The following is a 70,768-nucleotide window of genomic DNA, read 5'->3' on the forward strand; positions in this document are numbered from 1 at the left end:
TTATCTGAAAGAAATAACAGTGTACAGGAACCCTCTTAGCCCTAACATCATACTTTCTGATTATGGAAGCCAGCCCCAAAGTGGTCGTGGAAGTCTGACGAAAGGGATAAGCACTTTTCTCTGAGTCACCACACTATACAGGGAAAGACCAATGTACATTATCTTTCACGAGTAGGAAGCATTAATGAAAAGGTTCTGGAATTTCGAGGACTCTGACCCATCCTTATTGGTAATAAACCACCGTGTACAGGAAAACACCTTCAACTCTCATCAGCCTCCTCAATCCTGATTCCGATTCAACTTTGGGTGTGTAGGACTAGGGAAATGTCCACATCTTATTGCTAAGAAAGAACGATGTCAGGGTAATGCCCTTCAAGTCACATCAGCCTTCCTGAAGACGGAAGCAGGAATCAAGCTGGTTATGTTACCATGAGGTAAGGAAGATGAGCATATAAGTGAGAAACAGCAGTGGGCAGGACCTCTCTTCCAACGAACAGTATCTTTGCTTAATGTTGAATCCCTATGGTAAGTGGTTGTGGGCATTTGTGAGGTCAAAATCTTAAGTGTTTTGTAAAACCTCTTGGCCATTCACAGATGAGACTAAGGTAGTTGGGGACTCCTAGGCAGTGATTTGTCCACTGTCAAAAATATGACAAGATAAAAGAGACAGATGAGGTCTCCTCAGGCATTGTCCTTTATCCTCATCCTCCGTGAGGATGGCCATCTCTGGACAGCTCAGTGATAGGGTCTCATTCACAGTGGGGTCATCTGTTCCTCACAAACATCAGGCAGGGAAATGGATTTGGTTCTCTGTGCCAGCCCAGCCACAGCTGAGTGTCACAGCACCCTCTCGTGGGCTCATAAGAGTTTCACTGTCACCAGGCAGGTCATTGTATTTGATAAACCACTGGGAGAGTTTGCAATTGCCTTCATCTGCAACCTCCTAGAGGCAAATGCAGATCTCTGGTACCATGTGAAGTCATGTGAAGGCATTGTGAGAAAGTGTCTTTTTGCTTAAGAAAAACATGGCTGGGGCTCCTGGCTGGCTCAGCCAGTTAAACATGTGCCTTTGGCTCAGGTTATGATCGCAGAGTTCTGGGATCGAGCCCGGGCTCCCTGCTCAGTAGGAAAGGAGGTAGGGAAATAGCTTAGAACCCACAGAGAATGTGAATAAAGGGGAGTGAAATGGAACTTGGTCTGTGTTTTGCTTTAGGGATTGGAAGTTAGTTTTTTCTCAATTGTGATTGTTCATGAGACAGAAAAGCTGTATTGTTTTTTTTTTACCTTTAATTTTTTTCTAATAACAATTTTTTATTATGATATGTTAGTCACTATACAGTATTTCCTTAGTTTTTGATGTAGTGTTCCGTGGTTCATTATTTGCATATAACACCCAGTGCTCCATGCAATATGTACCTTCCTTAATACCCATCACTGGCCCATCCCAATCCCCCACCCTTGTCCCCTCTGAAGCCCTCAGTTTGTTTCCCAGAGTCCATAGTCTCTCCTGGTTCATTCCCCCTTCTGTTTAGGGCACATTGTCTAAAGGGACAGACAGTGGAAGTTCACCAAATATAAGATCGAAATTTAATTGTTCATTATAGATGCCGCCAAGTAGTTCCCAGACATTTCATTCTACTGTAGTAATTCATTATACCTGTGCAGGTGCACGTGGAAGATAACTGATGCATGCATACTGGTAATAAAACACACCCCTCAGTAGTAGAATAATAGAGGATGCATATGTGTAAAATTATTCGACTACAGCTTCCATGCTTTCCCTTTGGTTCCTTATTATCTATGAAATTGGACAATTTTTGTTCTCTAGGCTTAAAACTCATTGTCAGTATTCAGAGTTTTTCAGTGCTGATCTTCTCCTGTATAAGTTACCAAAAACCTAAAATATGTATGAACTTTAAAAAATGCTATATTGAAAATTATAGCAGGGAAGTTCCATTTTGTGAATATTGTGTCAATGGATCTCTATTTTGACATCAGTGTTCATTAGAAATGATGACATTTCATGTGAGTATAAATATCAACGTGAAAAAGAAAAGGTAGGAGGAACCTTGAATGTTTAAGTAATTGCTGAGATGACAGGTGTGTGTGTGTGTGTGTGTGTGTGTGTGTGTGTGTGTGTGTGATTGATTTTCAGTGAATGGTTCAACTTCTTGTAGGGCCTCTGAGAGAGCCCAGGTGAACCTTTCAATTAGTTGGTATCTGTTTTCGGAACATAGGAATCTCTTAGTCGAATAGTCAATCACGCAAGCTTTGAGGTCTTGAAGAGTTTCAGTCCTCAGCGATGGTGTTGCACACCCTTGTGAGCAAACCCTAGGTATGCTCAGAGCCCTCATTAGCTGGTACCAATGTGTGACAATTTCAGACAGCATTTCCCAAAGAAGTACCTCTTGAGTCTCTGTCCTTGTCAGTTCCCTACACTTCCTTACACTAGTTATGTGATCAGTGTGTTTCAGGATAATCCCCACATGTGATTTTTACTATTTCCTACTAGTCTTATCTGTTTCTCATCTTCTTCTTTTATGGTAGGGGTTGGGAAGCAACCTGTGTGGAGCAGGAAGGGGTGTGGAAGTTGTCTGCCTTCAGAGGACCGAATGATGCCTAGAAATTGTACTGTAGTTTGAGGTCAATTGTCCATCCTCTGAGTGTCACAAATTCCATCACTTTACTTTGATGCTAGTCTGTTCTTCAAGCTGTCCTCAGAAATAAGGACGTCATCCATCTAGGGAATACTGGTTTGTGTGTATGTTTTCATTTTAGGAAAGGCCTTGCTGTTCCTGAAAATAATACCATAGAGCACCCTTTCCTGTTCTTATTGGCCATCAGTCAATCTTTTGTGAAGTAGTCGTTTATAAATAGACTTTCTATGGTTGATGAGCAGGAATTCTTTATTGACAAGTCTTTGTCAGTGTGTGTATTGCAAATCTTTACTTCCCAGCCTGCGGTTCACTTTTTCATTTTCTTATGGTCATAAGATAAGGAGAAATGTCACATTTTTATGAAGTCCCACTGAATTCTTTTAAATGGTTAGTGCACCCTATGTCCTACCCCAAGATTGACCAGTTCGACGTTTTCTTTTAGAAACTGTCCAATGGGAAGCTACAATCCAATTTCTCTGTCCATTTATTGCTTACAAATGTATTTTGACCATCTGTTTCCTAGGAAACCTCTTTTATTGTTATTATTATTATTATTATTATTATTATTATTATTCATTGCATTTTTAATTCTAATAGGGTATTTATAGACTGGTTTGGATTTTCTATGTACACAATCATATTATCTGTGAATAGTCACAATTATCCCCTCAATTCTTATACTTTTGTTTCTCTTGCCGTAAAACACTGGTAGATTCTCCGATGCCACGTTGAATAGAGCAGCGTTGTTTGAAGATTTTAATATACCTTTCTCAATATCTGACAGAAAAAGCAGACAAAACATTGGTAACAAATGTGACCAAATTGACATATAGGGAACATTCCATAATAAGTGCAGAATATGTTATTTTCAAGTGGTCATAGACTCTTTACCCAAATAGATGATAGGTGGGGCCACGAATCAAGTCTACAAATGTAAAACCCTGAAATTAACTAGATTCTATTCTTAGACCACAGGGGAATTGTGCCACAGTCATAGCGAAAAGAAAACCAGGAAGTCCTTCAATGTTTAAAATTAAATGGAACTTTGCTACATATCCTAAAGGTCAGAGAGGGAATCTCAATGGAAATTCTGAACCTTTTCTACATGAGGGCTCACACACAATGGCACTTCCTTTGTGAAGAGCATTATAATAAGCTAGACAGGAGTTGAGCCTTAAGTCAGAGTTCTGCCTGCCCCAGCCACACCTTGCAGCCTTGGCCTGTGGTCCCCCTCAGCTGTCCTTTCTGGTGGCCCTGAGCTAAGGGGGTCAACATGGCCATATGGAAATTGGAGGCTCCCCACTCATAGTGATGACAATGCCCACTCCCCAGCTGCCCTTTCTGGTGGGTCTGAGCTAAGGGGGTCAACATGGCCGTATGGAAATTAGAAGCTCCCCACTCTTAGTGATGACGTTGCTATCATATCGTCCTCACCAGTCCAACAACATGATTTCTGAGTGAACTATGACAGAAGAGCGACTTCTTGGCCTTCCTTCAGGTTTGAAAATGATCTGGTGAGTCATCTATTAGAAATATGGATTCAACATGTGTTCTTTCTTCTGGAAAAGAAATAGACCCAATAGCAATTATGGCTTCCTGTGCACCTGTTCTTGAGAGACATCATACTGGCTCTTTGTAACATTCTGCCTCTTAAACTTCTCAATTAGGGTATAGATATTTTTAGGCACATTTTCAGGTGGTTAGACAGGGACTCAGATGATATGAGTCACAGAGGATTTTAGTGTCAGAAACCTAAGTGGGATCCCCAAATTGACTCCAAATCCCTTGTTGTTCCATACAGGGTACTATTTCCCTCTTATCTCTGGTCTTCTCGATCTGGAAACCTATCAAGTATCAGGATTTTCTTGTCATGTGGACAACTGGAACGAATTCAGTGGGCCTTTTCACCTCTGCCCATGGTGATCATTAAGATCATTATCTCAGTGGAGGACCTGTGGGTAAGATACTCAAAGATCCTTAGGAATACAGACAGTATAATATTTTTCTGGTATTAAAGTTACTGAAATCAACTATCTTTTTTAGTCCATTCAGGCTCTGGTATGTTCAGAGGGTGCTGTAAAACAGGTCTCAAATAGTATTTAAAAACACGCAGCTCAGCCTCTTCTACAAAGTGAGCAAATGCTTATAAACATGGCTAAAATATTCCCTTACCTACGATGACTTCCCAGCCATCGTGGTGTTTATATGGTATGAGTGTGACTTACATTAGTCAACATTTGCAGAGAAAGAACTTAGTGCATCCAGGGGGCACTTCATGTTGAAATTAGTTTGTGACAACGAGCTACTGTGTTTTATTCTGCAGTCCAAGGGAATGGTGCCAGACATCTCTAAGGTGTCTAGCAGTTCTACAATTCTGATTTTAAGTGGTCTGTGTGCTTCAGAGATTTGGGCAGGAGAAGGGCAGGAGTCCAGAGTCTGTGAACCCTTCTGTTACCTGTGCTGACCATGGAGCAGGTAGCCTTCTGTGGGCATCATTTTGATTTCTTGGTACTCTTGTGAAAGGTGCTTTTGTCTCAAATTCCTCCATTTTAGGAGTAATTACAATGATGAATGTAATTTTTATCTTATATCATCTGTGAGCCCTGATCCTGGGCTCCCAGGGAAGCTATCCTTTAACATTTTACCCAGCTCAAAATGATTGGGCAAAAACTCAAAGCATGAGCCCATTTCTGCTCCAAGCACATGTTGTACATCTGCTTCGAGAATAAAACAATAACCAAAAATGACAACATGAAAATAAGAAAAAATAAAGAACCTCTTTGGCTCCCATAAGATTACAGTCATACTGACATGTACATACTGAAAATGCATGAAATCATTGCATTTTCTAAAGCCCAAGCCTTGGAGGGTCTGAGAGCCACTGACCTTGCCCAGAACCAGGCACACCCCAGCAGGGAGTGCTGGTGCAGAAAGGGAAGGGGCAGGACTCTGAGGGTGATCTGCAGCTAGAGGGGTCCTGGAAGGGGCCAGGTGTGTGGGGGGAGCCCGGCCCAGGACCCCTCCCATGCCTGTGCTGGGTGTTGGGTAGAGGAGGCGCCTCTTGGACCCCCTGCACTTTCAGGGTTCCAGGGGCTTGAGGGCGGGTTCCCTGGCATCCCAGGGGCTGGGGCACCACCCTCCCTGACCAATCGCCGCTTGGGGGTGGAGCTCCATCTCTGTGGGCTGTTCTAGAGTTGCAGTGGGGTGCAGACCTGGGGCAGAAGAAGGGGCACTGGGAGAGAGAGAGTTGCCCTGTGGAGGTCCCGGCTGCTGAGTGAGCAGCATGCACCAGGGGCGGGGGGGTTCGGGGGTAGGGTGCGACCCAGGTGGGAGAGGCAGAGTTGTGGAAGGGCACTTGGAGAGGGATCATTGTGGGTACTCAGGTGAGTTTTCTTTTCCCATATAAAGTCTCTTCTGCCCCATGTCCTCAACTGGCCTTATTCCCCATACCCGTGAACTCCAGGGCGCCCACTCACCAGAGCTTTTGTGGGATGGGTTACAGAATTTCAGGGATTCCCCTGTTGCCAGGAAGAGTGTGGGTAAGGACCTCACAGAGTCCCTACCTTCAGTGATGTGTCCCCCGGTTCTCTGGCACAGTGCAGGTGATGCATCTTGAGCAGTACCCCGAGTTCAGCAGGGTGTGCCCTGGTCCCCCAGGCACAGGTGTGGCAGTAGCAAGCCCCAGAGCCAGAGCCAACTTCAGCATTATGCCCCGTGTGCCCCCGGGTTAGTGGTAATTGGCTGTTAGAATCAAGCAGGAAAATCCTCCAGGTGGGGGCCTGGAGGCAGGTGTAAACCAGACCCCACTCTAGTTGCATTGGGAATAGACAAATTGAGGGTTTCTTTAGAAGAGTAAGTCTGCTATCCAGAAAAGGCAAGGTCAATGGTCTATTGAGAATGAAGATAATTACTGCTAAACAAGAAGTATGTGTTGCCCCTTTGCCCAGAAACCGAAGCAGGTGTGCAGGCTTTAGGTCAGAGGTGCCTTCTTCTCCCCAGCTGACAGCACTTCTCTGCTCTGACTCCAAGACACCCGAGGTTTTGAACGTCAGCATCTGATTCAGCGAGGAAGCTTGTCACAGGACGCCAGTGTTCAGAGAAAGCACAGGTATGTTTGGCAAAATGTCCTAACTATGTCAGGGCTTTAGGTAAAACCTCTCATTATCCCAAAACCTCCTGGGCTTTTCTCTTTTCTCTAGTTGAGCCACAAAGTAAAATTGAAGTAACTGTCAGCATCCTGGGTTTGATGCAAGAATTACAAGTTTCCCTGCTGGTAGAACATTGCAGGGGATCACAATTTCTCTGTCCATTTATTGCTTACAAATCTTTTTGACCATCTGTTTCCTAGGAACCCTCTTTTATTAGAAAGGGAAGGTGAGATTCACTCTGTGCCTGTTTGTAACATCTAATTTGTTCCTTCATCTAACAGTGTTTATTCAATTGGGCCTAAGATATGGTTGAGTGGCCAGCATCTAGAGTTAGGTGGCTTTTTTCATCTGATATTGACTTGGATGATGTCATTTGACAAAGGTGATGTTTCATCATTGATGAGTTTATTCATGAGAAGAGTTAAAATTAGGGTGGAGGGAAAATTCAAAATTATCCAAAGGGGCCTGTTCCTGTTTAAAAGTTGAGCTTGACTTTCTAGTTTTACTAAATGTATTATCTCGATATTTTGAGGTGCCATATTCTCTCTGTAGTTTCTTTGGTGGTGGAGTCAGAAGGAGAGTCTGGGAATTCTTTTGGATAGTGGCATGCTGGTGGCTTCAAGGGGCTTGGAGTCAGGAGCCTTGGGTGAAGTCTGCAACTGCTTGTCTGACCCTGGGTGCATCTCACAGAGGTTTTGTTTCCTCTTATGAAGTTGCCGGCAGATAATGTTCTGCTTAAAGGGGAACCCTCCCATCCTGTTGGTGGGAATGCAAAGTGGTGCAGCCAGTCTGGGAAACAGTGTGGGGGTTCCTCAAAAAGTTAAACATTGAACAACCCCATGATCCAGCAATTGCTCTCCTAGGTATTTACCCAAAGGATACAAAAATGCAGATTCAAAGGGGGAACATGCACCATGATGTTTATAGCAGAAATGTCCACAGTAGCCAAACTATGGAGAGAATCCTAAAGTCCATGCACTGATGAATGGATAAAGCAGATGTGGGATACATATATATAATGGAATATGACCCAGCTTCAAAAAGAATGAAATCTTACCATTTGCAAGGATGTGGATGGATCTAGAGAGTATTAAGCTAAGCAAAATCAGTGAGGAGCGACAAATATCCTATGCTCTCACGCTTGTGGAATTTCAGAAAGAAAACAGATGAACAGAATGGAGGGGTGATGAGAGAGGCAGACAAGAAAATAGACTCAACCTTGGAGAACAAACTGAGTGTTACTGCAGGACCGGGGCGTGGGGGGAAGAGTTAAATGGGTGAGAGGTATTATGGAGGGCATTTGTGATGAGCACCGGGTATTGTATGCAGGTGAGGAATCACTAAATCCTACCCCTGAAGCGAATATTCCATGGCATGTGAACTATCTGGAATTTAAGTAAGAGAAGAAAGGAAAAAGTGTTCTGCTTCATGAAGAGTGAGGTAAAATTGTAGTAATTTGGGCTGTACTATTCTATAGATGAGAGTTGTAAAACACCCTGTTGTAGGATACACTAGTTGCTTATCACATAAGGAGTCCTCAGAAAGCTGCAATGAAAGATTCAGGTCTCAGAGCATGTTCATGTTCCACTGATATGTTACAGTTTGCACAGTTAGGAAAGAAGGTGGAGAGAAAGGCAACAGAAGGGGAAAGTAGGTGTGAACATTTCATTACTTAGCATTATAGCTTTCTCATGAAAGCCTTGTGCCAGTGTGATTATGGAAGCAGAGGGGGAATCCGGGAGCTTTGCAGGAGACGGGGAAGTTCCAGGTCTGGGTAAAGCTGACAGGGGTCCCAGAGGAGAGCTGAATGCATTCTGCAGCAGGGTGTGGGCAGGGTGGGCTCCAGGGGTGGCTATGGGTCTCCTGGGTGAGAGTTGTGACAGGTGAGGGCTGTGTGCAAGTTCCTGGCTGAGGACAAGTGAGGCACAGGTGGAGAGCTGGCAGAGATCCTTCTTCTCGGCCACCAGCCTCACCCAACACACAGCTTCATCTTCTGTCCCTGTCACTCCAATTCAGACTTCTCAGAAGGTGAGTGAGAACACATCAAGAGCATTCTTAACAGAAGGGAAAGCATGTGCAAAGGCTCTGGGACAGGAGAATTCCAGGTATGTCCAGGAGCAGCAAGAAGGCCCTGCGGCCACAGGAGACAGCTTAGGACATGACCTCAGAGAGGTGACAGAGGGTGACAGAAAACCATTCCAGGGCTATAACCCCATGAGACCCTGTTTCACTGGGCCATCCTGGCTACAGTGTTGAGAACAAATGACAGAGGGTTGAAGATGGCAAGGCAGGTCAATGACGAAGCTTTTCCAGGAACTCAGGCACTGTGAACCAGACAGGGGGCCTTGGATTGAGTGGTTATACCTATTCTGGGTCCATTTTGAAGATGGAGCTCACAGGATTTGCTGATGGGTTAGCTATTAGGAGCAGGAGAATGGAGGAATTGGGGTAACTCCCAGCTGTTGTGGGTTGTCCTGATCAAGGGGAAGGAGAGGGTTTCTCGGGTGGTAGGAGGTAGTCTGTGTTCTGCATGCTGAGGAAGGTGCCTTTCCCAGTGGATGTGCTGAGGTTTGTGTCTGGGAGAACCTTTCACATCTCCTCCCTCAGCAATGCTCAAGTACAAGTATCCCCCACTTTTTAAACGTTCACAGTAAGACCCTGGGCTTTCTTGAAAGAACTACGTTGTTACCCAGCTTCAGTAAGAGGAAGACAACTGAAGAGGATTTCCCTCTTATGAAAAAAGGTGAACAGTGAGAATCGCGTTCAGCATCTGTTTTGGGGAGAAGCACGACAGAGGCGGCGTGCACCCCGACCAGCTCCTTCCTCTGGGAACCGCTCTCCGCATCCAGCCACCAGCACTTTGAATTGTGTCTGTGAGCCTCTGCTGTGCTTTATCTTCATTTATGCTGGGCCTCCGTTAGAAACTTGTGTCCTGAGGCCTGAGAAAAGCCAAAGAGAAGGAATTTTGGAGTCTGAGCACACTGTCTAATTGTTCCGTGTAAATTAATGGCCATTCCTTCTTGACACCATTTCTGCTGTGCAAGGTTTCTCAGAAGCCCTGTACTTTCAAAGAGCAGGGAAACCTATACCCCATGCTGTGGGGTTAGTTTTAGTCTCCATGGTGGATAGAACATTTCATGACTGTCGGATTTTCTCACTCAAACATTGAGACTTTGACCACCTTCACCCGTTTCTACCACCCCATCCCCGAATCTGGCACGTACCGACCTGCTCTCAGTATCTATGCGTTCAGTATTTGTTTATTCCACATGGAATGTACATGAGAGCTTCTGGTATTGGTCTTTCTGTGTCTGAGTTACTTGGCATAAGGCCCCCAAGGTCTGTGTTTCCATGTCTGGTTCTTGTGAATAATGCTGCAGTGAACGTGGGAGTGCATCTGTCTTTTTGAGGCAGTATTTTTGTGTTCTCCGAATCAATACTCAGTAGAGCCATTACTGGGTCATGTGATAGTTGCATTTATTTTTTCAGGAACCTCCATACCGTTTGTCACAGTGGCTGCACCAATTTCCATTCCCACCAACAGTGCACAGTGTCTCCTCGTCTGCACACCCTTGACCCCACTTGTGTAGGTCTCTGGGACAATTGCTGTTCCAACAGTTGTGAGGGGATCGCAGATTGTGGGTTTAACTGATGTTTCCCTGATGATGATTAGTGATGTCGAACAACTTTTTCTATCTGTTGGCACCTGTGTGCCATCTTTGGAAAGTATCTATTCACATATTCCCCCCATTTTTTTATACTTTTTTTTTTTTACTTGTATGAGTGTTGTGTGTATATTGAATATTAGCCTCTTTTCACACATATGATTCGCAGATATTTTTTCTTATTGGGTCAGTGGCCTTTTAAGTTTTTGATGGTTTCTTTTGCCATGTGGAAGATTTCAGTTTGAAGTTGTTCCACTTGTTTATTTTTGCTTTTGTTGCTTTGCGTTTGGTGTCCGATCTGAAGACTCTTTGCCAAAACCAATGTCGAGAGACTTAGTACCTGTGTCTTCTTGGAGGTTTATGGATTCAGGTCTTATGTTCAAATCATTCATCCATTAAAAATTTTTTGTGTGGTTTAAGAAAGTGACCCAGTTATATTCTTCTGCATTTAGTGTCCAGTTTGCCTGTTACTGCTCACTGAAGAGACAGTCCTTCCCTCATGGCATATCTTCTGCTGCTGTGTCGTAAGTTAGGATCATCTACGTGTGGGTAAGTTTCTGAGCTTTCTGTTCTGTTCCACTGACCTGGTGTCTGTGTTTATGCCAGTACCATCCTGTTTTGATGACAACATCTTTGTAATCTAGCTTGAAATCCAGGAGTGTGTTGACTGCACCTTTATTTCTCCAGGTTACTTTGGGTATTTGGGGTCTTTTGTGATTCCATAGAAGTTTGAGGACTGTTTCCTATTTCCTCGAATAATGCCAGTGGAATTCAGATAGGGATTTCATCACATCTATCGATTGCTTTGGGTACGATGGACATGTTCACATAATAAACTCTTCCAGTTAAGGAGCATGGCGTAAGCTTCCATTTGTTTGTGTTGCCTTCCAAATCTTTGACCCATACATTCCGCCCCCCTCGACACTCAGGTTTTTCATTTCTTTTCTGCCATGTGTTGAGTGTACTATGTATTTCTCATTCTTGGTTACTTTTATTCCTAGATTTTTTTTGATGCAATTGTAAATGGCATTGCTTTTTAAATTTCTCTTTACGAAAGTGTGTCATCAGTATACAGAAATGCAAGAAGTTGGGTCATCTGGGTGTCCCCATAAGTGAAGCATCTGCCTTCAGCTCAGGTCATGAACCCAGAGTTCTGGGATCGAGCCCCGTGTTGGGCTCCCCGCTTAGCGAGGGTCTGCTTCTCCCTCTTTCTGACACTCCCCCAGCTCGTGCTTTTTCTCTTCCTGTCAAATTAATAAATAAAATCTGAAAAAAATAAAGACAACCGGTCTTTACATTGACTTTATATCCTGCAGCTTTCTTGAATTTGTTTATTCTAAGAGTTTGTGTGTGTGTGTGTGTGTGTGTGTGTGTGTGTGTGTGTGTGTGTGTGTAATCTTTCGGGATATCATGTCCTTTGCAAATAGTGACAGTTTTGCCGTATGGATTTCATATCTTTCTCTTTTTTAAAAACGATGTTAGTAACCCTACAGTACTTCATTAGTTTTTGATGTAGTGTTCCATGATTCATTGTTTGTATATAACACCTAGTGCTCATTATGACACGTGCCCTCCTTAATACCAATCACCAGGATAACCCATTCCCCTACCCCTTCCTTTCTGCAACCTTCAGTTTGTTTCCCAGTGTCAATAGTCTCTCATGGTTCATCTCCCCCTCTCATTCCCCCCCTTCACTTTTCCCTTCCTTCTCCTGTTGTCCTCCATGCTATTCCTTCCATTCCACATAGGAGTGAAACCATGTGATAATTGTCTTTCTCTGCTTGACTTAATTTCGCTTAGTATAATCCCCTCCAGGTCCATCCACGTTGGTGCAAATGGTGGGTATTCATCCTTTCTGATGACCAGTAATTTTCCATTGTATAGATGAACCACATCTTCTTTGTCCATTCATCTGCTGAAGGACATCTTGGCTCCTTCCACAGTTTGGCTATTATGGACATTGCTGCTATGAACATTGGGATACAGGTGCCCCTTCTTTTCATTACTCTGTTTCTATGGGGTAAATACCCTGTAGTGCAATTGGTGGGTCGTAGGATAGCTCTGTGTTTAACGTCTTGAGGAACGTCCATATTGTTTTCAAATGTGGCTGTATCAGGTTGAATTTTCACGAGTAGTGTAAGAGGGCTCCCCTTTCTCCACATCCTGACTTTCTTTTATTTCCTGTCTTGTTAATTTTTTTCAAGATTTTATTTATTTATTCCACAGAGATAGAGACAGCCAGTGAGAGAGGGAACACAAGCATGGGGAGTGGGAGAGGAAGATCCAGGCTCAGAGTGGAGGAGCCTGATGTGGGGCTCCATCCCATAATGCCAGGATCACGCCCTGAGCCGAAGGCAGACGCTTAACCGCTGTGCCACCAGGTGCCCCCTGCCTTGTTAATTTTAACCATTCTAACTGGTGTAAGGTTGTATCTCATTGTCATTTTGATTTGTATTTGCCTGATGGCAAGTGATGTGGAGCATTTTTTCATGTGTCTGTTGGCCATTTGTATATCTTCTCTGGAGAAGTATCTCTTTGTGATTTCTGCCCATTTTTTGGTGTTGAGTTTGAGGAGTTCTTTATAGATCTTGGATACCAGCCCTTTATCTGTAATATCATTTGCAGATATCTTCTTCGATTCCATAGGTTGCCTTTTTGTTTTGTTGATCGTTTGCTTTGCCGTGCAGAAGCTTTTTATCTTGATGAAGTGCCAATAGTTCATTTTTGCTTTTATTTCCTTTGCCTTTAGAGACGTGGCTTGCAAGAATTTGTTGTGTCCGAGGTTGAAGAGTTCTTTTGACTTTGATATGAGACAGGATTCCATTATCTTTCTTTCCTGATTGTACTCGAGTCCTCTTTCTTTCTTGGTGAGTCTAGCTAAGTTTGTCAGTTTTGTTTATCATTCCAAAAAACGCAGCTCTCATTTTCATTGTTTTTTTTTTGTCTTTTTAGTCTCTGTTGGATTTATTTATGCATTCCTTTTTGTTATTTCCTTATTTCTACTAATTTGGGGCTTTGTTTGTTGTTTCATTTTCTACTTCTTTACCACATAAATCAGGTTGTTTATTGGAGAGCATTCTCATGGATTGATGAAGACTTGAATTTCAATGAACGTCCCCCATAGAGTTACTTTTGCTGCATCCCATAAGATTTTGTAGGTTGTTTTTTCATCGGTGACCAGGTACTTCTAATTTTTTTTTATTTCTTCTTTGACTGTTGGTTGTTCAGTAGCATGTTGTTAAATCTCCACATATTTTTTTAAGATTATCTAAGTATCTGACAGAGAGTGAGACAGCGAGAGAAGGAACACAAGCAGGTGTTTGGGAGAGGGAGACGCAGGTTTCCCACTGAGCAAGGAGCCTGATTCGGGGCTCCATCCCAGGAACCTGAGATCAGGACCTGAGCTGATGGCAGATCCATAAGGACTGAGCCACCCAGGCTTCCCAATCTCCACCTATTTTTGACTGTCCCATTTTTTTCTTGAGTCTGATTTCTAGTTTCATATCACTGTGGTTGGACAAGATTTGAAGCAGAAAGTGAAGAGAGCATTCAGATGAAAGGTTTATTTCCTGGAGGGTTTTCTGAGAGCAGACCATGAGTTCCTTGGGGACAGAGGAAGGTTAAGTGAGACAGGCGGTGGGGTTAACCCTTGTTAGAATTACTGACTACTACCATGCAGGCTGTGTGCTACCGTTCACACCGTAGTCCTCATGGACTTGTACTTCATTAGAAATATTTTCTAGGAGGTGTAGGCATAGCCTTCTCTTAAAGAAAGGTGCCATGTGAGTTCATGGCATGACCCCAGGTCAGCAGCCAGGATATATGGTATTGTGGGGGATCACAAACAGGCTTTCTGTGGGAAGTGATAGAAATAGGGTATGGTGAGCTCCATGACCATAGGTGAGGTCCCGAGTGACCCACTGGGTGTTGGGTTCCGTGGATCTGTCTCATCAGGTGCTGTGGAATTCAGGGACACCCTCCTGTCTGTGGATTTGTGTGGAGACAGGTAGACATCAGTGTCTGGCCAGGCACGAGGTTCGCATTGGACCACCACCAGAGGTGCAGCGTGCGGGGGAGCCACTGCTTGGTTTCCACGAAAGCTGACCAGGGTCTGTGACCATGATTCCTAGCAGCTGCAAGGGGAGAGGAGGCCGGGGGTGGTGCACACTTCGTAGACTTGTGGTCAGGACTAGTCTGGAGCACACTGAAGTCAGCCACACCTGGCACAGAAGGCTCCCAGTCAGTGTAGCTGTGGGTACTGCTCCCATGGTACTTTCGGGCCGGCTCCATGCTGCCACCTCCTGCTTTTCATCATCATCTTCAAGGTCATATGCCTCTGCTCTTGCCCCATGGCCTCCGGGATATTGTCCGTCCTCCATCTGGCCCTCGTCCCTGGTGCCCTGTGCAGTCCGATGCCAGGGTAGCCTTCTCGAGACAAACATCTGGCCCTAATGGAACACTTCCATGGATCTCGTGTGAAGCAAGGATGATGCCCTGCCCTGGAAGGGGGCTGTAGGTCCCCAATCAGGAGAGCCATGTCTCCCTTTTCAGCATGGCCTGCCCTCCCCTCAGCCTTCTTCAGGGAAGCTCTCCCCACTTCCTGAGATGACAGCTCTGAACTTAAAAGTGAATGTTATTTTACATATCTCTATGCCTTAGTTCATCCATGGCATGTCTTTCAACCCCGTTAGTGGGTTTTTTTTTTTTTTTAGCAGTTCTGAAGGTCTGTCTCCTCAGGGAGGGGATGACCTGAGTGGGGCAGCTTTCCCTTTCATCTCCCTCAGCATGTCTCTGAGCCCTGGGGCAAGCTGTCCCACTGAAGATTGAGGGACCCGAGCCAGCCCATCTTGAGCCCAGGCTGTGTCAGTTGTGTAGACTGATGTGTGTCCGAGCGGTGGGTAGCTGGAATGGGCCAGGGGCAGGCAGTGTCTCCTCATTCCTTCCCTCCCTTCCTCCCAGAGGTAGCTCAGAGCAGCCTTCAACCCCTGCATCTCCAGATCCCTTGACCTATGCCTTCGTGTTCAGCTGGTGACCTTGGAGTTTCGCATGGATTCTACCTCCCATTCCCTCTCCTGTAGCAGTTCCTGGGTCAGGGCGGGGTCGGACTCTTGTCTGTTTTTGATCTTTTTCCTGTCCCGCACCAAGCCCACCCACCATTGCATCTTCCATGTATGTACTTGGTAGCATGTCCATCCACAGGGAACCAAATGGATCCAGGTAATGAACATTGAAGTAGAGATCCAGGATCCATAATACACCTGCTCTGAAACCTGTCCCAAAGTCTGTGACTCTCTCACACTGAAACAGAAACAATAATAGCTTTCTGGACTGTGAAGTGACATGTGTCTCTACTTCCAATCTTGAATGCATAGGTGCTGAGCCTGGACAGAAAAGGACCATGGCTCCTGTGTGCTGGGATCCACAGTAAGAACTCAGTGAAATCTGAATTCGAGACATAGAGTGAATAACTATTGTAGCGTGAATCCTCCCAAGTAGGGCTTATGAACATTGCACAGGAAAAGCTATTTCCAAGAGCTTCCTGAAAGAAAAATCATTTTTAAAAATTTATTTTAATTCCAGTAGAGCTAACATACAGTGTTACATTCGTTTCAGGTGTACAGTAGAGTGATTCAGTAATTCTATATATTACTCAGTGGTCATCAAGAAAAGTGTCCTCTTAATCCGCTTCATCTATTTCACTCATCCCTCTATCCACCTCCTCTCTGGTAACCATCCATTTGTTCTCTATTGTTAAGATTCGTATTTTGGTGTGTCTTCTTTTTCTCTTTTATTTATTTATTTTTGTTTGTTTCTTAAATTCCCCATTAGAGTGACATCGTATGGGATTTGTCTTTCTCTGACTGACTGATTTCAGTTAGGATAATACTCTCTAGCTCCATCCATGTGTCTGCAAATGGCAAGGTTTCATTCTTTTTCAAGCCGAATAATACTCCATTGTGTGTGTGTGTGTGTGTGTGTGCGTGCGCGTGAATACACACATCTATCATCTCATTTGTCAATTTTTCTACAGACACTTGGGTTGCTTCCATATTGTGATATTGTAAATAATGGTGCAAGAAACATAGGGGTGCACGTATCCTTTTACGTTACTGTTTTCCTATTCTTTTGGTAAATACGAGTAGTGTGATTGTTGGATCGTAGGGTAGTTCTATATTTAATTTTTTGAGGATCCTTCACACTGTTTTCCACCGTGGCCACCGCAGTTTGCATTCCCAGCCACAGTTCGCGAGGATTCCCCTTTATCCACATCCTCCCAACACCTGCTCTTTGTTGTGCTTTTGATGTTAGCCATTCTGACAGGTTTGAGGTATTACCTCATTGTCCTTTGGATTTACATTTTCCTGATGATGGGTGATGGTGAACATCTTTTCACGGGACTGTTGGCCATTTGTATTTCTTCTTTGGAGAAATGTCTGTCCATGTCTTCTGCCTATTTTTTAACTGGATTATTTGTTTTTGGGGGGTCGCGTAGTATCAGTTGTATATGTTTTGGACACTATCCCTTTATTGCATATGATCTTTGCAAATATCTTCTCCCTTTGAGTAGGTTGTCTTATTATTTTTACATTTTCATTGTTCTTCTGCCGTGTGGAAACTTTTTATTTTGCTGTATTCCCAATAGTTTATTTTTGCTTTCATTTCCTTTGCCTCAGGACACAGTCTAAAAAAACGTTGGTATGGTCCATGTCAAGAAGTTGCTGTCTTCCCTCCTGTAGGATTTTTATGGATTCAGGTCTCATATTGAGGTCTTGAAACTGTTTTGTGTTTGTCTGTATTGTGTAAGAAAGCAGTCTAATTTCATTATTTTGTGCGTAGCTGTCTAGTTTTCCCAACACCATTTGTTGTAGAGACTGTCCGTTTCCCTTTTGATATCGTTGCTTGCTTTGTGGAAGATTCATGGACCACATAATTGTGGGTTTCTGTCTGAACTTGTATCCTGTTCCTTTGGTCGCTGTGTCTATTTTTGTGCCGTACTGTCTTGTTAGGATGACTGCAGCTTTGTAGTATAACCTGAAATCTGAAATTGTGAGTCCCCCAGCTTTGTTTTTCTTTTCCACATTGCACTGGATGTTCGGACTCTTTAGTGGTTCCATACAAATGTTTAGGATTGTTTATTCGAGGTCTTTTGTTCTTTAATTTAAATTCAATTAGCCAACTTACAGTACATCATTAGTTTCAGATGTAGTCTTCAATAAATTTTCAGTCGTCTGTAACACCCAATGCTCATTGTATCGTGTGACCTCCTTAATGCTACTCACCCAGTTACCCCCCCAACTTCTCCAACAATCATCAGTTTCTTGTGATAGTTAAGAGTCCATCATGGGTTTTCTCCCTCTCTGATGACTTCCCATTCTATTTTCCCTTCCTTCCCCTATGGTCTACTTCCTTGTTTATGATATTCCACATAGGAGTGAAAGCATATGATCATTGTCTTTCTTTCATTGACTTATTCCACTCAGCATAATACCCTCCAGCTCCACCCAGGTCGGTGTGATGGTAAGTACTCATCCTTTCTGATGGCTGAGTAATATTCCATTATATATATGATCCACATCTTCTTTATCCATTCATCTATAAATGCTCATCTGCACTCCTTCCACAGTTTGTCTATTATGGATATTGCTGCTATGAACACTGGGGTGCATGTGTCCTGTCTTCACTACCTCTGTCTGTTTGGGGTAAATACCCAGTAGTGCAATTGCTGGGACATAGGGTAGCTTTATTTATAACTTCTTGAGGAAATTCTGTACCATTTTCAAGAGTGGCTGTACCGGACTGCATTCGTACAGGGGTGTAAGAGGGTTCCCGTTTCTCCACATCCTGTCCAACATGTATAGTTTCATGTCTTCTTATTTTTAGATATTCGGCCTCGTGTGATATGGCATCTATAGGGGTTTAGATTTGCATTTCCCTGAAGCCTAGTGATATGAAGCATTTATGCATGTATCTTTTGGTCACCAGTACGTCGTCATCAGTGAAATGACTTCCCATTTTAATCCATCTCAAGACCTAAAGCTGGGTAAGGCACTGAAGCTGGATGATGCCACCGGTTGGAAGTGTGGAGAATTTCAAAAGATCTCTGTGGAGAGCAAGTTTAAAGGTCAGTGTGAAGCTACTAATTGGATTCGGGGAGATCTCTGAAAGTGGGGGTTGCCTGGGATGGGCTAAGGGGGGCCCTCTGATTTTCCTATGAATCCTTGCTGCAGCCCCAAATGGAGAGTTTCCTGCTGTGGGGCAGGCTGAGTCCTCTAGTCGTGCAGAGGTGAGCCCAATGCCTGGTGCCTTGGAGGCAGGCAAACGGGGAGGGACCCTCAGCAGAAGACCCAGGGTTAGGTTAGGCCTCAAGAGACAGCAGGTCCGAACTGCCCAGTGCTCAGAGAACTCCCAGGTCGAGTGAGTTGAGGGCACAAGCGCGGGTGAGTGTGAGCCTTGGAGTTTCATCCGGAATGGCCCACAAATGTCGGGGTTCACCAGAAGGGGCTCTCAGGGGTGCCCCAATTCTCTTGCCCTGAATGCTGTGTTGTGCCCCAAAACGGTACAGTTTCCTGTGGGCTGAAGGCTGAGTCCTACGGTGTGGCTTCAGTGTCCCCAATCCCCTAGAGTGGGGTGCCAGGACCCTGGGGAGGGGCCCCTCTGTGGCCAACCTACGGTAAGGGTTAGAGTCCAGGAGCCCGGCAGGGACAATCAGCAGGCTGTGCTGTGAGCTCTGTGGAGGGCTGAGAGGAGACCATGGGGGAGGGTGAGCATGGGCCTCAGGGTTAGGGAACGGGGGGCTGCCAAAGGATGGGGTTAGGCTCCGGGGGCCTCCCCAAGTTCTCGTACCCTGTAGGATCCATAGAGCTCCAAGGGGCACGGTTTCCTGTCGAGTGGCAAGCTGAGTCCTGCGGTGGGGCAGAGGTATCCCAATTCCCCGGGGCTGCAGTATAAGTCTCCTGGGGAGGCCCCCACACCCGCGGTTGACCTAGGGCTAGGGTTAGGCCCCAGGAGCCCCGCAGGCCTGATCTGCTGGCTGTATGGGGAGCTACACGGGCTGAGGTGAGGGTGTGGGGAGGGTGAGCATGGACCTCAGGGTTGGGGTGCGGGAGGCCGCCGATGTTCGCTGGTGGCTCAGGGGGGCCCTGCTCGTTCTCCCGCCCTGAATGCTCTATGGCCTCCCAAGGCACACGATTTCCTGCAGGGTGGCAGACTGAGTCCTGCTGTGGGGCTCAGGTGTCCCGAATCCCCACGGCTGTGGCTCCAGGCTCCTGGGGAGGGGCCCCTCCACAGATGAACTAGGTTTAGGGTTGGCGCCCAGGAACCCCGCAGGCCAGATGTGCCCACTATGTGGCGAGCTCCGCTGCGGGCTGAGGTGAGGGTGTGGGGTGGGGTGAGCATGGGCTTCAAGGTTGGGTTTAGGGATCGCCGAAGTTTGCTGGGGTCTCTGGGGGCCCTCCTGGTTCTCCCGCCCTGAATGCTCTACAGCCTCCCAAGGGGCACGGTTTCCTGCGGGCTGGCAGGCTTTGTCCTGCAGCGGGGCTCAGGTGTCCCCAGTCCCTGGGGCTGCGGCACCGGGCCCCAGGGGAGGGGCCCTACCCAGCCGACCTAGGGTCAGGTCTAGGCCCCAGGAACCCGGCAGGCCTGATCCGCTGGCTCTGCGACAAGCTCGGTGGCAAGCTGAAGGGAAGGCGTGGGGCGGGATGAGCGTGGGCCTCAGGGTTGGGGTGTATGGGGCCGCCAAGGATCGCTGGGGGCTCAGGGGGGCCCTACCAGTTCTCTTGCACGGGATGCTCTGAGGCGACCCAAGGGGCATGGTTTCCTGAGGGGTGGCAGGCTGAGTCCCGTGGTGGGGCTCAGGTGTACCCAATCCCCGGGGTTAGGGTACGGATTAGGGTATGGGTTAAGGTTAGGGTATGGGTTACGGTTAGGGTATGGGTGAGGGTAGGGGTTAGGGTTAGGGGAAGGAGAGGGTACGGGTTAGGGTTGGGTTTAGGTTTTACAGGTTAGAGGTTATGGGTTAGGGTACAGATTAGGGTTTAGGGTACGGGTTAGGGTTTAGGGTTTGGGTTTAGGGTTAGGGTTAGGTTTGGAGTATGGGTTAGGTTTAGGGTACGGGTTAGGTTTAGGGTACGGATTAGGGTTCGCATAAGGTACGGTTTAGCGTGCGGGTTAGGGTACGGTTTAGGGTTAGTTTTGGTGTACGGATTTGGGTACGGTTTAGGGTACGGGTTATGGTTAGGGTACGGGTTAGGGTAGGGTACAGTTTAGGGAACGGGTTAGGGATAGGGATTGGGTATGGTTTAGGGTTAGGATATGGTTTAGGGTATGGGTTAAGGTACAGGTTAGGGTTAGGTATGGGTAGGGTATGGGTTAGGGTCCGGGTTAGGGATAGGGTACGGGTTAGGGTATGGGTTAGGGTATGGGCTAGGGTATGGGTTAAGGTTAAGGTAAGGGTACAGGTTAGGGTTAGGGTACGGGTAGGGTTAGGGTACAGGTTATGGTACGAGTTAGGGTCTGGGTTAGGGTCAGTGTTTAGGGTTTAGGGTTAAGGTTAGGATATGGGTTAGGGTACTTGTTAGGGTTACGGTTAGGTTTAGGGTACGGTTTAAGTTACGGGTTAGGGTACAGTTTAGGGTTAGGGTACGGGTTAGAGTACGTGTTAGGGTTATGGTTAGGGTTAGGGTACAATTTAGGGGTAGGGTTAGGGTACGGGTTAGAGTTAGGGTTAGAGTACGGGTTAGGGTACGGGTTAGGGTTAGGTTTAGGGTTAGGTTATGGGTTAGGGGTAGGGTTAGCTGAAGGGGTAGGGTTAGGGGTAGGGTTAGGGGTATGGTAGGGGTCGGGGTAGGGTTAGGGTTTAGGGTTAGGGTTTGGGGTTTGGGGTTAGTGGTTAAGGTTAGGGTTTAGTGTTTAGGGTTTCGGGATTAGGGTTAGTGGTTAGGGTTTAGGGTTTAGTGTTAATGTTAGGGTTTAGGGTTTAAGGATTAGGGTTTAGGGTTAGGTTTAGGGTAGGGTTAGGGTTAGGGTAAGGGTTAGTGGTTAGGGTTAGGATTAGGATTAGGGGTTAAGGTTTAGTGTTTAAGGTTAGGGGTTAGGGTTTAGGGTTAAGGTAAAACCCCAGTAGGGTAGAAGGACTGATGCGCCGGCTGTGCGGCGAGTGGAGGAGTGGGCCGAGGTGAGGGCGCTGGCGAGCAGGAGTATGGTATCCAGCGTTTTAGTGCAGGGGGCCTTTGAACATTGCTAGAGGCTCGGAGGGCCCTGTCCGTGTTCTCACCCTGAATGACCGGCGGCGCCCCTAGCGGCCCGGGTGGTGGCGGGGTGGCAGTGTGATTCTGGCAGTGCAGTTTGGGGGTCCCCAATTCCATGCATTGCAGCGCAAGGCCCCTTGGGAGGGGCCCCTCTGGGGCCGTCCTAGTGTTCATGTTAGCACCTAGGAGTCCGGCAGGCATGATCCGCCAGCTGTGCAGTAGCGGAGGGCCAGGTCGAGGTGAGGGCACCGGAGATCTGGAATGTGGGCCCAATAATTTTGGCGTGGGTGGCCTTGGAAGGTCGCCGGGTGTTCGGAGGGCCCTGCCCATTCTCCCACCCTGAAGGAACGTTGGCGCCTCTAGCGGCCTGTGTGGAGTGGGGTGGCAGGGTGCATCCGGCGCTGGGGCTTGGCGTCCCCAATCCCCGGTGTTGCGGCACCAGGCCCCTTAGGAAGGGACCCTCAGGGGCCATCCTAGGGTTAGGGATAGCGCCCAGGAGGCCGACAGGCCCGATCTGCTGGCTGTGTGAGGAGCGGAGTTGCGGGCTGAGTTGATGGCGATGGCGAGTGGGAGCGTGGGCCCCAGCGTTTTGGCGCCCTGGGCCTTCGAATGTTGCCATGGATCATAGCGCCCTGCCCATTCTCTTGCCCTGAATAATCAGCGGCACCCATAGGGGATCCGTTGGTGGTGGGGCGGCAGGGTGAGTCCTGCACTGTGGCTCGGAGATCCCCAGTCCACAGCGTTGTGGCGCCAGGCTCCTTGGAAGGGGCTCCTCCTGGGCCGACTTAGGGTTAGAGTTAGCCCCCAGGAGGCCAGCAGACCCAATCCTCTGGCTGGGCGGCGAGAGGTGGGCAGGCCGAGGTAAAGGCCCTGGCAAGTGGGAGCGTGGGCCCCTGCATTTTGGCGCGGGAGGCTTCAAATGTCGCCAGTTTCTCCAGGGCCCTGACTGTTCTACCACCCTGAATGACCGGCAGCGCCCCTAGTGGCCCGGGTGGGGACAGTGTGGCAGGGTGAGTCCGGCTCTGGGGCTCTGAGTCACCAATCCCAAGCGTTGCAGAGCCAGGCCCCTTGGAATGTGCCCCACGGGGTCGACCTAGGGTTTCCGTTAGCCCCCAGGAGCCTGGCAGGAACTATCCACTGGCTCTGCAGCAAGCAGAGGGGTGGGCCGAGGTGAGGGCGCTGGCGAGCGGGAGCGTGGGCCCAGGTGTTTTGGCGCTGGGGGCCTTTGAAGGTCACCGTGTCTCAGAGGGCCCTGCCCTTTCTCCCCCCCTGAATAATGGCAGCACCCCAAGACACTGGGTGGCAGCTGGGCGGCAGGGTGAGTCCGGCGCTGGGGCTCAGGGGTCCCCAATCCCTGGCGTTGGGGCGCCAGGCCCATTGGGAGGGGCCTTTTGGGGGTCAATCTAGGGTTACGGTTAGCCCCCAGAAGGCTTGTGGACCCGATCAGTGGCTGTGCAACACGCGGAGGGTTGCCCCGAGGAGAGGGCACTGGCGAGCCTGAGCATGATCCCAAGTGTTTTAGCGCAGGGGGCCTTCGAAGGTCAGTGGGGGCTCGGAGGGCCCTGGCGGTTCTCCCACCCTGAATGAATGGCGGCACCCCTAGCGGCCCGTGTGGGGCGGGGCAGCAGCATGCATCCGGCGCTGGGGCATGGGGGTCCCCAATCCCCGGCGTTGCGGCGCCAGGCCCGTTAGGAAGGGACCCTCAGGGGCCGTCCTACGGTTAGGGTTAGCGCCCAGGAGGCCGGCAGGCCCGATCCGCTGGCTGTGCGAGGAACGGAGGTGCGGGCCGAGTTGAGGGCGATGGCGAGCGGGAGCGTGGGCCCCAGCGTTTTGGCACGCTGGGCCTTGGAATGTTGCCATGGCTCGGAGGACCCTGCCCCTTCTCCTGCCCTGAATAAATAGCGGCGCCCCTAGAGGCTCCTTAGGCAGTGGGGCGGCAGGGTGAGTCCCGCGCTGTGGCTCGGGGTCCCCATACCCAGCGTTGTGACAACAAGCCCCTTGGGAGCGGCCCCTCGGGGGCCAAACCTAGGGTCAGATTTAGCCACCAGGAGACCGGCAGGCCCTATTCGCAACCTGTGTGGAGAGTGAAGTGGCGGACCGAGGTGAGGGCGCTGGTGATTGGGAACGTGGGCCTGGGCGTTTTGGCGCGGGGGGCTTTCGAAGGTCACCATGTCTGGGAGGGCCCTGCTCGTTCTCCCGCCCTGAATGAACCGCAGCACCCCAAGCCCCCGGGTGGTGGCTGGGCGGCAGGGTGAGTCTGGCTCTGGGTCTTGGGGTCCCTGATCCCCAGTGTAGCGGCACCAGGACCCTCGGGAGGGGCCCCTGGGTGGTTGACCTAGGGTTAGGGTTAGCCCCCAGGAGGCCGGCAGGTGGTATCCGGCCACTGTCCGGGGAGCGGAGGGCGGGGCTGAGGTGAGGGCGTTGGGGAGCGGGAGCGTGGGCACCAGCGTTTTGGCACGGGGAGCCTTTGAAGGCCACCGGGGGCTCGGAAGGCCCTGCCCCTTCTCTCGCCCTGAATGACCCGCAGTGCTCCTAGCGGCCTGGGTGGCGGCGTTGCTGTAGGGTGAGTGTGGCTCTGGGGCTTGAGGTTCCCGATCCCCGGCGAAGCAGTCCCAGGACCCTTGGGAGGGGCCCCTGGGTGGCCGACCTAGGGTTAGGGTTAGCACCCGGGAGGCCGGCAGGCGGGATCCGCGCGCTGTGCGTGGAGCGGAGGGGCGGGCCGAGGTGAGGGCGCTGGCGAGCAAGAGCCTGGGCCCAAGCGTTTTGGCACCGGGGGCCTTCGAATGTCTCCGGGGACTCGGCGGGCCCTGCCCATTCTCCTCCCTGAATGACCGGCGGCGCCCCTAGCAGCCCAGGTGGCGGCGGGGCGGCATGTAAGTCCGGGCATAGGGCTCGGGGGTCCCCAGTCCACCGCGTTGCGGCGCCAGGCCCCTTGGGAGGGGCCCCTCGGGGGCCAACCTAGAGTTAGGTTTAGCCCCTAGGAGGCCAGGAGGCCCTATTTGCCAGCTGTGTGGAGAGCAGAGTGGCAGACCTAGGTGAGGGCGCTGGTGAGTGGGAGGGTGGGCCTGGGCGTTTTGGCGTGTGGGGCCTTTGAAGGTCGCCGTGTCTTGGAGGGCCCTGCCTGTTCTCCTGCCCTGAATGAACGGCAGCACCCCAAGCCCCCGGGTGGCGGCTGGGCGGCAGGTGAGTCAGGTGCTGAGGCTTGGGGTCCCCAATCCCCGGCGTTGTGGCGTCAGGCCCCTTGGGAGGGGCCCCTCGGGTCCGACCTAGGGTTAGGGTTAGCCCCCAGGTGGCCGGCAGGCCCGATCCGCCTGCTGTGCGGGGAGCGGAGGGGCGGGCCGAGGTGAGGGCGCTGGGGAGTGGAAGCATGGGCACCAGCGTTTTGGCTCCAGGAGCCTTTGAAGGTCACCGGGAACTCGGAAGGACCTGCCACTTCTCTCACCCTGAATGACCGGCCGCGCCCCTAGCTGCCCAGGTGGCGACAGTGTGGAAGGGTGAGTCCGGCTCTGGGGCTCTGAGTCACCAATCCCAAGCATTGCAGAGCCAGACCCCTTGGGATGTGCCCCACAGGGCTGACCTAGGTTTTCAGTTAGCCCCCAGGAGCCTGGCAGGCACTATCCACTGGCTCTGCAGCAAACGGAGGGGCGGGCCGAGGTGAGGGCGCTGGGGAGCGGGAGCGTGGGCACCAGCATTTTGGCGTGGTGAGCCTTTGAAGGTCACCGGGGACTCCGAAGGCCCTGCCCTTCTCTCGCCCTGAATGACCAGCGGCGCCCCTAGAGGCCACAGGGTGAGTCTGGCTCTGGGGTCTGAGTCACCAATCCCCAGCGTTGCAGAGCCAGGCCCCTTGGGATGTGCCCCACGGGGCCGACCTAGGGTTTTCATTAGAACCAAGAGCCCGGCAGGCCCTATCCAATGGGTCTGAATCAAGGGGAGAGTTGGGCCAAGGTGAGGATGCTGGTGATCATGAGCCTGGGCCCAAGCGTTTTGGTTCAGAACACCTTCAAAGGTCAGCGGGGGTTCGAAGGGCTCTGCCCGTTCTCCCACCCTGCACGAACGGCGGCGCCCCTAGCAGCCCGGGTCGTGAGGGGTGGCAGGGTGAGTCAGGCCCTGCGGCTCAGGTATCTCCAATCCCCAGCGATGCAGCGCCAGGCCCCTTGGGAGGGGCCCCTTGGATGACAACTTAGGTTTAGGTTTAGCCCCTAGGAACTCGGCAGGTCCTATTCGCCAGCTGTGTGGAGAGTGGAGTGGCGGACCGAGGTGAGTTCACTGGTGTTTGAGAGCGTGGGCTCGGGCGTTTTGGCGCGGGGGGGATTCGAAGGTCACCGTGTCTCGGAGCGCCCTGCCCGTTCTCCCGCCCTGAATGAATGGCAGCACCCCAAGCCCCTGGGTGGCGGCTGGGCAGCAGGGTGAGTCGGGTGCTGAGGCTCAGGGTCCCCAATCCCCGGCGTTGCGACGCCAGGCCCCTTGGGATGGGCCCCTCGGGGGTCGATCTAGGGTTACAGTTAGCCCCCTGGAGACCGGTGGACCCGATCAGCATCTGTGCGGCACACGGCAGGGTGGGCCGAGGTGAGGGCGCTGGCGAGCCTGAGCATGAGCCCAAGCGTTTTAGTGTGGGGGGCCTTCGAAGGTCGGTGTTGGCTTGGAGGGACCTGCCCATTCTCCCGCTCTGAATGACCAGTGGGGCCCCTAGTGGCTCAGGTGGCTGAAGGGTAGCAGGGTGAGTCCAGCACTTGGGCTCGGTTGCCCCATCCCCAGCGTTGGGGCGCCAGGCCACTTGAGAAGGGCCCCTCGGGGGCCGGCCTACAGTTACAGTTAGCACCCAGGAGGCTGGCAGGCACTATACACCGCCTGTGCGTGGAGCGGAGAGTTGGGCCGAGGTGAGGACGCTGGTGAACATGAGCCTGGGCACAAGCATTTTGGTTCTGGGCGCCATCGAAGGTGGGCGGGGGTTCGGAGGCCCCTGCCAGTTCTCCCACCCAGAATGAATGGCGGCGCCCCTAGCGGGCCGTGTGGGGCAGGGCGGCAGGGTGCACTCAGCCCTGGGGCTTGGGGGTCGCCAATCCCCGGCGTTGCGCTGCAAGGCTCCTTAGGAAGGGACCCTCAGGGGCCGTCCTAGGGTTAGGGTTAGCGCCCAGGAGGCTGGCAGGCCCTATCCGCCGGCTGTGCGAGGAGTGGAGGTGTGGGCCGAGTTGAGGGGGATGCAGAGCGGGAGCGTGGGCCCCAGTGTTTTGGCACCCTGGGCCTTCGAATGTTGCCATGTCTCGAAGGGCCCTGCCCATTCTCCTGCCCTGCATAACCAGCGGCGCCCCTAGAGGCTCCGTTGGCGGTGGGGCTGCAGGGTGGGTCCTGAGCTGCGGCTCAGGGATCCCCAATCCCCAGCATTGTAGGGCCAGGCCTCTTGGGAGGGGCTCCTCCTGGGCCAACCTAGGATTAGAGTTAGCACCCAGGAGGCAGGCAGGCCCAATCCTCTGGCTGGGCTGCGAGAGGTGGGCGGGCCGAGGTAAAGGCGCTGGTGAGCGGGAGCGTGGGCCCCTGCATTTTGGCACGGGAGGCTTCAAATGTCGCCGGTTTCTCCAGGGCCCTGTCCGTTCTCCAGCCCTGAATGAGCGGCGGCGCCCCTAGCGGCCCGGGTGGCGGCGTTGCAGCAGCGTGAGTCTGGTTCTGGGGCTTGGGGTCCCAGATCCCTGGCGTATAGGCACCAGAATCCTTGGGAGGGACCCTGGAGGGCCAACCTACGGTTAGGGTTAGCCCACACAAGGCCGGCATGCCGGATCCGCCCTCTGTGCAGGGAGCAGAGGGGCGGGCTGAGGTGAGGGCGCTGGGGAGCGGGAGCGTGGGCACCCGGGTTTTGGCGCGGAGAGCCTTCGAAGGTCGCCAGTGGCTCGGAGGACCCTCTCCATTCTTGTGCCCTGAATGACCAGCGGCGCCCCTAGTGTCCCGAGTGGCAGCAGGGAGGCAGAGTGAGTCTGGCGATGGGGCCTATGGTCCTAGTCCCAGGCTTGGTGGCGCCAGGCCCCTTGGGAGGGGCCCCTCTGGGTCCTGCCTAGCTTTAGGGTTACCCCCAGGAGTCCGGCGGCCTGATCCGCTGGCTGTGCATTGAGCAGAGGGGCGGGCCGACGTGAATGCGCTGGCGAGCGGGAGTGTGGGCCCAAGCGTTTTGGCGCGGGGAGCCTTCGAAGGTCACCGGGGGCTCAGAGGGCCCTGCCTATTCTCTCGCCCTGTGAGGACGTTGCCCCTAGCGGGCCGGGTCATGGCGGGGCGGCAGGGTGAGTCTGGAGCTAGGGCTCGTGGGTCCCCAATCCCCAGCGTGGCATCGCCAGGCACTTGGGAGTGGTACCTTGGGGGCCTACCTAGGGTTAGCGTTAGCCCAAAGGAGGCCGGCAGGCCCATTCTGCTGGCTGTGCAGCGAGAGGAGTGGTGGGCAGAGGTGAGGGCGCTGGAGAGCGGGAGCGTGGGCCCAAGCGTTTTGGCGTGGGGGGCCTTCGAAAGTCGCCGGGGGCTCAGAGATCCATGCCCCTTCTCCCGCCCTGAATGAGTGTCGGCGCCCCTAGCAGCCCGGGGTGGCGGCGGGGGTGGGTGGGTGAGTCTGGTGCTCATGCTCGTGGGTCCCCAATCCCCGGCGTGGCAGAGCCAGGACCCTTGGAAAGGGCCCCTTGGGGGCCGACCTAGGTTTAGGGTTAGCCCCCAGGAGCCCAGCAGGCCCTATCCGCCAGCTGCGTGTTCGAGCGGAGGGGCGGGCTGAGGTGAGGGCAATGGTGAGCGGGAGCGTGGGCCCAAGCGTTTTGGCGCAGGGGGCCTTCGAAGGTCACGGGGGGCTCGGAGGGCCCTGCCCCTTTTCCTGCCCCGAAGGACCGGCGGCGCCCCTAGCAGCCCGGGGTGGTGGCGGGGTGGCAGTGAAAGTCCAGCACTGGGGCTCGATTGTCCCCAATCCCCGGCGTGATGGCGCCAGTCCCCTTGGGAGGGGCTCCTCAGGGGCCGAACTAGGGTTAGGGTTAGCCCCCAGGAGGCTGGCAGGCCCGATCTGACGGCTGTGTGGCGAGCAGAGGGTGGGTCCCAGGTGAGGGCAATGGTGAGCAGGAGCGTGGGCCCTAGCGTTTTGGCGTGGGTTGCCTTCGAAGGTCGCAGGGGTCACGGAGGGCCCTGCAAGTTCTCCCACTCTGAATGAGGATGGCGACCCCTAGCGGGCTGGGTCTCGGCAGGGCAGCAGGGTGAGTCCGGCGCTGGTGTTCAGGGGTCCCCAATCCCCAGCGTGTTGGTGCCAGACCCCTTGGGAGGGGCCCCTCGACAGCCAACCTAGGGTTAGGGTTAGACCCCAGTAGGCCGCCAGGCACGATCCGCTGGTTGTGCGGCTTGCGGAGGGGCTGGCCGAGGTGAGGGCACTGGTGAGCAGAAGCGTGGGCCGAAGCATTTTGGCACGGGGGGCCTTCAAATGTCACCGGTGTCTCGGAGAGCCCTGCCCATTCTCCCGTCCTGAATGACCGGCGGTGCCCCTAGTGACCCGGGTGGCAGCGGGGGGCATGGTGAGTCCGGCGCTGGGGCTCAGGAGTCCCCTTTCCCCCGTCGTTGCGGCACCAGGCCCCTTGGGAGGGGCCACTAGGGGGCCGACATAGGTTTAGGGTTAGCCCCCAGAAGGCCCACAGGCCCGATCCGCCAGCTGTGCAGCGAGCGGAGGGGAGGGCCGAGGTAAGGGCGCTGGCCAGCGGGAGCATGGGGCCAAGCGTTTTGGTGCGGGGGGGCCTTCGAAGGTCGCAGGTCGCTCAGAGGGCCCTGCCTGTTCTCCCTCCCTGAATGAACGGCGGCGCCCCTAGCGGCCCAGGTGGCAGTAGGGCGGGAGGGTGAGTCCGGCGCTTGGGCTCGGGAGTCCCCAATCCCTGGTGTTGTGGCAATAGGAACCTGGGATGGGCCCCTCGGGGGCCCACCAATGGTTAGGGTAACACCCAGGAGGCCTGCAGTCCAGATCCACTGGCTCTACAGCAAGTGGAGGGGCGGACCGAGGTGAGGGCACAGGCGAGCTGGAGCATGGGCCCAAGCGTTTTGGCACGGGGGGCTTCGAATGTCACCAGGGGCTCGGAGGAATCTGCCCGTTCTCCCTCCCTGAATGACCGACGGTGCTCCTAGCGGCCTGGGTGGCGGCGGGGCGACACGGTGAGTCCGGCGCTGGGGCTCGGGGGTCCCCAATCCCAGGCATTGTGGTGCCAGGCCCCTTCGGAGGGGCACCTCAGGGGACAACCTAGGGTTCTGCGTAGCCCCCAGGAGGAGTGCAGGCCTCATCCGCCGGCTCTGTGGCGAGCGGAGGGGTGGGCCGAGGTGAGGGCACTGAGGAGCAGGAGCGTGGGCTCAAGCGTTTTGGATGGGGGGGCCTTCGAAGTTCACCACGGGTTCAGAGGGCCCTGCCCGTTCTACCGCCCTGAATGACCAGCGGCACCCCTAGCGGCCCGGGTGGTGATGGGGCGGCAGGGAGACTCCGGCACTGGGGATCGGGGCTCCCTAACACCCGGCGTTGCAGCCTCAGGCCCATTGGGACGGACCCCTCGGTGGCAGACCTAGGGTTAGGGTTAGCTCCCAGGAGGCTGTCAGGCTCCTTCCGCCCATGTGCGGTGAATGGAGGTGTGGGTTGAGGTGAGGTAGCTGGCGAGTGGGGGCATGGGCCAGAGCATTTATGCTTTGGCTTGGGGTGCCTTCGAAGGTCGCAGGAGGCTTGGAGGGTCCTGCCCGTTCTGTCGCCCTGAAGGACTGGTGACGCCCCTAGTGCCCCATGTGGCGGCAGGGCGGCACGGTGCGTCCAGCGGTGGGACTTGGGGGTCCCCAATCCCTGGCATGCAGCGCCAGGCCACTTGGGAGGGGCCCTTCAGGGGCGACTTGGCATAGGGTTAGCCCCCAGGAAGCCCGCAGGCCCGATCCGCCAGCTCTGCCGCGAGAGGACGGGTGGGCCGAGGTTAGGGCGCTGGGGAGCAGGAGCGAGGGAGCCAGAGTTTTTGCACAGGGGCCTTTGAAGGTCACAGGGGGATCGGAGGGCCTTGCCCGTTCTCCCTTCTTGAATGACTGGCACCGCCCGTAGCGCCCTGGGTGCTTGCGGGGTGGCAGAGTGAGTCCAGCACTGGGGCTCGGGGGTCCCAAATCCCCGGCATTGCGGTGCCAGGCTCCGTGGGAGGGGCCCCTCGGGGGCTGACGTCGGGTTAGGGTTCTTCCACAGGAGGCCGGCAAGCCCAGCGCTAAGTGGCTCTGGCAATGTAACAAAAATGCCATACACTTATCTGAAAGAAATAACAGTGTACAGGAACCCTCTTAGCCCTAACATCATCCTTTCTGAATATGGAAGCCAGCCCCAAAGTGCTCGTGGAAGTCTGACGAAAGGGCTGAGCACTTTTCTCTGAGTCACCACACTGTACAGGGAAAGACCAATGTACATCATCTTTCACGAGTAGGAAGCATTAATGAAAAGGTTCTGGAATTTCGAGAACTCTGACCCATCCTTATTGGTAATAAACCATCGTGTACAGGAAAACACCTTCAACTCTCATCAGCCTCCTCAATCGTGATTCTGATTCAACTTTGGGTGTGTAGGACTAGGGAAATGTCCACATCTTATTGCTAAGAAAGAACGATGTCAGGGTAATGCCCTTCAAGTCACATCAGCCTTCCTGAAGGCGGAAGCAGGAATCAAGGTGGTTATGTTACCATGAGGTAAGGAAGATGAGCATATAAGTGAGAAACAACAGTGGGCAGGACCTCTCTTCCAACAAACAGTATCTTTGCTTAATTTTGAATCCCTATGGTAAGTGGTTGTGGGCATTTGTGAGGTCAAAATCTTAAGTGTTTTGTAAAACCTCTTGGTCATTCACAGATGAGACTAAGGTAGTTGGGGACTCCTAGGCAGTGATTTGTCCACTGTCAAAAATATGAAAAGATAAAAGAGACAGATGAGGTCTCCTCAGGCATTGTCCTTTATCCTCATCCTCCGTGAGGATGGCCATCTCTGGACAGCTCAGTGGCAGGGTCTCATTCACAGTGGGGGCATCTGTTCCTCACAGACATCAGGCAGGGAAATGGATTTGGTTCTCTGTGCCAGCCCAGCCACAGCTGAGTGTCACAGCACCCTCTCGTGGGCTCATAAGAGTTTCACTGTCACCAGGCAGGTCATTGTATTTGATAAACCACTGTGAGAGTTTGCAATCGCCTTCATCTGAAACCTCCTAGAGGCAAATGCAGATCTCTGGTACCATGTGAAGTCATGTGAAGGCATTGTGAGAAAGTGTCCTTTTGCTTAAGAAAAACATGGCTGGGGCTCCTGGCTGGCTCAGCCAGTTAAGCATGTGCCTTTGGCTCAGGTTATGATCCCAGGGTTCTGGGATCGAGCCGAGGCTCCCTGCTCAGCAGGAAAGGAGGTAGGGAAATAGCTTAGAACCCACAGAGAATGTGAATGAAGGGGAGTGAAATGGAACTTGGTCTGTGTTTTGCTTTAGGGATTGGAAGTTAGTTTTTTCTCAATTGTGATTGTTCTTGAGACAGAAAAGCTGTATTGGTTTTTTTTTACCATTAATTTTTTTCTAATAACAATTTTTTATTATGATATGTTAGTCACTGTACAGTATTTCCTTAGTTTTTGATGTAGTGTACCGTGATTCATTATTTGCATATAACACCCAGTGCTCCATGCAATATGTACCTTCCTTAATACTCATCACTGGCCCATCCCAATCCCCCACACCTCTCCCATCTGCAGCCCTCAGTTTGTTTCCCAGAGTCCATAGTCTCTCGAGGTTCATTCCCCCTTCTGTTTAGGGTCCATTGTCTAAAGGGACAGACAGTGGAAGTTCACGAAATATAAGATCGAAATTTCATTGTTCATTATAGATGCCGCCAAGTAGTTCCCAGACATTTCATTCTACTGTAGTAATTCATTATACCTGTGCAGGTGCACGTGGAAGATAAATGATGAATGTATACTGGTAATAAAACACGCCCCACAGTAGTAGAATAATAGAGGATGCACATGTGTAAAATTATTCAACTACAGCTTCCATGCTTTCCCTTTGGTTCCTTATTATCTATGAATTTGGACAATTTTTGTTCTCTAGGCTTAAAACTCATTGTCAGTATTCAGAGTTTTTCAGTGCTGATCTTCTCCTGTATAAGTTACCAAAAACCTAAAATATGTATGAACTTTAAAAAATGCTATATTGAAAATTACAGCAGGGAAGTTCCATTTTGTGAATATTGTGTCAATGGATCTCTATTTTGACATCAGTGTTCATTAGGAATGATGACATTTCATGTGAGTATAAATATCAATGTGAAAAAGAAAAGGTAGGAAGAACCTTGAATGTTTAAGTAATTGGTGAAATGACAGGTGTGTGTGTGTGTGTGTGTGTGTGTGTGTGTGTGTGTGTGTGTGTGTAATTCATTTTCAGTGAATGGTTCAGCTTCTTGTAGGGCCTCCGAGAGAGCCCAGGTGAACCTTTCAATTACTTGGTATCTGTTCTCAGAACATGGGAATCTCTTAGTCCAAACAGGCAAGCTTTGAGGTCTTGAAGAGTTTCAGTCCTCAGCGATGGTGTTGCAGACCCTTGTGTGCAAACCCTAGGGTATGCTCAGAGCCCTCATTAGCAGGTACCAACTTGTGAGGATTTCAGACACCATTTCCCAAAGAAGTACCTCTTGATTCTCTGTCCTTGTCAGTTCCCTACACGTCCTTACACTAGTTATGTGATCAGTGTGTTTCAGGATAATCCCCACATGTGATTTTTGCTATTTCCTACTAGTCCTATCTGTTTCTCATCTTCTTCTTTTATGGTAGGGGTTGGGAAGCAACCTGTGTGGTGTAGGAGGGGATGTGGAAGTTGTCTGCCTTCAGAGGACCGAATGATGCCTAGAAATTGTACTGTACTTTGAGGTCAATTATCCATCCTCTGAGTGTCAGGAATTCCATCACTTTACTTTGATGCTAGTCTGTTCTTCAAGCTGTCCTCAGAAATAAGGACGTCATCCATCTAGGGAATACTGGTTTGTGTGTATGTTTTCATTTTAGGAAAGGCCTTGCTGTTCCTGAAAATAATACTGTAGAGCACCCTTTCCTGTTCTTATTGGCCATCAGTCAATCTTTTGTGAAATATTCGTTTGTAAATAGACTTTTTATGATTGATGAGCAGGAATTCTTTATTGACAAGTCTTTGTCAGTGTGTATATTGCAAATCTTTACTTCCCAGCCTGTGCTTCACTTTTTCATTTTCTTATGGTAATAAGATAAGGAGAAATGTCACATTTTTATGAAGTCCCACTGAATTCTTTTAAATGGTTAGTGCACCCTATATCCTACCCCAAGATTGACAGGTTCTATGTTTTCTGTCAGAAACTGTCCAATGGGAAGCTACAATCCATCTCAAATTTATAAATTGCATTTTAATTCTAATAGGGTATTTATACACTGTTTTGGATTTTCTATGTACACAATCATATTATCTGTGAATAGTCACAATTATCCCCTCAATTCTTATGCTTTTTGTTTCTCTTGCCTTAAAACACTTGTAGATTCTCTGATGCCACGTTGAATAGAGCAGCATTGTTTGAAGATTTAATATACCTTTCTCAATATCTAACAGAAAAAGCAGACAAAACATTGGTAAAAATGTGACCTAATTGACATATAGGGAACATTCCATAATAAGTGCAGAATACATTATTTTCAAGTGGTCATAGACTCTTTACCCAAATAGATGATAGGTGGGGCCACGAATCAAGTCTACAAATGTTAAACCCTGAAATTAACTAGATTCTATTCTTAGACCACAGGGGAATTGAGCCACAGTCATAGCGAAAAGAAAACCAGGAAGTCCTTCAATGTTTAAAATTAAATGGAACTTTGCTACATATCCTAAAGGTCAGAGAGGGAATCTCAATGGAAATTCTGAACCTTTTCTACATGAGGGCTCACACACAATGGCACTTTCTTTGTGAAGAGCATTATAATAACCTAGAGAGTAGTTGAGCCTTAAGTCAGAGTTCTGCCTACCCCAGCCACACCTGGAAGCCTTGGCCTGTGGTCCCCCTCAGCTGTCCTTTCTGGCGGCCCTGAGCTAAGGGGGTCATCATGGCCATATGGAAATGGGAAGCTCCCCACTCATACTGATGGCAGTGCCCCCTCCCCAGCTGCCCATTCTGGTGGCTCTGAGCTAAGGGGGTCAACATGGCCATATGGAAATTAGAAGCTCCCCACTCTTAGTGATGACGTTGCTATCATATCATCCTCACCAGTCCAACAACATGATTTCTGGGTGAAATATGACACAAGAGCCATTTCTTGGCCTTCCTTCAGGTTTGAAAATCATCTGGTGAGTCATCTATTAGAAATATGGATTCAACATGTGTTCTTTCTTCTGGAAAAGAAATAGACCCAATAGCAATTATGGCTTCCTGAGCACCTGTTCTTGAGAAACATCATACTGTCTCTTTGTAGCATTCTGCCTCTTAAACTTCTCAACTAGGGTGTAGATATTTTTAGGCACATTTTCAGGTGGTTAGACAGGGACTCGGATGATATGAGTCACAGAGGATTTTAGTGTCAGAAACCTAAATGGGATCCCCAAATTGACTCCAAATCGCTTGTTGTTCCATACAGGGTACTATTTCCCTCTTATCTCTGGTCTTCTCGATCTGGAAACCTATCAAGTATCAGGATTTTCTTGTCATGTGGACAAATGGAACGAATTCAGTGGGCCTTTTCACGTCTGTCCATGGTGATCATTAAGATCATTATCTCAGTAGAGGAACTCTGGGTAAGATACTCAAAGATCCTAAGGAATACAGACAGTATAATATTTTCCTGGTATTAAAGTTACTGAAACCAACTATCCTTTTTAGTAGATTCAGGCTCTGGTATGTTCAGAGGGTACTGTAAAACAGGTCTGAAATAGTATTTAAAAACACTCAGCTCAGCCTGTTCTACAAAGTGAGCCAATGCTTATAAACATGGCTAAAATATTGCTTTACCTACGATGACTTCCCAGCCATCCTAGTGTTTATATGGTATGACAGTGACTTGCATTAGTCAACATTTGTAGAGAAAGAACTTAGTGCATCCAGGGGGCACTTCATGTTGAAATTAGTTTGTGACAACGAGCTACTGTGTTTTATTCTGCAGTCCAAGGGAATGGTGCCAGACATCTCTAAGGTGTCTAGCAGTTCTACAATTCTGATTTTAAGTGGTCTGTGTGCTTCAGAGATTTAGGCAGGAGAAGGGCAGGAGTCCAGAGACTGTGAACACTTCTGTTACCTGTGCTGACCATGGAGCACGCAGGATTCCGTGGGCATCATTTTGATTTCTTGGTACTCTTGTGAAAGGTGCTTTTGTCTCAAATTCCTCTATTTAGGAGTAATTATAATGATAAAAGGAAATTTTATTGTATATCATCTGTGGGCCCTGATCCTGAGCTCCCAGGGAAGCTATCCTTTAACAATTACCCAGCTCAAAATGACTGGGCAAAACCTCAAAGCATGGGCCCTGTTTCTGCCCCAAGCACATGTTGTATATCTGCTTCGAAAAGAAAACAATAACCAAAAAATGCCAACATAAATATAAGAAAAAATAAAGAACCTCTTTGGCTCCCATAAGATTAAAGTCATACTGACATGTACATACTGAAAACAGAAGAAAGAGTCTGTCACTTTCTGGAATCTAAGAAGATCCTCATTGTGGTGTGTAACTCTGTACGTTAAAAAAAAAAACAACAGAAAAAAATATATAAGCCTGCCCCAAATGTTCCTTCCCCGGAGCACTCACTTCTTGGTGAAGATTGTGTCTCTGAGGCAGCTGTCCTCACTTGGGTTTGAATAAAGGTCTCTTCCTTTCTCTCTAAAATGTTTTTAAAAGTTCATTCACGCAATGTCGACAGTAACAGTGTTTTCTATTTAAGTGAGAAATAAATGTTCCACTCTAGTTTTATTGGGAATAGAAGAATTGAGGGTTTCTTTAGAAGAGTAAGTCTGCTATCCAGAAAAGGCAAGGTCATTGGTCTATTGAGAATGAAGATAATTACTGATATACAACAAGTATGTGTTGCCCCTGCACCCAGAAACCGAAGCAGGTGTTCAGGCTATAGGTCAGAGGTGCCTTCTTCTCCCCAGCTGACAGCACTTCTCTGCTCTGGCTCCAAGACACCCGAGGTTTTGAACGTCAGCATCGGAGTCAGCGAGGCAGATTGTCACAGGACGCCAGTGTTCAGAGAAAGCACAGGTATGTTTGGCAAAATATCCTATCTATGTCAGGGCTGGAGGTAAAACCTCTCATTATACCAAACCTCCTGGGCTTTTCTCTTTTCTCTAGTTGAGCCACAAAGTAAAATTGAAGTAGCTGTCAGCATTCTGGGTTTGCTGGAAGAATTACTTAGTTTCCCTGCTGGTAGAACTTTGCAGGGGATCACAATTTCTGTCCATTTATTGCTGACAAATGTATTTTGACCATCTGTTTCCTAGGAACCCTCTTTTATTAGAAAGGGAAGGTGAGATTCACTCTGTGCCTGTTTGTAACATCTAATTTGTTCCTTCATCTAACAGTGTTTATTCAATTGGGCCTAAGATATGGTTGAGTGGCCAGCATCTAGAGTTAGGTGGTTTTTTTTCATCTGATACAGACTTGGATGATGTCATTTGACAAAGGTGATGTTTCATCATTGCTTAGTTTATTCATCAGAAGAGTTAAAATTAGGGTGGAGGGGAAATTGAAAATTATCCAAAGCGGCCTGTTCCTGTTTAAAAGTTGAGCTTGACTTTCTAGTTTTACTAAATGTATTATCTCGATATTTTGAGGTGCCATATTCTCTCTGTAGTTTCTTTGGTGGTGGAGTCAGGAGGAGAGTCTGGGAATTCTTTTGGATAGTGGCATGCTGGTGGCTTCAAGGGGCTTGGCGTCAGGAGCCTTGGGGTGAATTCTGCAACTGCTTGCCTGACCCTGGGTGCATCTCACAGAGGTTTTGTTTCCTCTTATGAAATTGCCGGCAGATAATGTTCTGCTTAAAGGGGAACCCTCCCATCCTGTTGGTGGGAATGCGAAGTGGTGCAGCCAGTCTGGGAAACAGTGTGGGGGTTCCTCAAAAAGTTAAACATTGAACAACCACATGATCCAGCAATTGCTCTCCTAGGTATTTACCCAAAGGATACAGAAATGCAGATTCGAAGGGGGTCCATGCACCATGACGTTCATGGCAGTAATGTCCGCAGTAGCCAAACTATGGAGAGAATCCCAAAGTCCATGCACTGATGAATGGATAAAGCAGATGTGGGATACATATATATAATGGAATATGACCCAGCTTCAAAAAGAATGAAATCTTACAATTTGCAAGGATGTGGATGGATCTAGAGTGTATTAAGCTAAGCAAAATCAGTGAGGAAAGACAAATATCCTATGCTCTCATGCTTGTGGAATTTCAGAAAGAAAACAGATGAACAGAGTTGAGGGGTGATGAGAGAGGCAAACAAGGAAATAGACTCAACCTTGGAGAACAAACTGAGTGTTGCTGCAGGACAGGGGCGTGGGGGGGAAGAGTTAAATGGGTGAGGGGTATTAAGGAGGGCTCTTGTGATGAGCACCGCCTTCTGTATGCAGGTGAGGAATCACTAAATCTTACCCCTGAAGCGAATATTCTATGGCATGTGAACTAACTGGAATTTAAGTAAAAGAAGAAAGGAAAAAGTGTTCTGCTTCATGAAGAGTGAGGTAAAATTGTAGTGATTTGGGCTGTACTATTCTATAGATGAGAGTTGTAGAACACCCTGTTGTAGGATACACTAGTTGCTTATCACATAAGGATTCCTCAGAAAGCTGCAATGAAAGATTCAGGTCTCAGAGCATGTTCATGTTCCACTGATATGTTACAGTTTGCACAGGTAGGAAAGAAGGTGGAGAGAAAGGCAACAGAAGGGGAAAGTAGGTGTGAACCTTTCATTAGTTAGCGTTATAGCTTTCTCATGAAAGCCTTGCGCCAGTGTGATTTTGGAAGCAGAGTTGGAATCCGGGAGCTTTGCAGGAGATGGGGGAGTTCCAGGTCTGGGTAAAGCTGACAAGGGGCCCAGAGGAGAGCTGAATGCATTCTGCAGCAGGATGTGGGCAGGGTGGGCTCCAGGTGTGGCTATGGGTCTACTGGGTGAGAGTTTTGACAGGTGTGGGCTGTGTGCAAGTTCCTGGCTGAGGACAAGTGAGGCACAGGCGGAGACCTGGCAGAGAACCTTTTTCTGAGCCACCAGCCTCACCCAACACACACAGGCTCATCTTCTGTCCCTGACACTCCAATTCAGACTTCTCCGAAGGTGAGTGAGAACACATCAAGAGCATTCGAAACAGAAGGGAAAGCATGTGCAATGGCTCTGGGGCATTAGAATTCCAGGTATGTCCAGGAGCAGCAAGAAGGCCCTGTGGCCACAGGAGACAGCTTAGGACATGACCTCAGAGAGGTGACAGAGGGTGACAGAAAGCCATTCCAGGGCTATAACCCCATGAGACCCTGTTTCACTGGGCCATCGTGGCTACAGTGTTGAGAACAGATGACAGAGGGTTGAAGATGGCAAGGCAGGTCAATGACGAAGCTTTTCCAGGAACTCAGGCACTGTGGACCAGACAGGTGGCCTTGGATGGAGTGGTTAGACCTATTCTGGGTCCATTTTGAAGATGGAGCTCACAGGATTTGCTGATGGGTTAACTATTAGGAGCAGGAGAATGGAGGAATTAGGGTAACTCCCAGCTTTTGTGGGTTGTCGTGATCGAGGGGAAGGAGAGGGTTTCTCGGGGGGTAGGAGGTAGTCCGTGTTCCGCACACTGAGGAAGGTGCCTTTCCCAGTGGATCTGCTGAGGTTTGTGTCTGGGAGAACCTTTCACATCTCCTCCCTCAGCAATGCTGAAGTACAAGTATCCCCCACTTTTTAAACGTTCACAGTAAGACACTGGGCTTTCTTGAAAAACTATGTTATTACCCAGCTTCAGTAAGAGGAAGAGACCTGAAGAGGATTTCCCTCTTATGAAAAAAGGTGAACAGTGAGAATCGCATTCAGCATCTGTTTTGGGGAGAAGCACGACAAAGGCGGCGTGCTCCCCAACCAGCTCCTTCCGCTGGGAACTGCTCTCCGCATCCAGCCACCAGCACTTTGAATTGTGTTTGTGAGCCTCTGCTGTGCTTTATCTTCATTTATGCTGGGCCTCCATTAGAAACTTGTGTGCTGAGGCCTAAGAAAAGCCAAAGAGAAGGAATTTTGGAATCTGAGCACACTGTCTAATTGTTCTATGTAAATTAATGGCCATTCCTTCTTGACACCATTTCTGCTGTGCAAGGTTTCTCTGAAGCCCTGTACTTTCAAAGAGCAGGGAAACCTATACCCCATGCTGCGGGGTTAGTTTTAGTCTTCATGCTGGACAGAACATTTCATGACTGTCGGATTTTCTCACTCAAACATTGAGACTTTGACCGCCTTCACCCGTTTCTACCACCCCATCCCAAAATCTGGCACCTACCAATCTGCTCTCAGTATCTATGCGTTCAGTATTTGTTTATTCCACGTGGAATGTACATGAGAGCATCTGGTATTGGTCTTTCTGTGTATGAGTTACTTGGCATAAGGCCCCCAAAGTCTGTGTCTCCATGTCTGGTTCTTGTGAATAATGCTTTAGTGAATGTGGGAGTGCATCTGTCTTTTTGAGGCAGTATTTTTGTGTTCTCCGAATCAATACTCAGTAGAGCCATTACTGGGTCATGTCCTAGTTGCTTTTATTTTTTCAGGAACCTCCATACCATTTGTCACAGTGGCTTCACCAATTTCCATTCCCACCAAGAGTGCACAGTGTCTCCTCGTCTGCACACCCTTGACCCCACTTGGTGTCTGTCTCTGGGACAATTGCTGTTCCAACAGTTGTGAGGGGATAGCCGATTGTGGGTTTGACTGATGTTTCCCTGACGATGATTAGTGATGCCGAACAACTTTTTCTGTCTGTTGGCACCTGTGTGCGATCTTTGGAAGGTATCTATTCACATATTCCCCCCATTTTTTATACGGTTTTTTTGTTTGTTTGTTTTGATTTGTATGAGTGTTGTGTGTATTTTGGATATTAGCCTCTTCTCACACATATGATTCGCAGATATTTTTTTCTTATTGGGTCAGTGGCCTTTTAAGTTTTTGATGGTTTCTTTTGCCGTGTGGAAGATTTCAGTTTGATGTTGTTCCACTTGTTTATTTTTGCTTTTGTTGCCTTTGCATTTGGTGTCCGATCTGAAGACTCTTTGCCAAAACCAATGTCAAGAGACTTAGTACCTGTGTCTTCTTGGAGGTTTATGGATTCAGGTCTTATGTTCAAATCATTCATCCATTAAAAATTTTGTGTGTGGTGTAAGAAATTGACCCAGTTATATTCTTCTGCATTTAGTGTCCAGTTTGCCTGTTACTGCTCACTGAAGAGACAGTCCTTCCCTCATGGCATATCTTCTGCTGCTGTGTCGTAAGTTAGGATCATCTACGTGTGGGTAAGTTTCTGAGCTTTCTGTTCTGTTCCACTGACCTGGTGTCTGTGTTTATGCCATTACCATCCTGTTTTGATGACAACAGCTTTGTAATCTAGCTTGAAATCCAGGTGTGTGTTGACTGCACCTTTCTTTCTCCAGTTTGCTTTGGGTATTTGGGGTCTTTTGTGATTCCATACAAGTTTGAGGACTGTTTTCTATTTCCTCGAATAATGTCACTGGAATTCAGATAAGGATTTCATCACATCTGTCGATTGCTTTGGGTATGATGGACATGTTCACATAATTAACTTTTCCAGTTAAGGAGCATGGCGTAAGCTTCCATTTGTTTGTGTTGCCTTCCAAATCTTTGACCCATACATTCTGCCCCCCTCGACACACATGTTTTTCATTTCTTTTCTGCCATGTGTTGAGTGTACTATGTCTTTCTCATTGTTGGTTACTTTTATTCCTAGATTTTTTTTGATGCAATTGTAAATGGCATTGCTTTTTTATTTCTCTTTGTGAAAGTGTGTCATCAGTATACAGAAATGCAACAAGTTGGGTCATCTGTGTGGCTCCATAGGTGAAGCGTCTGCCTTCAGCTCAGGTCATGATCCCAGAGTTGTGGGATCGAGCCCCGTGTTGGGCTCCCTGCTTAGCGAGGGTCTGCTTCTCCCTCTTTCTGACACTCCCCCTGCTCCTGCTTTTTCTCTTCCTGTCAAATAAATAAATAAATAAAATCTGAAAAAAATAAAGACAACAGGTCTCTGTATGCAGCTTTCTTGAATTTGTTTATTCTAACAGTTTTTTTGTGTGGAATCTTTCGGGATTTCATGTCATTTGCAAATAGTGCCAGTTTTCCTGTATGGATTTCATATCTTTCTCATTTTTAAAATGATGTTAGTCACCCTAGAGTACTTCATTTGTTTTTGATGTAGTGTTCCATAATTCATTGTTTGCATATAACACCTAGTGCTCATTATGACACGTGCCCTCCTTTTTTTTTAAAAGAATTTATTTATTTATTCGACAGAGATAGAGACAGCCAGCAAGAGACGGAACACAAGCAGGGCGAGTGGGAGAGGAAGAAGCAGGCTCACAGCGGAGGAGCCTGATGTGGGGCTCGATCCCATAACCCTGAGCCGAAGGCAGACGCTTTACCGCTGTGCCACCCAGGTGCCCCAATATGTGCCCTCCTTAATACCCATCACAGGATAACCCATTCCCCTTCCCCTCCCTTTCTGCAACCTTCAGTTTGTTTCCCAGTTTCAGTAGTCTCTCATGATTCATCTCCCCCTCTCATTCCCCCCTTCACTTTTCCCTTCCATCTTCTAATGTCCTCCATGCTATTCCTTCCATTCCACATAGGAGTGAAACCATATGATAATTGTCTTTCTCTGCTTGACTTAATTTCACTTAGCATAATCCCCTCCTGGTCCATCCACGTTGGTGCAAATGGGGGGTATTCATCCTTTCTGATGACTGAGTAATATTCCATTGTGTAGATGAACCACATCTTCTTTGTCCATTCATCTGCTGAAGGACATCTTGGCTCCTTCATCAGTTTGGCTATTATGTACATTGCTGCTATGAACATTGGGATACAGGTGCCCCTTCTTTTCATTACTCTGTGTCTATGCGGTAGATACCCAGTAGTGCAATTGGTGGGTCATAGGATAGCTCTGTGTTTAACGTCGTGAGGAACCTCCATATTGTTTTCAAAAGTGGCTATACCAGCTTGAATCCTCACGAGTAGTGTAAGATGGTTACCCTTTCTCCACATCCTCTCTGACTTTTTTTTATTTCCTGTCTTGTTAATTTTTTTTCAAGATTTTATTGATTTATTCCACAGAGATAGAGATAGACAGCGAGAGCGGGAACACAAGCAGGGGGAGTGGGAGAGGAAGAAGCAGGCTAATAACGGAGGAGCCTGATGTGGGGCTCGATCCCATAATGCCAGGATCGCGCCCTGAGCTGAAGGCAGACACATAACCACTGTTCCACCCAGGTGCCGCCTGCCTTGTTAATTTTAACCATTCTAACTGGTGTATGGTGGTATCTCATTGTCGTTTTGATTTGTATTTGCCTGATGGCAAGTGAAGTGGAGCATTTTTTCATGTGTCTGTTGGACATTTGTATGTCTTCTCTGGAGAAGTATCTTTGTGTCTTCTGCCCATTTTTTGGGTGTCGAGTTTGAGGCGTTCTTTATAGATCTTGGATACCAGCCCTTTGTCTGTAATATTATTTGCAGATATCTTCTTCGATTCCATAGGATGCCTTTTTGTTTTGTTGATCGTTTGCTTTGCCGTGCAGAAGCTTTTTATCTTGATGAAGTGCCAATAGTTCATTTTTGCTTTTATTTCCTTTGCCTTTAGAGACATGGCTTGCAAGAAGTTGTTGTGTCCAAGGTTGAAGAGTTCTTTTGATTTTGATATGAGACAGGAATCCATTATCTTTCTTTCCTAATTTTATTGGAGTCCTCTGTCTTTCTTGGTGAGTCTAGCTAAGTTTGTCAGTTTTGTTTATCTTTCAAAAAAAGGCAGCTCTCATTTTCATTGTTTTTTTTTTGTCCTTTTAGTCTCCGTTGGATTTATTAATGCATTCCTTTTTGTTATTTCCTTATTTCTACTAATTTGTGGCTTTGTTTGTTCTTTTTTTTTTTCTAATTCTTTAACACATAAATCAGGTTGTTTATTGGAGAGCATTCTCATGGATTGATGAAGACTTGAATTTCTATGAATGTCCCCCATAAAGCTACTTTTGCTGCATCCCATAAGTTTTTGTAGGTTGTCTTTTTCATCAGTGTCAAGGTACTTCTAAAATTTTTTTGATTTCTTCTTGACTGTTGGTTGTTCAGTAGCATGTTGTTAAATCTCCACATATTTATTTAAGATTATTTAAGTACCTGACAGAGAGTGAGACAGCGAGAGAAGGAACACAAGCAGGGTGGTGGGAGAGGGAGAAGCGGGCTTCCCACTGAGCAAGGAGCCTGATTCCGGGCTAGATCCCAGGATCCTGGAATCACGACCTGAGCTGAAAGCAGATCCTTAACAACTGAGCCACCCAGGCCCCCCAATCTCCACCTATTTTTGACTGTCCCATTTTTTTCTTGAGACTGATTTCTAGTTTCATATCATTGTGGTTGGACAAGATTTGAAGCACAAGGTGAAGAGAGCATTCAGATGAAAGGTTTGTTTCCTGGAGGGTTTTCTGAGGGCAGACCATGAGTTCAGTGGGGATGGAGAAAGGTTTTGTGAGACAGGGGGTGGGGTTAACCCTCGTTAGAATTACTGACTACTACCATGCAGGCTGTGTGCTACCGTTCACACCGTAGTCCTGATGGACTTGTACTTCATTAGAAATATTTTCTAGGAGGTGTAGGCATAGCCTTCACTTAAAGAAAGGTGCCATGTGGGTTCATGGCATGACCCCAGGTCAGCAACCAGGATGTTTGTTATTGTGGGTGATCAGAACCAGGCTTTCTGTGGGAAGTGACAGAAATAGGGTATGGTGAGCTCCATGACCATAGGTGAGGTCCCAAGTGACCCACTGGGTGTTGGGTTCTGTGGATCTGTCTCATCAGGTGCTGTGGAATTCAGGGACACCCTCCTGTCTGTGGATTTGTGTGGAGACAGGTAGACATCAGTGTCTGGCCAGGCACAAGGGTCGCACTGGACCACCCCCAGAGGTGCAGCGTGCGGGGGAGCCACTGCTTGGTTTCCACAAAAGCTGACCAGGGTCTGTGACCGTGATTCCTAGCAGCTGCAAGGGGAGAGGAGGCCGGGGTGGTGCACACTTCCTAGACTTGTGTTCAGGACTAGTCTGGAGCCCACTGAAGTCAGCCACACTGGGCACAGAAGGCACCCAGTCAGTGTAGCTGTGGGCACTGCTCCCATGGCACTTTCGGGCCGGCTCCATGCTGCCACCTCCTGCTTTTCATCATCATCTTCAAGGTCATGTGCCTCTGCTCTTGCCCCATGGCCTCCGGGGTATTGTCCGTCCTCCATCTGGCCCTCGTCCCTGGTGCCCTGTGCAGTCCGATGCCAGGGTAGCCGTCTTGAGACAAATATCTGGCCCTGATGGAACACTTCCATGGATCTCATGTAATGTGAGGGTGATGCCCTGCACTGGAAGGGGGCTGCAGGTCCCCAATCAGGAGAGCCATGTCTCCCTTTTCAGCATGGCCTGCCCGCCCCTCAGTCTTCTTAGGGAAGCTCTCCCAACTTCCTGAGATGACAGCCCTGAACTTAAAAATGAATGTCATTTTACATATCTCTATGCCTTAGTTCATTCATGGCATGTCTTTCAACCCCGTTAGTGGGTTTTTTTTAGAAGTCCTGAAGGGCTGTCTGCTCAAGGAGGGGATGACCTGGGTGGGGCAGCTTTCCCTCTCATCTCCCTCAGCATGTCTCTGAGCCCTGGGGCCAGCTGTCCCACTGAGGATTGAGGGACCCGAACCAGCCCATCCTGAGCCCAGTCTGTGTCAGCTCATAGACTGATGCATGTCAGAGCGGTGGGTAGCTGGCATGGGCCAGGGGCAGGCAGTGTCTCCTTCTCATTCCTTCCCTCCCTTCCTCTCAGAGGTAGCTCAGAGCAGCCTTCAACCCCTGCATCTCCAGATCCCTTGACCTGTGCCTCCTGTGTTCAGCTGGTGACCTTGGAGTTTTGCATGGATTCTACCTCATGTACCCTCTCCCGTAGCAATTCCTGGATCAGGGGAGGGGTAGGACCCTTGTCTGTTTTTGGTCTTCTTCCTGTCCAGCACCAAGCCCACCCACCTTTGCATCTTCCATGTATGTGCTTGGAAGCAAGCCCATCCACAGGGAACCTAAGAGCCAAATGGATCCAGGCAATGAACACTGAAGTAGAGATCCAGGATCCATAATAAACCTGCTCTGAAACCTGTCCCAAAGTCTGTGACTCTCTCACACTGAAACAGAAACAATAATAGCTTTCTGGACTGTGAAGTGACATGTGTCTCTACTTCCAATCTTGAATGCATAGGTGCTGAGCCTGGACTGAAAAGGACCATTGCTCCCGTGGGCTGGGATTCACGGTAAGAACTCAGTGAAATCTGAATTTGAGGCATGTAGTGAATAATTATTGTAGAGTGAATCCTCCCAAGTAGGGCTTATGCACAGTGCACAGGAAAAGGTTTTTCAAAGAGGTTCCTGAAAGAAAAAATCATTTTTAAAAATTTATTTTAATTCCAGTAGAGCTAACATACAGTGTTACATTCGTTTCAGGTGTACAATAGAGTGATTCAGTAATTCTATAAATTACTCAGTGGTCATCAAGAAAAGTGTCCTCTTAATCCCCTTCATCTATTCCACTCAACCCTCTATCCACCTCCTCTCTGGTAACCATCCGTTTGTTCTCTATTGTTAAGAGTTTGTATTTTGGTGTGTCTCCCTTTTCTCTTTTAGTTATTTATTTTTGTTTGTTTCTTAAATTCCCCATTAATGTGACATCGTATGGGATTTGTCTTTCTCTGAATGCCTGATTTTAGTTAGGATAATACTCTCTAGCTCCATCCATGTGGCTGCAAATGGAAGGTTTCATTCTTTTTCAAGCCGAGTAATACTCCATTGTGTGTGTGTGTGTGTGTGTGTGTGTGTGTGTGCGCACGCGCGTGTGTGTGAATACACATCTATCATCTCATTTGTCAATTTTTCTACAGACTCTTGGGTTGCTTCCATATTGTGATATTCTAAATAATGGTGCAAGGAACATAGGGGTGCACGTATCCTTTTACGTTACTGTTTTCCTAGCCTTTGGGTAAATACGAGTAGTGTGATTCTTGGATAGTAGGGTAGTTTTATATTTAATTTTTTTAATAACCTTCATACTGTTTTCCACGGTGGCCACCACAATTTGCATTCCCACCCACAGTTCGTGAGGATTCCCCTTTATCCACATCCTCTCAACACCTGCTCTTTGTTGTGCTTTTGATGTTAGCCATTCTGACAGGTTTGAGGTATTACCTCATTGTCCTTTGGATTTACATTTTCCTGATGATGGGTGATGGTGAACATCTTTTCACGGGACTGTTGGCCATTTGTATTTCTTCTTTGGAGAAATGTCTGTCCATGTCTTCTGCCTATTTTTTAACTGGATTATTTGTTTTTTGGGGGTCGAGTAGTATCAGTTCTATATGTTTTGGACACTATCCCTTTATTGCATATGATCTTTGCAAATATCTTCTCCCTTTGAGTAGGTTGTCTTATTATTTTTACGTTTTCATTGTTCTTCTGCTGTGTGGAAACTTTTTATTTTGCTGTATTCCCAATAGTTTATTTTTGCTTTCATTTCCTTTGCCTCAGGAGACAGTCTAGAAAAACGTTAATATGGTCCATGTCAAGAAGTTTCTGTCTTCCCTCCTGTAGGATTTTTATGGATTCAGGTCCCATATTGAGGTCTTGAAACTGTTTTGTGTTTGTCTGTATTGTGTAAGAAAGCAATCTAATTTCATTCTTTTGTGCATAGCTGTCTAGTTTTCCCAACAAAATTTGTTGTAGAGACTGTCCTTTTCCCTTTTGATATCGTTGCTTGCTTTGTGGAAGATTCATGGACCACATAATTATGGGTTTCTGTCTGAACTTGTATCCTGTTCCTTTGGTCGCTGTGTCTATTTTTGTGCCATACTCTCTTGTTAGGATGACTGCAGCATTGTAGTATAACCTGAAATCTGAAATTGTGAGTCCTCCAGCTTTGTTTTTCTTTTCCACATTGCACTGGCTGTTCGGAATCTTTAGTGGTTCCATACAAATGTTTAGGATTGTTTATTCAAGGTCTTTTGTTCTTTAATTTAAATTCAATTAGCCAACTTACAGTACATCATTAGTTTCAGATGTAGTCTTCAATAAATTATCAGTCGTGTGTAACACCCAGTGCTCATTGTATCGTGTGGCCTCCTTAATGCTACTCACCCAGTTACCCCCCCAAACTTCTCCTCCAGAAATAATCAGTTTCTTGTGATAGTTAAGAGTCCATCATGGGTTTTCTCCCTCTCTGATGACTTCCCATTCTATTTTCCCTTCCTTCCCCTGTGGTCATCTTCCTTGTTTCTGATATTCCACATAGGAGTGAAAGCATATGATCATTGTCTTTCTTTCATTGACTTATTCCACTCAGCATAATACCCTCCAGCTCCACCCAGGTAGGTGTGATGGTAAGTATTCATCCTTTCTGATGGCTGAGTAATATTCCACTATAGATATGATCCACATCTTCTTTATCCATTCATCTATCCATGGTCATCTGCACTCCTTCTGCAGCTTGTCTATTATGGATATTGCTGCTATGAACACTGGGGTGCATGTGTCCCATCTTCACTATCTCTGTCTCTTTGGGGTAAATACCCAGTAGTGCAATTGCTGGGACATAGGGTAGCTTTATTATAACTTCTTGAAGAAACTCTGTACCATTTTCAAGAGTGGCTGTACTGGACTGCATTTGTACAGGGGTGTAAGAGTGTTCCCGTTTCTCCACATCCTCTCCAACATGTATAGTTTCATGTCTTCTTATTTTTAGATATTCGGCCTCGTGTGATATGGCATCTATAGGGGTTTAGATTTGCATTTCCCTGAAGCCAAGTGATATGAAGCATTTATGCATGTATCTTTTGGTCACCAGTACGTCGTCATCAGTGAAGTGACTTCCCATTTTAATCCATCTCAAGACCTAAAGCTGGGTAAGGCACTGAAGCTGGATGGTGCCATCGGTTGGAAGTGTGGAGAATTTCAAAAGATCTCCTTGGAGAGCAAGTTTAAAGGTCAGTGTGAAGCTACTAATTGGATCCGGGGACATCTCTGAAAGTGGGGGTTGCCTGCGATGGGCTGAGGAGGGCCCTCTGATTTTCCTATGAATCCTTGCTGCAGCCCCAAATGGACAGTTTCCTGCAGTGGGGCAGGCTGAGTCCTCTAGTCGTGAAGAGGTGAGCCCAATGCCTGGTGCCTTGGAGGCAGGCAAACGGGGAGGGACCCTCAGCAGAAGACCCAGGGTTAGGTTAGGCCTCAAGAGACAGCAGGTCCAAACTGCCCAGTGCTCAGAGAACTCCCAGGCCGACTGAGATGAGGGCACAAGCGTGGGTGAGTGTGAGCCTTGGGGTTTCATCCGGAATGGCCCACAAATGTCGGGGTTCACCAGAAGGGGCTCTCAGGGGTGCCCCAATTCTCTTGCACTGAATGCTCTGTTGTGCCCCAAAACGGTACAGTTTCCTGTGGGCTGCAGGCTGAGTCCTACAGTGGGGCTTGTGTGTCCCCAATCCACCGGAGTAGTGTGCCAGGACCCTGGGGAGGGGCCCCTCTGTGGCTAACCTAGTGCAAGGGTTAGGGTCCAGGAGCCCGGCAAGGACAATCTGCAGGCTGTGCAGCGAGCTCTGTGGAGGGCTGAGAGGAGGCCATGGGGGATGGTGAACATAGGCCTCAGGGTTGGGTCACGGGGGGCTGCCAAAGGTGGGGACAGGTTCTCATGCCCTGTAGGCTCCGTAGAGCCCCAAGGGGCACAGTTTCCTTTCCGGTGGCAAGCTGAGTCCTGCGGTGGGGTACAGGTATCCCAATTCCCTGGGGCTGTGGTGTAAGGCTCCTGGGAGTCCCCCACACCCGCGGCCGACCTAGGGCTAGGGTTAGGCCCCAGGAGCCCCGCAGGCCCGATCTGCTGGCTGTATGGCGAGCTACACGGGCTGAGGTGAGGGTGCGGGGAGGGTGAGTGTGGGCTTCAGGGTTGGGTTGCGGGAGGCCACCGACGTTCGCTGGTGGCTCAGGAGGGCCCTCCTGGTTCTCCCACCCTGAACGCTCTATGGCCTCCCAAGGCACACGGTTTCCTGCGGGGTGGCAGACTGAGTCCTGCTGTGGGGCTCAGGTGTCCCAAATCCCCGAGGCTGTGGCTCCAGGCTCCTGGGGAGGGGCCCCTCCACAGATGAACTACGGTTAGGGTTGGGGCCCAGGAACCCCGCAGGCCAGATCTGCCCACTATGTGGCGAGCACTGCCACGGGCTGAGGTGAGGGTGTGGGGTGGGGTGAGCATGGGCTTCAAGGTTGGGTTTAGGGATCGCCGAAGTTCGCAGGGGACTCTGGGGGCCCTCCTGGTTCTCCCGCCCTGAATGCTCTACAGCCTCCCAAGGAGCACGGTTTCCTGTGGGCTGGCAGGCTTTATCCTGCAGTGGGGCTCAGGTGTCCCCAGTCCCTGGGGCTGCGGCACCGGGCCCCAGGGGAGGGGCCCTACCCAGCCGACCTAGGGTCAGGTCTAGGCCCCAGGAACCCGGCAGGCCTGATCTGCCGGCTCTGCGACGAGTTTGGTGGCAAGCTGAAGGGAAGGCGTGGGGCGGGATGAGCGTGGGCCTCAGGGTTGGGGTGTAGGGGGCCGCCGAGGATCGCTGGGGTCTCAGAGGGGCCCTACCAGTTCTCCTGCACGGGATGCTCTGCGGCGCCCCAAGGGGCATGGTTTCCTGAGGGGTGGCAGGCTGAGTCCCGTGGTGTGTTCCAGGGGTACCCAATCCCCGGGGTTAGGGTACGGATTAGGGTACGGGTTAAGGTTAGAGTATGGGTTATGGTTAGGGTATGGGAGAGGGTAGGGGTTAGGGTTAGGGTAAGGAGAAGGTATGGGTTAGGTTTGGGTTTAGGGGTTACAGGTTAGACGTTATGGGTTAGGGTACAGATTAGGGTTCAGGGTACGGGTTAGGGTTTAGGGTTTGGGTTTAGGGTTAGAGTTAGAGTTGGAGTAGGGGTTAGGTTTAGGGTACGGGTTAGGGTTAGGGTACTGGTTAGGGTACGCATTAGAGTACGGTTATGGTTAGTGTTGGCATTCGGATTAGGGTACGGGTTAGGGTACGGGTTAGGGTACGGGTTAGGGTTAGGGTACAGTTTAGGGTTATGTTACAGGCTAGGTTTCGGTTTAGGGTTAGGGTTAGGGTACGGGTTAGGGAATGGGTTAGGGATAGGGATAGGGTACGGTTTAGGGTTAGGGTATGGGTGTGGGTACGGGTTAGGGTACAGGTTAGGGTTAGGTATGGGTTAGGGTATGGGTTAGGGTCCGGGTTAGGGATAGGGTACAGGTTAGGGTATGGGTTAAGGTTAAGGTAAGGGTACTGGTTAGGGTTAGGGTACGGATTACGGTTTAGGGTTTAGGGTTACAGTTAGGGTATGGGTTAGGGTCCGGGTTAGGGATAGGGTACAGGTTAGGGTATGGGTTAAGGTTAAGGTAAGGGTACTGGTTAGGGTTAGGGTACGGATTACGGTTTAGGGTTTAGGGTTACAGTTAGGGTATGGGTTAGGTTTAGGGTACGGGTACGGTTAGGGTACGGATATGGTACGAGTTAGGGTATGGGTTATGGTCAGGGTTTAGGGTTAAGGTTAGGGTATGGGTTAGGGTACTTGTTAGGGTTAAGGTTAAGTTTAGGGTACGGTTTAAGTTATGGGTTAGGGTACAGTTTAGGGTTAGGGTTAGGGTACAGGTTTGGGTACGCGTTAGAGTACGTGTTAGGGTTAGGGTACAGGTTAGGGTTCGGGTTAGGGTATGGGTTAAAGTTAGGGTTAGAGTATGGGTTAGGGTAAGGGTTAGGGTTAGATTACGGGTTAGGGGTAGGGTTAGCTGAAGGGGTAGGTTTAGGTGTAGGGTTAGGGTTATGGTAGGGGTCGGGGTATGGTTAGAGTTTAGGGTTAGGGTTTGCGGTTTGGCTTAGTGGTTAAGGTTAGGGTTTAGTGTTTAGGGTTTCGGGATTAGGGTTAGGGGTTAGGATTTAGGGTTTAGTTTAATGTTAGGGTTTAGGGTTTAAGGATTAGGGTTTAGGGTTAGGTTTAGGTTAGGGTTAGGATTAGGGTGAGGGTTAGGGGTTAAGGTTTAGGGTTTAAGGTTAGGGGTTAGGGTTTAGGGTTAGGGTTAGACCCCAGTAGGCCAGCAGGACCGATGCAACGGCTATGCGGCGATCGGAGGAGTGGGCCAATGTGAAGGCGCTGGTGAGCGGCAGCATGGGCCCAACCATTTTGGTGCAGGAGGGCCTTCGAAAGTCGCTGGGGCCTCGGAGTGCCTTGCCTGTTCTCCCGCTCTGATTGACTAGCGGGCCCCTAGTGGCTCGGGTGGCTGATGGGCAGCAGGGTGAGTCCGGCACATGGGCTTGGGGTCCCCATCCTCGGTGCTGCGGAGCCACGCCACTCGGGAAGTGCCTCTCGGGGGCTGACCTACACTTAGGGTAAGTCCCCAGGAGGCCGGCAGGCCCGATACACCACATGTGCGGTGATTGGAGCGGTGGACCGAGGTGAGGGTGCTGGTGAACATGAGCCTGGGCCGAAGCGTTTTGGTTCCGGGTGCCTTCGAAGGTTGGAGGGAGTTTGGAGGGCCCTGCCAGTTCTCCAACACTGAATGAATGGTGGTGCCCCTAGCGGCACGTTTAGGACGGGACCCTCAGGGCCGTCCTAGGGTTAGGGTTAGCGCCCAGTAGGCCGGCAGGCCAGATCTGCCAGCTGTGCGAAGGGCAGAGGTGTGGGCCGAGTTGAGGGCGATGGCGAGCGGGAGCATGGGCCCCAGGGTTTTGCGCCCTGGGCCTTGCAATGTTGCCATGGCTCGGAGGGCCCTGCCCTTTCTCCTGCCCTGAATAACCAGCGGCGCCCCTAGTGGCTCCGTTGGCGGTGGGGCAGCAGGGTGAGTCCTGCGCTGCGGCTTGGGGATCCCCAATCCCCGGCGTTGCGGGGGCAGGCCCCTTGGGAGGAGCTCCTCGTGGGCTGACCTAGGGTTAGAGTTAGCCCCCAGGAGGCTGGCAGGCCCAATCCTCTGGCTGGGCGGCGAGAGGTGGGCGGGCAGAGGTAAAGGCGCTGCCGAGCGGGAGCGTGGGCCCCTGCATTTTGGCGTGGGAGGCTTCAAATGTCGCTGGTTTCTCCAGGGCCCTGTCGTTCTCCCTCCCTGAATGACCGGCGGTGCCCCTAGCGGCCCGGGTGGTGGCATTGAGGCAGGGTGATTCTGGCTCTGGGGCTTGGGGTCCCCGATCCCCAGTGTAGCAGCACCAGGACCCTTGGGAGGTGCCCCTGAGGGGCCGACCTAGGGTTAGGGTTAAGACCCAGGAGGCCGGCAGGCCCGATCCGCCTGCTGTGCTGAGAGCTGAGGGGCAAGCCAAGGTGAGGGCATGGGGAGTGGGAGCGTGGGCACCAGCGTTTTGGCCCAGGGAGCCCTTGAAAGTCACCGGGGGCTCGGAAGGCCCTGCCCCTTCTCTCACCCTGAATGACCTGCAGCGTCTCTAGCAGCCCGGGTGGCGACAGTGCGGCAGGGTGAGTCTGGCTCTGGGGCTCTGAGTCACCAAACCCCAGCGTTACAGAACCAGGCCCCTTAGGATGTCCCCCATGGGGCCGACCTAGGGTTTTGGTTAGCCCCCAGGAGCCCGGCAGGCCTTATCCACCAGCACTGCAGCAACCAGAGGGGCGGGCCAAGGGGAGGGCGCTGGGGAGCAGGAGCGTGGGAGCCACCTTTTTGCGCAAGGGTCCTTCGACGGTCGCAGGGGAAACGGAGCGCCCTGCCAGTTCTCCCACACCGAATGACCCGCGGCTCCCCTAGCGGCCTGGGTGGTGGCGCGGCAGCAGGTGAGTCCGGCGTTGGGGCTCAGGGGTCCCCAATCCACTGTGTTGCGGTGCCAGGCCCCTTGGGAGTGGCCCCTCGGGGGCTGACCTAGGTTAGGGTCAGCCCCCAGGACGCCAGCAGGCTCAATCCGCCAGCTGTGCGGCAAATGGAGTGGTGGGTCGAGGTGAGGTCTCTGTCGAGAGGGAGCTTGGGCCCAAGCGTTTTGGCTCCGGGGGCCTTTGAATGTTTCCGGGGACTCGGCGGGCCGTGCCCATTCTCCTCCCTGAGTGACCGGCAGTGCCCCTAGCTGCCCAGGTGGCGGCGGGGTGGCAGGGTGAGTCAGGCGCTGCGGCTCGGGTATCCCCAATCCCCGGTGTTGCGGCGCCAGGCCCCTTGGGAGGGGCCCCTCGGGGGCCAACCTAGGGTTAGGTTTAGCCCCTAGGAGGCCGGCAGGCCCTATTCGCCAGCTGTGTGGCGACTGGAGTGTTGAACCGAGGTGAGGGCGCTGGTGAGCGGGAGCGTGGGCTCGGGTGTTTTGGCGCGGGGGGCTTTTGAGGGTCGCCGTGTCTCGGAGGGCCCTGCCCGTTCTCCCGCCCTGACTGAACGGCAGCACCCCAAGCCCCCGGGTGGCAGCTGGGTGGCAGGGTGAGTCAGGTGCTGAGGCTCAGGATCCCCAATCTCTGGCGTTGGAGCGCCAGGCCCCTTGGGATGGGCCCCTCGGTGGTCAATCTAGGGTTACGGTTAGCCCCCAGAAGGCCAGTGGTCCCGATCAGCGGCTGTGCAACACGCGAAGGGTTGGGCCGAGGTGAGGGCGCTGGCGAGCCTTAGCATAAGCCCAAGCCAAGCGCGGGGGGCCTTTGAATGTCAGCGGATGCTCGGAGGGCCCTAACCGTTTTCTTGCTCTGATTGAACGGTGGGCCCCTAGCGGCTCGGGTGGCTGAAGGGAAGCAGGGTGAGTCTGGCACTTGGGCTCGGTGTCCCCATCCCCAGCGTTGCGACGCCAGGCCCCTTGGGAAGGGCCCCAGGGGTGCCGACCTATGGTTAGGGTTAGCCCCCAGGAGTCCGGCAGGTCCGATACACCACCTGTACGTCGAGCGGCGAGTTGGGCCGAGGTGAGGGTGCTGGTGAACATGAGCCTGAGCCCAAGCGTTTTCGTTTGGGGCGCCTTCGAAGATCGGCAGGGGTTCGGAGGGCCCAGCCCGTTCTCCCACCCTGAATGAACGGCGGCGTCCCTAGCGGTCCGGGTGGGGCGGGGAGGCAGGGTGTAACTGACGATGGGGTTGGGGGTCCCCAATCCCCAGCATTGGGCCGCCAGGCCCCTTGGGAGGGGCCCTTCGGGGGCCAACCTAGAGTTAGGGTTAGCCCCTAGTTGGCCAGCAGGCCCTATTCGCCAGCTGTGTGGAGAGCGGAGTGGCGGACCCAGGTGAGGGCGCTGGTGAGCGGGAGCGTGGGACCTAGCGTTTTGGTGCGGGTTGCCTTTGAAGGTCGCAGGGGACTTGGAGGGCCCTGCCCGTTCTACCACTCTGAATGAGGACGGCGCCCCTAGCGGGCCGGGTCGCGGCAGGGCAGCAGGGTGAGTCTGGCGCTGGTGCTCGGTGGTCCCCAATCCCTGTCGTGGTGGCGCCAGACCCCTGGGAGGGGCCCCTCGACATCCAACCTACTGTTAGTCCCCAGGAGGCCGGCAGGCCCGATCCGCCGGTTGTGTGGCTTGCGGAGGGGCTGGCCGAGGTGAGGGCGCTGGTGAGCGGAAGCGTGGGCCAAAGCATTTTGGCGTGGGAGGACTTCAAATGTCACCGGAGGCTCGGAGGGCCCTGCCCATTCTCCAACCCAGATGACCGGCGGCGCCTCTAGCGGCCCGGGTGGTGGCGGGGCATCAGGGTGCGTCTGGCAGGTTGCTTTGGGGGTGCCCAATCCCCCGCGTGGCGGCGCCAGACCCCTTGGGATGGGCCCCTCAGGAGCCAAGCTAGGGTTATGGTTAGCTCCAGGCGGCCGGCAGGCCCGATCTGCCGGCTGTGTGGCGAGAGGAGGGGCGGGCCGAGGTGGGGGCGCTGGGGAGCGGGAGCGTGGGCCCAAGCGTTTTGGTGTGGGGGGCCTTCAAAAGTCGGCGGGGGCTTGGAGGGCCCTGCCCGTTCTCCTGCCCTGAATAACCGGCGGCGCCCCTAGCACCCCAGGTTGTGGTGGGGCGGCTGTATGAGTCCGGCGCTGGGGCTCGGGGGTCCCCAATCCCAGGCCTTGCAGCTCCAGGCTCCTTGGGAGGGGCCCATCGGGGGGCGACCTAAGTTTAGGGTTAGCCCCCAGGAAGCTAGCAGGCCTGATCCGCCGGCTGTGTAGCGAGCAGAGGGGCAGGCCGAGGTGAGGGCGCTGTCGAGCGGAAGCGTGGGCCCAAGCATTTTGGCGTGGGGGCATTCGAAAGTCACCGGGGGTTAAGAGCGCACTTCCCGTTCTACCTCGCTGAAAGCCCAACGGCGTACCTAGTGGCTTGGGTTGCGGAGGGGCGGCAGGGTGAGTACGGTGCTGGGGCTTGGGGATCCCTAATCCCCGGCATTGCAGCACCAGACCCCTTGGGAGGGGCCCCTCGGGGGCTGACATAGGGTTTGGGTTAGCCTCCAGGAGGCCGGCAGGCCCGATCCACCAGTTGTGCGGCGAACGGAGGGTCAGGCGGAGGTGAGGCCACTGGCGAGCGGGAGCATGGGCCCAGGCGTTTTGGCGTGGGGGTCCTTCAAAGGTCGCCGGAGGCTCAGAGGGCCCTGCACGTTCTTCTGCCCTGAATGACCGGCGGCTACCCTAGCGGCCCGGGTAGAGGACGGGCGGTATGGTGAGTCACGCGCTGGGGCTCGGTGTCCCCAATCCTCGGCGTTGGGGCGCCAGGCCACTTCGGAAGGGCTCTAGGGGGCCGACCGAGCATTACTGTTAGCCCCCAGGAGGCCGGCAGACCCGATCTGCCAGCTGTGTGGCGAGCAGAGGGGTGGGCCATGGTGAGGGCGCTGTTGAGCGGAATCGTGGGCCCAAGAGTTTTGGCGTGGGGGGCATTCAAAAGTCGCTGGGGGCTCAGAGTGCCCTTCCCGTTCTACCACGCTGAATGCCCGATGGCGCACCTAGCTGTGCGGGTTGCAGAGGGGCGGCAGGGTGAGTCCGGTGCTGGGGCTCGGGGGTCCCCAATCCCAGGCGTTGCGGATCCAGGGCCCTTGGGATGGGCCCCTCTGGGGCCAACCAAGGGTTATTGTTAGCCCCCAGGAGGCCAGTAGGCCCAATCCGCCGGCTGTGCGGCAAGTGGAGGCGTGGGCCCAGGTGAGGGCGGTTGAGAGCAAGAGCGTGGGCTCAAGCGTTTTGGCATGGGGGGCCTTCGAAAGTCATCGGGGGTTCAGCGGGCCCTTCCTGTTCTCCCACCCTGAATGACCAGCGGCACCCCTAGCAGCCTGGGTGGTGGCGTGGCGGCAGGATGAGACTGGCAATGGGGCTCGGGGGTCCCCATTCCCTGGCATTGCGGCACCAGGCCGCTTGGAGGGGCCCCTTGGGTGCCGAGCTTGGGTTAAGGTTAGCCCCCAGGAGGCCGGCAGGCTTGATCGGCCGGGTGTGCGGCGAGTGAAGTGGCGTGCAGAGGTGATGGCACTGGCGAGTGGGAGCGTGGGCCTAAGCGTTTTGGCGCTGGGGGCATTTGAAAGTCGCCGGGAGCCCAGAGCGCCCCACAGGTTCTCCCGCCCTGAATGACCGGTGGCGCCCCTAGGGGCTGGTAGGGGAGGGGCAGTAGAGTGAGTCCAGCGCTAGGGCTCGGGGATCCCCAATCCCCGGCATTGTGGCGCCAGGCCTTTGGAAGGGACCCCTCAGGGTCCGACCTAGGGTTAGGGTTAGCCCCCAGGAAGTAGGCCGGCCCGATCCGCTAGCTTTCGGCAAGCGGAAGGGCGGCCTGAGAAGAGGGCGCTGACAAACAGGAGCGTGACCCCAAGCGTTTTGGTGCAGGGGGCCTTCGAATGTCGCCGGGGGCTTGGAAGCCCCTGCCCGTTCTTCCGCCCTGAATGACCGCGGCGCCCCTAGCGGTCCGGGTGGCGGCGGGAAGGCAGGGTGAGTCCCGCGCAGGGGCTTGGGTGTCCTCAATCCCCGGCGTTGTGGCGCTAGGCCCCTTGAAAGGGGCCCCTCGGGGGGGACCTGGGTTTAGGGTTAGCCCCAGGAGGCCGGCAGGCCCAATCCGCAGGCTGTGTGGCCTACAGTGGGGCGGGCCGAGGTGAGGCCGCTGGCGAGTGGGAGCATGGCTCCAAGCATTTTGCAAAGTGGGCCTTCGAAGGTCGTTGAAGTCTCGGAGGGCCCTGCCCGTTCTACTGCCCTGAATAACCGGCGGCACCCCTAGCACCCTGGGTGGCGGTGGGGCAGCCGGGTGAGTCCAGTGCTGGAGCTTGGGGATCCCCAATCCCAGGCGTTGCTGCTCTAGGCCCCTTGGGATGGGCCCCTCGAGGACCGACCTAGGGTTATGGTTAGTCCCAGGTGGCCGGCAGGCCCGATCCGCCGGCTGTGTGGTGAGCGGAGGGGCGGGCCAAGTTGAGGGCGCTGGCGAGCGGGAGCGAGAGCCCAAGCGTTTTGGCGCGGTGGGCCTTTGAAGGTCGCCGGGGGCTCGGAGGGCCATTCCCGTTCTCCCATCCTGAATGAGGACGGCGCCCCTATCGGGCCGGGTCGCGGCGGGGCAGCAGGGTGAATCAGGCGCTGGTGCTCGGGGGTCCCCAATCTCCAGCGTGGCGGTGCCAGGCCCCTTGGGAGAGGCCACTTGGGCGCCAAAGTAGGGTTTGGGTTAGCCCCAGGAGGCCGGCAGGCATACGGAGGTGCTGGCCGAGGTGAGGACGCTGACGAGGGGGAGCGTGGGCCCAAGAGTTTTCGCTCGTGGGCCTTCGATGTTCGCTGGGGGCTCGGAGGGCACTGCACGTTCTCCCGCACTGAATGACCGGCGGCACCCCTAGCGGCCAGGGTGGCGGTGGGGCTGCAGGGTGATTCCAGCGCTGGGGTCGGGGGTCCCCAAACCCCGGCGTGTTTTGCGCCAGGCACCTTGGGAGGGGCCTTCGTGGGCCGACCTAGTGTTAGGGTTAGACCAAAGGAGGTCGGCAGGCCTGATCTGCCAGGTGTGCAGTGAGTGGAGTGGCGGGCCGAGGTGAGGGCGCTGGCGACAGGGTTCGTGGGCCCAAGTGTTTTGGCGCTGGGGGCCTTCGAAGGTCACCAGGAGCTCTGAGGGCCCTGCCCGCTCTACCGCCCTGAATGACCGGCGGCGTCCCTAGCGGCCCGGGTGGCGGCGGGGCGGCAGAGTGCGTCCGGCGCTGGGGCTCAAGAGTCCCCAATCCCTGGCGTGGCAACGCCAGGCCCCTTTGGAGGGGCCCTCGGGGACCGAACTAGGGTTAGTGTTAGCCCCCAGGAGGCCGGCAGGCCCGATCTCCCAACTGTGTGGGGAGTGGAGAGGTGGGCCGAGGTGAGGGCGCAGGGGAGCGGGTATGTGGGCCCAAGCATTTTAGGGCTAGGGCCTTCGATGGTCGCTGGGGGCTCGGAGGGCCCTGCTCGTTCTCCCGCCATGAAGGACCAGCGACGCCCCTAGCTCCCTGGGTGGCAGCGGGGTGGCAGGGTCAGTCCGGCACTGGTGCTTGGGTTTCCCCAATCCCCAGCGTTGCGGTGCCAGGCCCCTTGGGAGGGGCCCCTCGGGGACTGTCCTAGGGTTAGGTTAACCACCAGGAGGCCAGCAGTCCCGATCCGCCGGCTGTGCAGTGAGCGGAGGGATTGACCGTGGTAGGGCGCAGTCGAGTGGTAGTGTGGTAGCCAGCGTTTTGGCATGGGGGGCCTTCTTATTTCACTGGAGGCTCGGAGGGCCCTGCCGGTTATCCCGCCCTGAATGCCCGGCGGCGCCCCTAGCGGCCCATGTGGTGGCGGGGTGGCAGGGTGAGTCCGGCGCTGCTCCTCGGGGGTCCCCAACACCCGGCGTTGCGGCGCCAGGCCACTTGGGATGGGGCCCTAGGAGACCTACCTAGGGTTAGTGTTAGCCCCCAGGAGGCTGGGAGGCCCAATCTGCCGGCTGTGCAGCGTGCTGAAGGGCGGGCCGAGGTGAGGGCACTGGAGAGTGGAAGGGTGGGCCCAAGCGTTTTGGCGAGGGAACCCTTTGAAAGTTGCCGTGGCTCGGAGGGCACTGCCCATTCTCCCGCTCTGAATGACCGACAGCACCCCTAGCAGCCCTGGAGGCGGCGTAGCGGCAGTGTGAGTCTGGTGCTGGGGCTCCGGGGTCCCCAATCCCCGTCGTTGCGGAGCCAGGCCCCTTGGGATGGGCCCCTAGTGGGCCTACCTAGGGTTAGTGTTAGCCCCCAGGAGGCTGGGAGGCCTGATCCGCAGGCTGTGCGGCAAGTGGAGGGGTGGGCCGAGGTGAGGGCACTGGTTAACGGAAGTGTTGGCCGAAGCGTTTTGCCTGGGGGGGCTTTCGAGGGTTGCCAGGGGCTCGGAGGGCCCTGCACGTTCTCCCGCCTTAAATGACCATAGGGGCCCCTTGTGGCCCCGGTGGCAGTGGAGCAGCAAAGTGAGTCCGGCGCTGCGGCTCGGGGGTCACCAATCCCCAGCGTTGCGGCCCCAGGCCCCTTGAGAGGGCCCCCTCGGGTGCCGACCTAGGGTTAGGGTTACCCCCAGGAGGCCAGGAGGCCCAATCTGCCGGCTGTGCGGTGAGCGGAGGGGCAGGTTGAGATGAGGGCGTTGGCGTGCGGGAACGTGGGCCCAAAATTTTGGAGCGAGGGGCCTTCGAAGGTCACCAGGGGCTCAGAGGGTCCTGCCCGTTCTCCCGCCCTGAATGACCGGGGGTGCCCCTTGTGGCCTGGGTGGTGGTGGGGGGCATGGTGAGTCCGGCACTGGGGCTCAGGAGTCCCCAATCCCCGTCGTTGTGGCGCCAGGCCCCTAGGGAGGGGCCAATAGGGGGCTGACCTAGGGTTTGGCTTAGCCCCCAGAAGGCCCGCAGGCCCGATCCACCAGCTGTGTGTGGAGCGGAGGCGAGGGCCGAGGTAAGGGCGCTGGCCAGTGGGAGCGTTGGCCCAAGCGTTTTGGTGCGGGGGGCCTTCGAAGGTGGCCGGTGACTTGGAGGGCCCTTGCCATTCTCCCTCCCTGAATGAATGGCGGCGCCCCTAGGAGCCCAGGTGGCTGTAGGGCGGGAGGGTGAGTTGGGCGCTGGAGCTCGGGAGTCACCAATCCCCGGTGTTGCGGCAATAGGAACCTGGGATGGGCCCCTCCGGCGCCCACCAAAGGTTAGGGTAACACCCAGGAGGCTGGCAGTCCAGATCCACAGGCTGTGCAGTGAGCGGAGGGGCGGACCGAGGTGAGGGCGCAGGTGAGTGGGAGCATGGGACCAAGCGTTTTGGCACGGGGGGCCTTCGAATGTTGCCAGGGGATCGGAGGGATCTGCCAGTTCTCCCTCCCTGAATGACCGACGGTGTTCCTAGTGGCCCGGGTGGTGGCGGGGCAACACGGTGAGTCCAGCGCTGGGGCTCGGGGATCCCAAATCCCAGGCATTGCAGTGCCAGGCCCCTTCGGAGGGGCCCCTCAGGGGCCAACTTAGGGTTATGGGTAGCCCCAGGAGGAGGGCAGGCCTCATCCACCGGCTCTGCAGGGAGTGGAGGAGCGAGCCAAGGTGAGGGTGCTGAGGAGCGGGAGCGTGGGCTCAAGCGTTTTTCATGGGGGGGCCTTCGAAGGTCGCCGTGGGCTCGGAGAGCCCTGCCCGTTCTCCCGCACTGAATGACCAGGGGCACCCCAAGCGTCCCGGGTGGTGGCGGGGCAGCAGGGTGAGTCCAGCGCTGGGGCTCGGGGGTCCCTAATACCCGGCGTTGCGGCGCCAGGCCCCTTGGGACGTGCCCCTCGGGGGCTGACCTAGGGTTAGGGTTAGCCCCCAGGAGACTGGCACGCTCATTCCGCCCGTGTGCAATGAATGGAGGTTTGGGTTGAGGTGAGGTAGCTGGCGATCGGGAGCGTGGGCCAGAGCATTTGGCTTTGGATCGGGGTGCCTTCGAAGGTCGCAGGTGGCTCGGAGGGTCCTGCCCGTTCTGTCACCCTGAAGGACTGGCGACGCCCCTAGCACCCCATGTGGCAGCGGGGCGGCAGGGTGCGTCCGGCACTGGAACTTGGGGGTCCCCAATCCCTGGCATGTGGCGCCAGGCCACTTGGGAGGGGCCCCTTGGGAGCGACCTAGGGATAGGTTTAGCCCCCAGGAAGCCAGCAGGCCGGATCCGCCAACTCTGCAGCGAGCGGAGGGGTGGGCCGAGATTAGGGAGCAGGCGAGCAGGAGTGTGGGAGCCAGAGTTTTGCGCGGGGGGCCTTCGAAGTTCTCAGGGGGATCGGAGGGCCCTGCCCGTTCTCCCTTCCTGAATGACTGCCCACGCCCCTAGCGCCCTGGGTGCTTGCGGGGTGGCAGAGTGAGTCCAGCCCTGGGGCTCGGGGGTCCCAAATCCCCGGCATTGCGGTGCCAGGCTCCTTGGGAGGGGCCCCTTGTGGGCCGACCTAGGGTAAGTGTTTGCCCCCAGGAGTCCAGCAGGCCCATTCCACCAGCTCTACAGCAGGCGGAGGGGCAGGCCGAGGTGAGGGCACTGGCGAGAGGGAGTGTGGGCCCAAGCGTTTTGGCGTGGGGGGCCTTCGAAAGTCGCCAGGGGCTTGGAGGGCCCTGCCCGTTCTCTCGCCCTGAAAGACTGCCGGCACCCCTAGCAGCCCGGGTAGCTGTGGGGTGGCAGGGTGACTCCGGCGCTGGGCTCGGGGGCCCCAATCCCCGGCGTTGTGGCACCAGGCCCCTTGGGAGGGGCCCCTCGGGGGCCCACCTAGGGTTAGGGTTCGTCCCCAGGAGGCCGGCAAGCACTGCGCTAAGTGGCTCTGGCAATGTAACAAAAATGCCATACACTTATCTGTAAGAAATAACAGTGTACAGGAACCCTCTTAGCCCTAACATCATCCTTTGTGAATATGGAAGCCAGCCCCAAAGTGGTCGTGGAAGTCTGACGAAAGGGATAAGCACTTTTCTCTGAGTCACCACACTATACAGGGAAAGACCAATGTACATCATCTTTCACGAGCAGGAAGCATTAATGAAAAGGTTCTGGAATTTCGAGGACTCTGACCCATCCTTATTGGTAATAAGCCACCCTGTACAGGAAAACACCTTCAACTCTCATCAGCCTCCTCAATCCTGATTCTGATTCAACTTTGGGTGTGTAGGACTAGGGAAATGTCCACATCTTATTGCTAAGAAAGAGCGATGTCAGGGTAATGCCCTTCAAGTCACATCAGCCTTCCTGAAGATGGAAGCAGGAATCAAGCTGGTTATGTTACCATGAGGTAAGGAAGATGAGCATATAAGTGAGAAACAACAGTGGGCAGGACCTCTCTTCCAACGAACAGTATCTTTGCTTAATGTTGAATCCCTATGGTAAGTGGTTGTGGGCATTTGTGAGGTCAAAATCTGAAGTGTTTTGTAAAACCTCTTGGCCATTCACAGATGAGACTAAGGTAGTTGGGGACTCCTAGGTAGTGATTTGTCCACTGTCAAAAATATGAAAAGATAAAAGAGACAGATGAGGTCTCCTCAGGCATTGTCCTTTATCCTCATCCTCCGTGAGGATGGCCATCTCTGGACAGCTCAGTGGCAGGGTCTCATTCACAGTGGGGGCATCTGTTCCTCACAGACATCAGGCAGGGAAATGGATTTGGTTCTCTGTGCCAGCCCAGCCACAGCTGAGTGTCACAGCACCCTCTCGTGGGCTCATAAGAGTTTCACTGTCACCAGGCAGGTCATTGTATTTGATAAACCACTGTGAGAGTTTGCAATTGCCTTCATCTGCAACCTCCTAGAGGCAAATGCAGGTCTCTGGTACCATGTGAAGTCATGTGAAGGCATTGTGAGAAAGTGTCCTTTTGCTTAAGAAAAACATGGCTGGGGCTCCTGGCTGGCTCAGCCAGTTAAGCATGTGCCTTTGGCTCAGGTTATGATCCCAGGGTTCTGGGATCGAGCCGAGGCTCCCTGCTCAGCAGGAAAGGAGTTAGGGAAATAGCTTAGAACCCACAGAGAATGTGAATAAAGGGGAGTGAAATGGAATTTGGTCTGTGTTTTGCTTTAGGGATTGGAAGTTAGTTTTTTCTCAATTGTGATTGTTCTTGAGACAGAGAAGCTGTATTGGTTTTTTTTTTTACCTTTAATTTTTTTCTAATAATAATTTTTTATTATGATATGTTAGTCACTATACAGTATTTCCTTAGTTTTTGATGTAGTGTTCTGTGATTCATTATTTGCATATAACACCCAGTGCTCCATGCAATATGTACCTTCCTTAATACCCATCACTGGCCCATCCCAATCCCCCACCCCTCTCCCCTCTGAAGCCTTCAGTTTGTTTCCCAGAGTCCATAGTCTCTCGTGGTTCATTCCCCCTTCTGTTTAGGGTCCATTGTCTAAAGGGACAGACAGTGGAAGTTCACCAAATATAAGATCGAAATTTCATTGTTCATTATAGATGCTGCTAAGTAGTTCCCAGACATTTCATTCTACTGTAGTAATTCATTATACCTGTGCAGGTGCACGTGGAAGACAATTGATGCATGTTTAGTGGTAATAAAACACGCCCCTCAGCAGTAGAATAATAGAGGATGCACATGTGTAAAATTATTCGACTACAGCTTCCATGATTTCCCTTTGGTTCTTTATTATCTATGAAATTGGACAATTTTTGTTCTCTAGGCTTAAAACTCATTGTCAGTATTCAGAGTTTTTCAATGCTGATCTTCTCCTGTATAAGTTACCAAAAACCTAAAATATGTATGAACTTTAAAAAACGCTATATTGAAAATTACAGCAGGGAAGTTCCATTTTGTGAATATTGTGTCAATGGATCTCTATTTTGACATCAGTGTTCATTAGAAATGATGACATTTCATGTGAGTATAAATATCAATGTGAAAAAGGAAAGGTAGGAAGAACCTTGAATGTTTAAGTAATTGGTGAAATGACATGGTGTGTGTGTGTGTGTGTGTGTGTGTGTGTGTGTGTGTGTAATTGATTATCAGTGAATGGTTCAGCTTCTTGTAGGACCTCCGAGAGAGCCCAGGTGAACCTTTCAATGAGTTGGTATCTGTTTTCAGAACATGGGTATCTCTTAGACCAATAGTCAATCAGGCAAGCTTTGAGGTCTTGAAGAGTTTCAGTCCTCAGCGATGGTGTTGCAGACCCTTGTGAGCAAACCCTAGGGTATGCTCAGAGCCATCATTAGCTGGTACCAAGGTGTGACGATTTCAGACAGCATTTCCCAAAGAAGTACCTCTTGAGTCTCTGTCCTTGTCAGTTCCCTACAATTCCTTCCACTAGTTATGTGATCAGTGTGTTTCAGGATAATCCCCACATGTGATTTTTGCTATTTCCTACAAGTCTTATCTGTTTCTCATCTTCTTCTTTTATGGTAGGAGTTGGGAAGCAACCTGTGTGGTGTAGGAAGGGGTATGGTAGTTGTCTGCCTTCAGAGGACCGAATGATGCCTAGAAATTGTACTGTAGTTTGAGGTCAATTGTCCATCCTCTGAGTGTCAGGAATTCCATCACTTACTTTGATGCTAGTCCCTTTTCTCTACAGCCTCTCTGACTTTTTTTATTTCCTGTGTTGTTAATTTTTTTTCAGTATTTTATTTATTTATTCCACAGAGATAGAGACAGCCAGTGAGAGAGGGAACACAAGCAGGGGGAGTGGGAGAGGAAGAAGCAGGCTCATAGCGGAGGAGCCTGATGTGGGGCTCGATCCCATATTGCCAGGATCACCCCCTTAGCCGAAGGCAGAAGCTTAACCGCTGTGCCACCCAGGTGCCCACTGCCTTGTTAATTTTAACCATTCTAACCGGTGTAAGGTGGTATCTCATTGTCGTTTTGATTTGTATTTGCCTGATGGCAAGTGATGTGAAGCCTTTTTTCATGTGTCTGTTGGCCATTTGTCTTCTCTGGAGAAGTATCTCTTTGTGTCTTCTGCTCATTTTTGGGTGTCGAGTTTGAGGAGTTCTTTATAGATCTTGGATACCAGCCCTTTATCTGTAATATCATTTGCAGATATCCTCTTCAATTCCATAGGTTGCCTTTTTGTTTTGTTGATCGTTTGCTTTGCCGTGCAGAAGCTTTTTATCTTGACGAAGTTCATTTTTGCTTTTATTTCCTTTGCCTTTAGAGACCTATCTTGCAAGAAGTTGTTGTGTCTATGTTTGAAGAGTTCTTTTGATTTTGATATGATACAGGAATCCATTATCTTTCTTTCCTGATTGTATTCAAGTCCTCTGTCTTTCTTGGTTAGTCTAGCTAAGTTTGTCAGTTTTGTTTATCTTTCCAAAAAAGGCACCTCTCATTTTCATGTTTTTTATTGTTTTGTCTTTTTAGTCTCTGTTGGATTTATTTATGCATTCCTTTTTGTTATTTCCTTATTTCTACTAATTTGGGGCTTTGTTTGTTGTTTTATTTTCTACTTCTATACCACATAAATCAGATTGTTTATTGGAGAGCATTCTCATGGATTGATGAAGACTTGAATTTCTATGAAGGTCCCCAGTAGAGCTACATTTGCTGCGTCCCATAAGTTTTTGTAGGTTGTCTTTTTCATCAGTGACCAGGTATTTCTATTTTTTTTTTCTTCTTTGACTGTTGGTTGTTCAGTAGAATGTTGTTAAATCTCCACATATTTTTTTAAGATTATTTTAGTATCTGACAGAGAGTGAGACAGCGAGAGAGGGAATGCAAGCAGGGGGTTGGGAGAGGGAGAAGCAGGCTTCCCACTGAGCAAGGAGCCTGATTCTGGGCTAGATCCCAGGATCCTGGGATCACGACCTGAGCTGAAGGCAGATCCTTAAGATTGAGCCACCCATGCCCCCCAATCTCCACCTATTTTTGACTCTCCCATTTTTTCTTGAGACTGATTTCTAGTTTCATATCATTGTGGTTGGACAAGATTTGAAGCAGAAGGTGAAAAGAGCATTCAGATGAAAGGTTTGTTTCCTGGAGGGTTTTCTGAGGGGAGACCATGAGTTCCGTGGGACGGAGGAAGGTTTTGTGAGACGGGGGTTGGGTTAACCCTTGTTAGAATTACTGACTACTACCATGCAGGCTGTGTGCTACCATTCACACCGTAGTCCTGATGGACTTGTACTTCATTAGAAATATTTTCTAGGAGGTGTAGGCATAGCCTTCTCTAAAAGAAAGGTGCCATGTGAGTTCATGCAATGACCCCAGGTCAGCAACCAGGATGTATGGTATTGTGGGGGATCAGAACCAGGCTTTCCGTGGGAAGTGACAGAAATAGGGTATGGTGAGCTCCATGACCATACTTGAGGTCCCAGGTGACCCATTGGGTGTTGGGTTCTGTGGATCTGTCTCATCAGGTGCTGTGGAATTCAGGGACACCCTCCTGTCTGTGGATTTGTGTGGAGACAGGTAGACATCAGTGTCTGGCCAGGCACGAGGGTCACACTGGACCACCACCAGAGGTGCAGTGTGCGGGAAAGCCACTGCTTGGTTTCCACGAAAGCTGACCAGGGTCTGTGACCGTGATTCCTAGCAGCTGCAAGGGGAGAGGAGGCCGGGGGTGGTACACACTTCCTAGAGTTGTGGACAGGACTAGTCTGGAGCACACTGAAGTCAGCCACACCTGGCACAGAAGGCACCCAGTCAGTGTAGCTGTGGGCACTGCTCCCATGGCACTTTTGGGCCGGCTCCATGCTGCCACCTCCTGCTTTTCATCATCATCTTCAAGGTCATGTGCCTCTGCTCTTGCCCCATGGCCTCCGGGGTATTGTCCGTCCTCCATCTGGCCCTCGTCCCTGGTGCCCTGTGCAGTCCGATGCCAGGGTAGCCTTCTCGAGATAAACATCTGGCCCTGATGGAACACTTTCATGGATCTCATGTGATTGAGGATGATGCCCTGCCCTGGAAGGGGGCTGCAGGTCCCCAATCAGGAAAGCCATGTCTCCCTTTTCAGCATGGCCTGCCCGCCCCTCAGTCTTCTTCAGGGAAGCTCTCCCCACTTCCTGAGATGATAGCTCTGAACTTAAAAATGAATGTTATTTTACATATCTCTATGCCTTAGTTCATCCATGGCATGTCTTTCAACCCCGTTAGTGTTTTGTTTTTTTTTTTAGCAGTTCTGAAGGGCTGTCTGCTCATGGAGAGAATGACCTGGGTGGGGCAGCTTTCCCTCTCATCTACCTCAGCATGTCTCTGAGCCCTGGGGCAAGCTGTCCCACTGAGGATTGAAGGATCTGAGCCAGCCCATCCTGAGCTCAGGCTGTGTCAGCTGTGTAGACGGATGCGTGTCGGAGTGGTGGGCAGCTGGCATGGGACAGGGGCAGGCAGTGTCTCCTCACTCCTTCCCTCCCTTCCTCCCAGAGGTAGCTCAGAGCAGCCTTCAACCCCTGCATCTCCAGATCCCTTCACCTATGCCTCCTGTGTTCAGCTGGTGACCTTGGAGTTTCGCATGGATTCTACCTCCCGTACCCTCTCCCATAGCAGTTCCTGGATCAGGGGAGGGGTCGAACCATTGTCTACTTTTGGTCTTCTTCCTTTCCCGCACCAAGCCCACCCACCTTTGCATCTTCCATGTATGTGCTTGGAAGCAAGCCCATCCACAGGGAATCTATTAGCCAAATGGATCCAGGCAATGAACATTGAAGTAGAGATCCAGGATCCATAATAAACCTGCTCTGAAACCTGTCCCAAAGTCTGTGACTCTTTCACACTGAAACAGAAACAATAATAGCTTTCTGGACTGTGAAGTGACATGTGTCTCTACTTCCAATCTTGAATGCATAGGTGCTGAGCCTGGACAGAAAAGGACCATGGCTCCCGTGGCCTGGGATCCACAGTAAGAACTCAGTGAAATCTGAATTCGAGGCATAGAGTGAATAAGTATTGTAGAGTGAATCCTCCCAAGTAGGGCTTATGCACATTGCACAGGAAAAGCTTTTTCAAAGAGGTTCCTGAAAGAAAATTCTTTTTTAAAAATTTATTTTAATTCCAGGAGAGCTAACATACAGTGTTACATTCGTTTCAGGTGTACAAGAGAGTGATTCAGTAATTCTATATATTACTCAGTGGTCATCTAGAAAAGTGTCCTCTTAATCTGCTTCATCTATTTCACTCATCCCTCTATTCACCTCCTCTCTGGTAACCATCCGTTTGTTCTCTCTTGTTAAGAGTTTGTATTTTGGTGTGTCTCCTTTTCTCTTTTATTTATTTATTTTTGTTTGTTTCTTAAATTCCCCATAAGAGTGACATCGTATGGGATTTGTCCTTCTCTGACTGACTGATTGCAGTTAGGATAATACTCTCTAGCTGCATCCATGTGGCTGCAAATGGCAAGGTTTCATTCTTTTTCAAGCCGAGTAATATTCCATTGTGTGTGTGTGTGTGTGTGTGTGTGTGTGTGTGTGTGTGAATACACACATCTATCATCTCATTTGTCAATTTTTCTACAGACACTTGGGTTGCTTCCATATTGTGATATTGTAAATAATGGTGCAAGAAACATAGGGGTGCACGTATCCTTTTACGTTACTGTTTTCCTAGCCTTTGGGGAAATACCAGTAGAGTGATTCTTGGATTGTAGAGTAGTTCTATATTTAATTTTTTTAATAACCTTCATACTGTTTTCCACGGTGGCCACCACAGTTTGCATTCCCACCCACAGTTCGCGAGGATTCCCCTTTATCCACATCCCCCCAACACCTGCTCTTTGTTGTGCTTTTGATGTTAGCCATTCTGACAGGTTTGATGTAATACCTCATTGTCCTTTGGATTTACATTTTCCTGATGATGCGTGATGGTGAACATCTTTTCATGGGACTGTTGGGCATTTGTTTCTCTTCTTTGGAGAAATGTCTGTCCATGTCTTCTGCCTATTTTTTAACTGGATTATATGTTTTTTTGGGTTCAGGTAGTATCAGTTCTATATGTTTTGGACACTATCCCTTTATTGCATATGATCATTTCAAATATCTTTTCCCTTTGAGTAGGTTGTCTTGTTATTTTTACGTTTTCATTGTTCTTCTGCCGTGTGGAAACTTTTTATTTTGCTGTATTCCCAATAGTTTATTTTTGCTTTCATTTCCTTTGCCTCAGGAGACAGTCCAGAAAAACGTTGGTATGGTCCATGTCAAGAAGTTACTGTCTTCCCTCCTGTAGGATTTTTATGGATTCAGGTCTCATATTGAGGTCTTGAAACTGTTTTGTGTTTGTCTGTATTGTGTAAGAAAGCAGTCTAATTTCATTATTTTGTGCGTAGCTGTCTAGTTTTCCCAACACCATTTGTTGTAGAGACTGTCCTTTTCCCTTTTGATATCGTTGCTTGCTTTGTGGGAGATTCATGGACCACATAATTGTGGGTTTCTGTCTGAACTTGTATCCTGTTCCTTTGGTCGCTGTGTCTATTTTTGTGCCGTACTGTCTTGTTAGGATGACTGCAGCTTTGTAGTATAACCTGAAATCTGAAATTGTGAGTCCTCCATCTTTGTTTCTCTTTTCCACATTGCACTGGATGTTCAGTATTTTTAGTGGTTCCATACAAATGTTTAGGATTGTTTATTCGAGGTCTTTTGTTCTTTAATTTAAATTCAGTTAGCCAACTTACAGTACATCATTAGTTTCAGATGTAGTCTTCAATAAATTTTCAGTCGTGTGTATCACCCAGTGCTCATTGTATCGTGTGGCCTCCTTAATGCCACTCACCCAGTTACCCCCCCAACTTCTCCTCCACCAATCATCAGTTTGTTGCGATAGTTAAGAGTCCATCATGGGTTTTCTCCCTCTCTGATGACTTCCCATTCTATTTTCCCTCCCTTCCCCTATGGTCTTCTTCCCTTTTTCTGATATTCCACATAGGAGTGAAAGCATATGATCATTGCCTTTCTTTCATTGGCTTATTCCACTCAGCATAATACCCTCCAGCTCCACCCAGGTCGGTGTGATGGTAAGTACTCATCCTTTCTGATGGCTGAGTAATATTCCATTATATATATGATCCACATCTTCTTTATCCATTCATCT

This window comes from Ursus americanus, chromosome 30 (assembly GCF_024610735.1).
Source record: "Ursus americanus isolate L20-20 chromosome 30, mUrsAme1.1.p, whole genome shotgun sequence".
In the NCBI taxonomy this organism is placed as follows: domain Eukaryota; kingdom Metazoa; phylum Chordata; class Mammalia; order Carnivora; family Ursidae; genus Ursus; species Ursus americanus.